At 35.6% G+C, this 72,089-nt stretch overlaps 3 protein-coding genes and 1 long non-coding RNA gene across 10 annotated transcripts; 2 read left to right on the forward strand and 2 right to left on the reverse strand.

Moving 5' to 3' along the window:
- The first annotated feature begins 4,850 nt into the window (after window positions 1-4,850).
- LOC124438273 lies at window positions 4,851-6,444 on the forward strand. 3 transcript variants are annotated; one of them, XM_046988324.1, is made up of 4 exons: window positions 4,851-4,951; window positions 5,085-5,218; window positions 5,309-5,583; window positions 6,406-6,444. In XM_046988324.1, the coding sequence occupies exons 1-4, from the start codon at window positions 4,916-4,918 to the stop codon at window positions 6,426-6,428; spliced, it is 468 nt and encodes a 155-aa protein (XP_046844280.1). In that variant the 5' UTR covers window positions 4,851-4,915; the 3' UTR covers window positions 6,429-6,444. The 3 variants fall into 3 exon arrangements, with proteins under 3 accessions (XP_046844280.1, XP_046844281.1, XP_046844279.1); XM_046988325.1 differs by lacking the exon at window positions 6,406-6,444 and adding an exon at window positions 6,104-6,145; XM_046988323.1 differs by lacking the exon at window positions 6,406-6,444 and adding an exon at window positions 5,789-6,068.
- A 29,084-nt stretch (window positions 6,445-35,528) lies between these two features.
- LOC124438269 lies at window positions 35,529-37,117 on the reverse strand. Of its 3 annotated transcripts, none has more exons than XM_046988312.1 (4): window positions 37,017-37,117; window positions 36,750-36,883; window positions 36,385-36,659; window positions 35,529-35,567 (listed from the first exon to the last, which is right to left on the reverse strand). In XM_046988312.1, the coding sequence occupies exons 1-4, from the start codon at window positions 37,050-37,052 to the stop codon at window positions 35,545-35,547; spliced, it is 468 nt and encodes a 155-aa protein (XP_046844268.1). In that variant the 5' UTR covers window positions 37,053-37,117; the 3' UTR covers window positions 35,529-35,544. The 3 variants fall into 3 exon arrangements, with proteins under 3 accessions (XP_046844268.1, XP_046844269.1, XP_046844267.1); XM_046988313.1 differs by lacking the exon at window positions 35,529-35,567 and adding an exon at window positions 35,828-35,869; XM_046988311.1 differs by lacking the exon at window positions 35,529-35,567 and adding an exon at window positions 35,904-36,185.
- A 2,118-nt stretch (window positions 37,118-39,235) lies between these two features.
- On the forward strand, window positions 39,236-43,111 carry LOC124438275. The gene is made up of 2 exons (XR_006946027.1): window positions 39,236-39,448; window positions 42,935-43,111. It is a non-coding gene; the product is annotated as an uncharacterized LOC124438275 (long non-coding RNA).
- A 7,497-nt stretch (window positions 43,112-50,608) lies between these two features.
- On the reverse strand, window positions 50,609-52,207 carry LOC124438271. Of its 3 annotated transcripts, none has more exons than XM_046988317.1 (4): window positions 52,107-52,207; window positions 51,840-51,973; window positions 51,475-51,749; window positions 50,609-50,647 (listed from the first exon to the last, which is right to left on the reverse strand). In XM_046988317.1, the coding sequence occupies exons 1-4, from the start codon at window positions 52,140-52,142 to the stop codon at window positions 50,625-50,627; spliced, it is 468 nt and encodes a 155-aa protein (XP_046844273.1). In that variant the 5' UTR covers window positions 52,143-52,207; the 3' UTR covers window positions 50,609-50,624. The 3 variants fall into 3 exon arrangements, with proteins under 3 accessions (XP_046844273.1, XP_046844275.1, XP_046844272.1); XM_046988319.1 differs by lacking the exon at window positions 50,609-50,647 and adding an exon at window positions 50,908-50,949; XM_046988316.1 differs by lacking the exon at window positions 50,609-50,647 and adding an exon at window positions 50,985-51,266.
- Window positions 52,208-72,089: the final 19,882 nt, after the last annotated feature.

Genomic DNA, 72,089 nt, shown 5'->3' on the forward strand with positions numbered 1-72,089 from the left:
TGAAAATCATCAAGAACAGAATCAGTGGCACTCTGGATGAACATCAACCCCCAGAGCAAGCAGCATACAGGAAAGGATTCTCCACTGCAGACCACCTGCATGCTACAGGACAAATACTCGAGAAAACCAACGAGTACCAACAACCACTGTTCATGGCATTTGTAGATTACGAAAAGGCATTCGATTCCATCAAGCATGCCCCAGTATTCCAATCACTTGCGAAACACGGAGTACCAGGAAAGATCATAAACAGCATAAAGGAAACATACAGAGAAGGCACAGCACAAATAAGAACAGAAAAGCTGAGCGAAAAGATCAAGATAAAGAAAGGTGTCCGCCAAGGAGATACACTGTCACCTATCATGTTCACTGCTGCCATTGAAGAGATCTTCAAAAGAATACCATTGGAAAAAGAGTAATGAACAACTTAAGATTCGCAGATGACATCATCTTGTTTGCAAACAAAGAGGAAGATCTCCAAGAACTTTTGACGAAACTGAATGAAGAAGGAAAGAAAGATGGTATGAAAATGAATAAGAAAAACCAAGATCATGTGCAATGACATCGCAAGGAGGAAGCAAAGAAGAGGGATCACAGTTGACGGAGAGAAGTTGGAGGAGGTGGAGGAGTACAAATACCTTGGAAAAATGTTAACACCAAGAAATGAAATCAGTGTTGAGGTCAATCAAAGAATCAATGTCGGATGGAGAAGATTCGGGCAATACAGTCACTTTCTAAAGGAGAAGAACATCCCAAACAGTTTGAAGAGGAAAATAATGGACACTGTCATTTTACCATCTATGACATACGGAGCAGAAACATGGGCGCTTACAAAACACCAATCAAGGAAGCTGGCAGTCACACAAAGGAGCATGGAGAGGAGCATACTAAATATCAGGCTAAAAGACAAGATCAGGAATGAAGTAATCAGAGAGAGAGAACCAGGGTGAAAGATGTCATCCAAACAGCAAAAGAAATGAAAGGCAGATGGGCAGGCCATGTGGCAAGAATGGAAAACAACAGATGGGCCAAATTGACAACAGAATGGTACCCAAGAAACTGCACCAGAGGAAGAGGAAAGCCAAAGAGAAGATGGAGAGACGAGATCGAAGAGGAAACTAGAAAGACCTGGATGAGGAGAGCTAAAGACCGAATCGAGTGGAAGAAGTTGTGGAGGCCATCTGCCAGCAGTGGCGTGAACGGCTGATGATGATGATGATGAAGGTAATTGAATTAAATTATGTAGGCAAAACTTGTATCATCAAATAAATGAATAAGTGTCCCAACAGTCAGAATATTTTAACAGTCAATTTCCAATGAGAATACTTAATGCATCCAATTGTCAAAACAAAAAAATCTCAAATAACCACACCTGTCAACACAAAAAATTGGCAAAAATCATATATGCTTTAAACAAAGCAACTACATCAAGTATGAAGGAGAAATTAAATGTTATAATATTTTACATATAAGATGTTAAAAAAAATGAGTACAACAACTTCAATGACTACAATAACTTCAACAGCTTGGATCTCAAAACAGCCACTGTAATAACCTGAAAGTAGTCAATTACTGTATTCAACTGTATTCAATAACTTGGTCCAAACAACTCAGCCCCTATTCAACCCCTAATTTAATTGTAAGCCTAACTTTGACCATAGCTCCCAACCCTAACCTTAGCCTTTACCTAAACCATTATATGGAACATCGTGCTGTCAAACTGTGAAGAGTGCTTGGCAACCAATGCATCTTGAAATTGAATTGGCTGTTGTCCGAACACAATCTGATATAAATAGCTTGCACATAATAATCTTGGAATACATAAAATGTAAACTTAACATCTTCAACCTTCACATATTACAAATGGTAATAATGAAACAACAGTAATATGAGATCGACACAACATGCAAAAAATCACCATCAAATTTCACAATCCATGCAACCAACAACAAACACCATTTGTTAATTAACAACCCTTCGTAAACAAAAAATTGTATAAAAAAGACTTTCATTCGCGCATTTGTGAATGTCAGCACGAAGTCGCAGCGAGCAAACGTCGCATCAAAGAGCGCGATCTTTATCATGAATTCATAATCTTAGCCTAAGCAAGTAAAAAGATACGATAAACATCGCGTGTCAAAAACGCAATAAATTGTTGCTTTGAAGGGTAAGTTTAAATTGAAATAAAAACCTCTCGAATGATTAGTCAGTCATTAAACAAAACTGTAATGAACTTTGATTACAAGAATTTGTATACGGAAATACGTAAACTCGTCAATCTATGTGCACAGCTGTTCAAGTCGCACATTTCAACATGTTGACAATTTTTGGTCGGCAGCGATACGTTTTCTATACAATAACTACAAAGTAGCATTCTCATTTCAAATGTTAAATAAGATTATCACACACACACACGTGTTAAAATGACTCTAACTTCGACCGTTTTAGAGAAAACCGTCGTAAAGTATCATACCTAATAGCTGGTCGGGTTCCAAGCCGGACACATTGTCAAGTCCGCAAACAACGAAATAGTCAATGAGCCGTTCTCCCGCAGACGTTGGAGCGGTCATGGCGCTCTTCTTTATGTAACCCTTACTTTAAATAGAGAATACGCCATTTTTTAAGCTACATATCACTGTATGCAAAGTCTCGCATGCATCAAACATGCAAAGAAAAATCGTTCTCGTTCAAATGTCATGAAGTCATAGACATGGTTTGATTGATCTCTTGCCACTCCAGCTTCGCGGAGGAAGGACTGTACACTGACCGACCATTGAACTGGACTATTATTTCACCGCTGGCGTTGTTAGATCATGTCAAACCAAACCCATTGAGTTCTAGAAGACCTGGAGGGAATGTACGGTGGCCCATAAGGGCCATCACTTAAAAAAAGTCACAACACAAGTAAATGTAATCACAACACAAGTAAAATAATCACAACGCAAGTAAATAAAGTCACAACGCAAGTAAATAAAATCACAACACAAGTAAAATAATCACAACGCAAGTAAATAAAGTCACAACACAATTAAATATAGTCACAACACAAGTAAATATAATCACAACGCAAGTAAAATAATCACAACGCAAGTAAATATAATCACAACACAAGTAAATATAATCACAACGCAAGTAAAATATGAAATACTGGAAATTCTTTTTGTGAAGTGGAAACATTGTTGTGATATTTTGCAAAATGGCGCTTGTTTAAATTTGTTCCACGAAAAACGAGACTTATTATAAATTATATTCAATATATTGCTTGATGGATAGCAAAAAATGTTTTGTTCAAACTGTGGTATAGAAAGTGTGGAAAATGCGAATTACTGTTATAAATGTGGCAACTCCTTCGCACCGATGCGCGAAAAACTTGAAGAATCTGCAAACACATGTTCTACGTCGAATTCTATAACTAGTGGGATCTCAGTATTATGTGCTAGCGGTACCCTTACTGGTACAACCCAGCCGCCTAAAACGTTAAGTTTTTACGATTTCAAGCGCCAGAAGGAAAGCGATAGGCGCAGCAGACTCGAGCCAAAGACCAAGAAACTCAAAGCAAATTCTGGTAAAGGAAAAGATAAGGAGCATGAAGTAAGCATAAATATTGGTTACATGAAGGTCGATAATGACGGAAATTTGAAAAGATGTCGGGGTAAAACTCTCCCTGTAAAAGTTTTGCCAAGTGCGAAAAAGAGAGAAATCTTAGAAAAGCAGTTAGAAAACATGCTAACCACGACAATAACATCCATGGCGAGTTGGAGCACGTCCTTTGAATGTAAACGGGAAGGAAATCACAAATTTGCCGGGAACTGAAAAGAGTTTGTGTTAAGCGAATACAGGGAAGATATAGGGAAGAATTATAATCGCTTAACACTTTTCATTGCACTAAAATCTGCATATATGTACACAGAGATTTCAAAATTAAAAGAAGTTGTGATGATAGTGAACCAGAGACAATCGCAGATCTTTCTGATGAGATGTTTTAGAAACTGATGATACAATTGAATTGAACTCTCACCTTGTCCATCTTCAAGTCCATGTGAGCCATCAACTAGCTTGCATATTGCTACAAATCTCCCAATGAATACACCTCCCATATATAACTCCCAAAGTGCAAGTAACTATGTATCACGTAGCAAGGAGCTCAAATGTGAGTGCCCAACATGTCAACAATACTTTTCAATAGATGAAATAGCAGAGCATGCAGATATATGTTGTGACATATGGGTGGGAGCACTTCAATCTCAAAATACGGATAGTGAAAAGAACATTCCCGAAGAAAATCCTTATGTGGTGATAAACCAAGATAACACTACAAATGTGAAAGATAAGTTATTGGATATTAAAGCTGTAACATTGTCACCAAAGGCAGTAAGATTAAATGTTTGTAGAAAAATATATGGTGTGACTTCATTGAGTATAGATCAAGTGGTAAAGTGTCACCAACTGACAGTGTAAAGATAGTGTTTGTTGGAGAGTGTGCAATTGATGACGGGGCCAGAGAGAGTTTTTTACTAATATTGTAAGACATATGTTTCTAGGGTTAATATGAGCACCCTGTTGATTTAAAATAAATATATTGTTCTGCTACACTTCAATTCCCTTTGCAGCTTATTTCCCATAATTTGTCTATCATGCATCAATCAATGTTGACAAGTTTGGTTTAAATATAGGATGGGGACAATTGAAAAATATGATTAGATGTTAATTCTTTCATCAGAAATGTTGGAGCATATGGAAAGAAGACTGTTCTGTAATGGAAAACCTATTAATTCAACTGTCGCCATCATGAATGGAGACTTTCGCTTTGCTGGCGAGGTCATGGTGATGTCATTACTTCAAGGGACCAGCTTCATCTTTTATAAGTCCAGATGTTTACAAGTACATCACCAAACAGGCACTCACAACAGAAGGAATGCCCGACTCCAAGTACAAAAAAGCTGTTAAAAAGGTATGCCGCAACAAGATGGAGATTACCATATGCTTGATTATTACTCCTTGCTGTGGCATGATTTTGAAATAAGTCTATTTTATTATATTCTCTGATGTCAGTAATGATTACTTTACACTTCTCCTTTTCAAAGATAAAGCAAGCTTGTGACGATGAAATGTTGAGGGAGATACTTGTCAGCGATGATATGATTGAAATGCTATCAGAGGCTGGATACACTGGTGTACCACATAAAGAGACAGTGCATACTGTTTCCAAAATTGCTCAGTAAGTACATTTTGAAAGTTAATGGAGATTAAAAAAACTATTCTTGTGCTGCTGGTTTATAAAGTCTAAGATTTATTTCTATTTTTAAAGGTCAATTTGCGTAATGGGCCACTTTTCATCAGTTCTTCCTCAAATTATGCAATTGCTTGAAGGCCTCAGCAGTTGTGGTCTTATAAATTATATGATAGAAAATCCAGAGTTGTGGAAGCCATTGTTCGATCCTTATAACGATTCGTTTAAACTTTCTGCTGATACTTTCCTCAATGAAATTATTCCAACATTCAGCAGTTCGCAGATTCACAAGGAAAAGGAGGTTGACGTGTACAAGATATTTTGCGACTATGTGCAAACCCTAGATACTGAAGGTTAGTTTGAATATATATGTTGTAAATTGGGTGCCAAATTGTATTATTGTATTTACGATGGAATTTTTTGAAAGTATCAAATAACGCGTAAAATTTATTGAAGTGATGTTTTCTAATCTGAAGTTGTGGTATAAAACAAAAATGGATACCTTGATTAGTTTGTTTATTCATTTTCAGTCTTAAATGTTTAAAATGTTTTTAACAGGAGACGTATCCATATCAGCGTTTCTGAAGTGGTTATCGGGATGTAAGACTATTCCAGTTCTGGGTTTTCCAAAAATTTTCCGTAACGTTTGTACATGATTGCAAAGAAAATTGTAAATGTCGCCCCACAACATCAACATGCGATCTTCTGCTGAGAATTCCAGTTCATATAAGTAACATTAGTGAGATGGAGCAGATGACACAAATATAATACGAACTAAAAATGAATTTAAGTTTTATAGCGTTAATAACTCTCATCTGTCCATCGTAACTTTGCTATAATTCTATAGATCAATTATGTTTTTATATATAACAGATTATTGATGATCCGACTTCACCTGAAGGTGTTCAGCAAGAACGACGTATGAAGTTACTGTCGTAAATTAATAATATAGCCCTTGATAAAGGGGTGGATGGTCAAAATTATAAATGTCATGGTTGTTCCAGACCAATTGGAATAAGTATGATCAATGAATTCTTGACTTGTTATTTCGTAATAACTCAAATATATTTATTTTCAAATTTCTTAGCTTAATAAATGGGATTATGTACTTTGTTATAATAGTTTCTTTGTAGAAACTATTATAACAAAGTACATAATCCCTTTTTTCCGTGAAGCCCATGGATGCGTTCGTTCATGATGAAAGAGTCATATTGTATAAGGAGGCTCTCGTTCATCACGAGAGAGTTATGAGAAAGTTACGTTGTAAAAGGTAATAAGTAAAAAACGTATAAACATGCTTAGTGTTTGTTTAAGTTATAGTTCAAAAAGGCAGAAGTTGTTTGAACCTTTGAAGTATCCTTGACGTTCTAGTTTTTTATGAGAAGAATTCTTGTAAAGAAAAGATAAATTTTGAAAACCAAAGAATCCTGTTTTCGGTCCATGCCTCCAGATACCCGAGATAGTTGAGCACTAGAGCGTGGCATGTTAACTAAGGGAACCACATAATCCTTGTTTGTTTTCCATGAAACATATGGATGGTTTGCTCGTGATACATGAGAAACAGTAAATGGGAGAGTTAAATCAGAAAGATATAAACCGATAAAATTGGTATAAAACTTGTTTAAGGTTGTCTTTAATTATAAGTGTCAGAAAAAGACAGGGTCGTAAAAAGTTAATTGAAACATTGCTTGGTTTGTTTTATGAGAAGAAAACAAAAAGATAAAATTCGAAAGCAAAAAACCCCGTTTTCGGTCCATGCTTCCGGATACCTTCTTAAGCGCAAGGCACTTGAACGCGGCATGTTAACGTTTCGGTAGGAGATTTCGCCCCTCCACGCTATCCTACTTGGGAGATGCCAATAGCAAGCTTCCGCCCATCAGACCCTGAGATCACCTGCGATAGGCTTTGCTCAGTGTACGCAGGGAGAGTGCGGTCGCCACCACCGAAGTGAGGGCTCCTAAGCCACTGCATACTATATCGCACCCAGCTTCCACTGCTACTTGACATCTACTATATGAAGTTTTAGCTTTATATATATATACCAAAATTTAAAGGCCTACGAAAGTTGTGGGATGATTGTTATCGTTACTGCGCATGCCCAGATAGTTTCTTCGATAATTTGCGACTAAGTGAGTTAATTGACACAAATGTAGTGCAAGTACATATAGTTGGTCGTTGTCATGACTATGAACAATTACTCGAGTGGACTGCGCATGCTCGAGCGCATGCGCAGACGATTTCTCTATTAAATTGTTACTAAGCATGCTATTTACTTCAAAATTGGTACTAGTAGATGCAGTTGGTCGTTGCCATGACCACGAACTTGGGTAGCTGGTCAAGTTGATTGCGCATGCTCAATAAGACTGCGCATGCACAGATGATTTGTCTTAAAACGTGTGACTGAGCGAGCTAATTACTCCAAAATCGGTACTAGTACATCCAGTTGGTCGTTACCATGAGCTTGGAGAGTTTGTGGAGTTGACAACGCATGCTCAGATTCTCAATTAATTTGTGACAGAGCGAGCTCTGAAATTGGTGCTTGTACATGCGCTGAGCAAGTTTTTCATTATATATTTTTGGCATGCTTTTTGTCTACTTAAGCTTGTTTTTACAAATGCATGTGAAACTCATCAACACTTTGTTACGGCACTCGTAATATCCGTGACAACGTTAAAAATGTTTTTTATTTTTCTCTACAACTTTATACCTGCATATTGCATGTCATATCCAAGCTTTCCTTTGTTATGATTTGACGGGAAATGGTTTTTATTCACTCTTACATCTCTTACAATTAACTTCTTACGACCCTGTCTTTTTCTGACACTTATAATTAAAGACAACCTTAAACAAGTTTTATACCAATTTTATCGGTTTATGTCTTTCTGATTTAACTCTCCCATTTACTGTTTCTCATGTATCACGAGCAAACCATCCATATGTTTCATGGAAAACAAACAAGGATTATGTGGTTCCCTTAGTTAACATGCGACGCTCTAGTGCTCAACTATCTCGGGGTATCTGGAGGCATGGACCGAAAACGGATTCTTTGGTTTTCAAAATTTATCTTTTCTTTACAAGAATTCTTCTCATAAAAACTAGAACGTCCAAAGATACTTCAAAGGTTCAAACAACTTCTGCCTTTTGAACTATAAGTTAAACAAACACTAAGCATGTTTATACGTTTTTACTTATTACCTTTTACAACGTAACTTTTAACTCTCTCGTGATGAACGAGAGCCTCCTTAAACAATATGACTCTTTCATCATGAACGAACGCATCCATGGGCTTCACGGAAAAAAGGGATTATGTACTTTGTTATAATAGTTTCTACAAAGATAACATTTATTAAGCTAAGAAATTTGAAAATAAATATATTTGAGTTATTACGAAATAACAAGTCAAGAATTCATTGATCATACTCATTCCAATTGGTCTGGAACAACCATGACATTTATAATTTTGTCCATCCAACCCTTTATCAAGGGCTATATTGTTAATTAACGACAGTAACTTCATACGTCGTTCTTGCTGAACACCTTCAGGTGAAGTAGGATCAATAATCTGTTATATATAAAACATAATTTATCCATAGAATTATAGCAAAGTTACGATGGACAGATGAGAGTTATTAACGCTATAAAACTTAAATTCAATATATCGTATAAAGTACCTCAAATCCCGACGATTTCTCGTATCGAAAGGATTCTAAAGTAAAGGTGATAATTAAATTGAGAAATTTCGAAGAATTGAAACTAGAGAATTTTTCAACAAAAAAATGTTGAAAATACCTGTACTACCACAAGATTCTTCAATGTCTATGCTCTAAAATAATAGTCATAAAAACGACAATTTCAAAAAGCATAAAAAAACTAAGTATTTGTAACATTGGTGAAAGATACAGGATGAACATGAAACCTTCTCAGAAGACGATGGAACGAGACCATAACCATTTGATGTGAACTTCTTCCTAACAACGTTTGCGTAATCCGTTAGCATACCATGAAAACTAACTTCTGGTTTAGGCGACTTTACTAGCAACCTCCTCAACGTCTTCAGGACAATTAACGTCTACTGAACTAGTGTCACAAGGCTCAATGACGATGACCAACCACTAGCCATACCTAACATGTTACCACCAGAGATCTTTCTTGGGTAGATCAAGGCTTTAGGAACTTCAGACAAGGGTTCGTTGAGCTGAGAACTAAAAAGAACAAATATGGATAGATGATGAAGTGGAGAACAAGAATAGAGGTTAAAGAAGACACACTACGTATGCTCATTGGTGTTTCACAAGAGTATACATTACAGGATAACTATGGATCCAACTAGTCTAAATAACTACGTACATTTAAGCAATCCAACTTTCCCATGGTAAACACATGTGTCAAAAAAAGTGATCAAATTACAAAATTCGTGCAATCAAATAGTCGGACATGGTATTGTATTTGTAGAAGAGAGCCAATAAAATAAAAGATTCTCTTGAGGCATTTGTAAATATTAGTTTAGAAATACAGATCGACTAATTATAAAGGCAGAAGATGTAAGAGTGAATAAAAACCATTTCCCGTCAAATCAAAGGAAAGCTTGGATATGACATGCAATATGCAGATATAAAGTTGTAGAGAAAATAAAAACATTTTAACGTTGTCACGGATATTACGAGTGCCGTAACAAAGTGTTGACGAGTTTCACATGCATTTGTAAAACAAGCTTAAGTAGACAAAAGCATGCCAAAATATATGATGGAAAACTTGCTCAGCGCATCTACAAGCACCAATTTCAGAGCTCGCTCTGTCACAAATTAATTGAGAATCTGAGCATGCGTTGTCAACTCCACAAACTCTCCAAGCTCATGGTAACGACCAACTGGATGTACTAGTACCGATTTTGGAGTAATTAGCTCGCTCAGTCACACGTTTTAAGACAAATCATCTGCGCATGCGCAGTCTTATTGGGTATGCGCAATCAACTTGACCAGCTACCCAAGTTCGTGGTCATGGCAACGACCAACTGCATCTACTAGCACCAATTTTGAAGTAAATAGCATGCTTAGTAACAATTTAATAGGGAAATCGTCTGCGCAAGAGCTCGAGCATGCGCAGTCCACTCGAGTAATTGTTCATAGTCATGACAACGACCAACTATATGTACTTGCACTACATTTGTGTCAATTAACTCACTTAGTCGCAAATTATCGAAGAAACTATCTGGGCATGCGCAGTAACGATAACAATCATCCCACAACTTTCGTAGGCCTTTAAATTTTGGTATATATATATAAAGCTAAAACTCCATATAGTAGATGTCAAGTAGCAGTGGAAGCTGGGTGCGATATAGTATGCAGTGGCTTAGGGCCCTCACTTCGGTGGTGGCCGCACTCTCCTGCGTACCCTGAGCAAAGCCTATCGCAGGTGATCTCAGGGTCTGATGGGCGGAAGCTTGCTATTGGCATCTCCCAAGTAGGATAGCGGAGGGGCCGAAATCTCCTACCGAAACGTTAACATGCGGCGTTCTAGTGCCTTGCGCTTAAGAAGGTATCGGGAAGCATGGACCGAAAACGGGGTTTTTCTTTCGAATTTTATCTTTTGTTTTCTTCTATAAAACAAACCAAGCAATGTTTCAATTAACTTCTTACGACCCTGTCTTTTCTGACACTTATAATTAAAGACAACCTTAAACAAGTTTTATACCAATTTTATCGGTTTATATCTTTCTGATTTAACTCTCCCATTTACTGTTTCTCATGTATCACGAGCAAACCATCCATATGTTTCATGGAAAACAAACAAGGATTATGTGGTTCCCTTAGTTAACATGCGACGCTCTAGTGCTCAACTATCTCGGGGTATCTGGAGGCATGGACCGAAAACGGGATTCTTTGGTTTTCAAAATTTATCTTTTCTTTACAAGAATTCTTCTATAAAAACTAGAACGTCCAAGGATACTTCAAAGGTTCAAACAACTTCTGCCTTTTGAACTATAACTTAACAAACACTAAGCATGTTTATACGTTTTTACTTTATTACCTTTACAACGTAACTTTCTATATCTCTCTCGTGATGAACGAGAGCCTCCTTATACAATATGACTCTTTCATCATGAACGAACGCATCCATGGGCTTCACGGAAAAGGGATTATGTACTTTGTTATAATAGTTTCTACAAAGATAACATTTATTAGCTAAACGTATTATATAATAGTTATACATACTAATATTCTTTTATTAATTAATTTATGTTTAATCATAGGAACAACCATGACATTTATAAAATCATGACCATCCAATTTATCAAGGGCTATATTCAATTAACGACAGTAACTTAACGTCGTTCTTATGAAAACCTTTTTTTCTTGAATGAACTGATTTTTTGACATATATCCAAACATAATGGTATCCATTCATTAAGCAAAATGATTTATGTACAGATGAAGAGTTATTAACGCTATAAAACTTAAATTTTATTATCTAAAATAATTTCTTGATTTTCAACATAAGTATTCTTAGCAGATTAATTAATATAATTATCACATATCTTTTATCACAAAAGCAACAATTTACATAACCAAAAACTCTTCTAACTCTTTATGAATCAATTTATTACAATACATATACTAATACTATATATTTTATTTTTTAAGTAATTTATATAATAAATAACCAAATATACCACCAATCAAAACCATTGTACCAGATTGATAATTTTTCATAGTATTAGATTCTTTGTAAAAGTCATGTAATTGTGGTTCTCTGTGAAATGTTAATCCGTTGTAATGTATTGTTTTTACTTTTCTAAGCGCATCTAAAGCTTTGTTTGTAAGTTCTATATCATCATCAGCATATTGAAGTTCTTGTCTTAGCTGTTGTATTTTATCATGCTGCTTGACTTCATTTTCATAGAATGCCTCTTTAGCCTTAGATAAGTCCTCTAGAGCCTTGTTATGACGTTTCATTTCCTCAGCGTAACCGTTTTTATCAAGTTTATGAAATAGCCAGCCTGCTAGACTAAATCCTAGGCCATTAACAACAGCTCCAAAAGCTGTTCCAACCCCACTAGTAATAACACTTGTCATATATATTTATACAGATTTAAATGGATTTTCAGGAACCCATTTTTTATCCTGAGCATATTTAACTAACATTGTTGATGTTGTAATAGCAATAGCTAGTTTTGTAAAATCTTTAATATTATCAGTATCTGTTAATTTTTGACCTAGTAGTTTTTTAGACGCCATAGAAAGACCTACAACAGTTGCTGTCACAAGCACTGCATCAAAAGCTTCATTCATAAATTGTTTCTTAGTCATAGTATTACTCATATATAATAGGAAATATTTTATTCAAATGAGTCTAAATTATATTGTTTATTTTTTTGTATCAAAACATGTTTTTCATTAGTTGTTTCTTCTCTTGCTTTATCGTTTGTTAATTTTTCCTGCCTTTTATCATTTTTCCTTGTATAATAGAGACTAACAATAGCAGTTATCACTCCAATAGTTCCAAATAAGAATCCATAATTAATATTCCAGCTATTATCTTCAATTTTCTTTTTATTTTCTAATTCAATCCTATCTCTCATTTTTTTTTCTTTAGCAACTTTCGATATAGAAGCTAAGCGTTTACCAGCTAGAACTCGGGCAGGATCTTTCTCTTTCTCTTTCTTAACTGTAGTTATCTTTACGTTTTCTTCAGACATGTTATATAATACTGTATATTTTGTTCACAGATAACTTATAGATAACTCACAGATAATCTTATAGATAATCTTATAGATAACTCACAGATCTTTATATTTTTTGTTATATTTACTCACCAGACTATCTATAGTAGTACAATTGTCTATTATAATATCATCGATAACTTTTATGTCTGATATAAATATCAATTCATCATAAGCTAATCCCCTTAAATATGATCTTATATCCATAAGTATTTTTTTATATGACGTATATGCAAATTTACACATTTCTAAGTTATTATTAATCTTACTCTTAACCATATAACCTTGAATTAAAGCACCTAGGCCACTCAAGCTGGCTATAACTATCGGGTTGACGGTTATACTACCTGCAATACCAGCAGTCGAGACTAGAAAAATACTTCCCATGTTTAATGATAGTCGCACTTTCTTTAATTTAATATACTTCCATTTATAACAGGTATACATCTTGTGATAGTATAAATACAACTTTTTAAGCTTTTCAAATTCCTCTTGACTTAACTCACTTGAAATATGATTAAAATCTAAAACTTTCTTCATATTATATTATAAAACATATTTAACTAATATGAATGATGATAGTGTTGATATACCGAATATACCGAGTAAAACAATCATATCTGTTTGATGGGGATTATTTAATATCATTTTTGTATGTTTATGTACTAATGGTTTTTTATGAACTTCATCTAGAGTATCTAAGTGTTGTGATGGTGCATTATCTTGATGTATTTTTTTAGGTTCTTCCTTTTTAACTCCATAATAATTTATTTTAGAATTAATACCGAATTTCATAGTTTTATTAGCTAATGTTAAAATATTATTATACCCATCAATCTTTTTATCTAATATTATCATACGGCTGGGTATTAAAATCATACCAGGGCTGATTGCCATATTTAAAATAACATTAGTGTCTTTTATACTCTTTCTCATGTTAGATATAAATACAGTCGTATCATTCTGTACTATAGTATCCTCTAATAATTTCCTAAAAACGTTTTGAGTTTGCAGGCTCTTAGCTCCATGATTAACTATTGACCATCTTGTATTTGCTTGAGCTCCAAGAATTGTATAAACAAAGCTTTCAATAGACTCTTGCAAAAGAATTTTTCCGACTAATGTAATACCTTCCGAATGATATGCAATGAAGCTACGATAATCAGTAGTCGAATATTGAAAATTAACATAATAACCATCATTGTTTTTATCAAATTTTAAAATACCTTTATAAGGTATATGCTTTTTCAATTCCGTAAAGTCATATTTATCTAATAACGATGGGTGCTTCATAAATTTTTTAATCTGATAATATAAATGGTATTTAACAAGGCTTTGTATAATTCTGCTTTTATCAAAATTTAAATGATTAAGCCCAATACCAGATAGAAACGAAGCCACATAACATCCACAAATCATAGCATAGTATGCTTCTTGTTTATAATTTAAATGACTTTTAATATTGTATCTTATACCAGTAGGTTGTTCTTTTTTACTTTTAATTTCACTTGACCATGTGGCTGTTATAGGTGGTAAACTACTCATAAAATAATCATTCTCTGTGACATACAATCTAAAGTTACAGATATCAATATTTACCTGCCTTTGAAATGTAGGTTTTACAATAAATTTTGAGTTCCACCTATGAATCGTTTTATCGAAAAAGTCCTGGTAATGACCTTCATCACCATTAACAGCTGCTATGAGATTTGTAAACAAAGGCGTTTTAGTTGTTTCTAAATATATTTTTGGCCATGTTGGTATATGTTTTGAATTATCATCACTTAATTTTATAGCATTTTCTTCGATTTGCTTGTCTGACATATAATATAAGCTATATTATATATGAAATTCACTATTTTTATAGACGGAGATAGCAGAAAAATTGACTTACAAGAAAGCATAGTTACAACTAACTATTCATATTTATATATCAAAAAAGCTTATGTTTTTTGGGAATATATAAATGTGAAATTAAATAATACTTTAGCTTTTACAATAGGCGCAACAAAATATAATATAGATGCTGGTTACTGGACTTTTAAAATGCTTAAAACGTTTCTTGAGTCTGTTAACGTAAAGCTTGAGATGGTAGAAAAAAACGGAACTTGTAAAATAACTAATAATAATGACGAGGTATTAGTATTGTCTGATACTCTTATTAAAATGTTAGGTTTTAATGATACCATAAAAACTATGAAAAAGGTATTGTACAAAACGGTGTTTCTAAAGTGGATATAAACAGAGGATTGAACTATATTCAAATTTCTTCTAATATTGTAAATTCAAGTTATAATTATAACCCTAAAGGAAAAAAAAGTAATATAGCTTTAACTTTACCAGTAATAACAATTCAGTCATTATTTGGCACTGTATACGAATACAATGATATTGAATCTAAAATTATAATTATACAAGGATCTTTTAACGAGCTAATATTTAATGTATTAGACCAAGATGGTGACCCTGTGAATGTAGGTAGTATTTTATTGGAATGTTATCTTGAGTAAGTTAAATGGATGAAGATATTAAAATTGAGCAAAGTTTAAGAGATATTTATTATGATCCTAAAACAGGTTATCAATCAGCAGAACGGTTGTATCAGAAAGCATTAAAAGAAGGTATAAATGTTAGTAGAAAACAGGTTAAAGAATGGTTAATATCTCAAGATACATACACTAGATATAAACCTATTATTAGGAGGTATAAATTCAGACAAACAAGAGTAAACTATCTTGGTGAACAAATACAAATGGATTTAGTTGATATGGGTTCTTATAAGTATAAAAACAATGGTTATTATTGGATATTAACAGCTATTGAAATATTAAGTAGATATGCATTTGCTACCCCTGTTTATAGGAAAGACACAAATAATATGACAAAAGCTGTTGCAAAACTATTAAGTCAATTTAAAGATAGATTTAATGACTACCCATTACTAGCTCAATTTGATGATGGTAAAGAATATTATAATGTAGGTGTCAAATCATTATTAGAGAAACATGGAATTAAGTACTTTTCTACTAAAAATGATAAAAAAGCTGCGATTGTCAAACGATTTAACAGAACGCTTAAAACATCTATGTGGAAATATTTTTACAGTAAAGGAACATATAAATGGATTGATATATTAGATGATTTAGTATATAATTATAACAATACAAAACACAGTACAATCTTGATGAAACCTAAAGATGTTAATAAAAATAATGAAGATGAAGTATGGAATACATTATACGGTCATGAAGTTGCTTATTTACCATTACCTAAGATTAAAATTGGTGATATGGTTAGAATATCAAAGTATAAATCTATATTTACGAAAGGTTATGAAGCAAATTTTACAGAAGAGTTGTTTAAAGTGACTAAAGTTATTAGAGGAGACCCGAATTTATATGAGATAGAAGATTTAGAAGGAGAGCCCATAATTGGTAAATTTTATGAAGAGGAACTATCTGTTGTTAATAAGAAAGATGATGTTTATAGAGTTGAAAAGATATTAAAACGTAAGAAGGTTAAAGGTAAAAAGATGGTTTTAGTTAAATGGTTAGGTTATGATAATAAACATAACAGTTGGATTCCTGAAAGTGAAATACAAAATATAGAGTAATCTATATAATGGCAGAAGGAGGTTTTGATTATATTGAATTAGAAGATAATAAGCAAGAAGATAATAACAATAATAATGAAGATGATAACAATAATAATGAAGATGATAACGATTATAATGAATATTATGAAACATCATTTACTGATGATAATTTTGGTGTAACAATAAGAAAAAATACAAATAAAACTAATAATCTTCCTGATGTTCCTACTTCCACCCCTGTTTATACAAATATTAATAGACCTGAAAATGAAGTTTCTTTTGCTGTTGAAAAGTTTATTACAAAAAATTATAGAAAAGTGTTTAGATTTAATCAACTAAAAGGTATGGCAAATTATGAAGGTATAAATTTTAGATTAAATTTAGGTAAAACTGATATAAATAATATTACTTACAAACCATTAAATACAAGAAATGAGCGAGGTGTTGAAAGAATTGTTTTAACACGTAATAGTAATGGAATACTACAATACAATAAAACAAAAAAATCAGAAGAAGCTGTTAAACAATTTAAAAACGAAATTAAAAGAATCATTAATTTGCAAGATGAATTTATAAAAACTGAAGAGAGTATGCCTATGGTTGATTTAAATAATCAATATACAGATAATTTCAATCAAATAACTGGTGAAGAACTTAGAGAACATATAGGTGTAATGACCCCCTCTGGAACAATTGATAAAAGAACACGCCCGCAATTCATAAAAGCACAAATAAATCACTTTGCTGAAGAGTTAAACAAAACTATAGCTAGAATAGATGAAATAGAAAATGAAAATGGTATTGACAATAATATTAGTGAATTAACTAATTTGCATGAAAGAGCCGCTGAATTAGAAATTATAATTAGAGAAGAAGAAGAGCAATTAGAAAAAGAGTATGTACGAGATAAACAAGAAGAAGATATTACTAGATTACAACGATTTAAAGAATGGGTTAAAGAAAACATACCAGGTTTATCAGCTTTAGCTATATCTGTGGCTGGTATAATTACAACCATTATCATTGGTACCAGAAAAGCAATCCTACAAGGTGCTCAAACTACTAGTAAATTTTCTAAGGCTTTAGCAAATCTAGGTAAGAAATTATGGCCAGTGTTAGGACCATTATTGAATATTATCGCTCAGGCTATATCATGGGGTGCTAAAGGTCTAGCATGGGTAGCTTCTAATCTATGGATTTTAGCTATTGCTGCTGCTTTGTTAATATATGATCAGTATAAACAAAGAAGAAAATAAAATATGTTTTAATATATATGAACAGATTACAAGAAGAGCTTTTACCTAATTTTAAAAGAATTAATATGGCAAAAATTAAAGGTACCCGTACTTTTTATAGTATAACCTTCAATCCTAGTTCTCTTAAACCGGTTGAGCAAGCGTATGTTAATGTGCCCAAATTAAAATCAAATAGTTGTTTAGTTCCTGGTTCGCTTAATCTATCATTTGATCTTAAAATCAGTAATACAAAAAGTCACTTTCTAAATAATCTAAGTAAGATTTTACAGCATAGACTACAAATTAAAGTGGCAGGAGAGACTCTTTACGATTGTTGTGAACATAATATTATAAGTGTGTACAAAGACCTGTGGTTGCCCAAAAGTGATCGACAAAGCCTTATTGAATATGGAATAGCTAACGAAAATTTAAGAAAACTTATTTCTAAGGATGATAGTGGAGCAACAAGTGGAAGTTTAGAAAAAGTATCAGATAAATTAATGTATGATATTTATAGTACAAGACAAAAAATTAATATTGATACTATTCTTAAAGATCATGGTCTATATTGCCCATTCAATATGAATAATAACTTTCAATACATAATAACATTACCCCCGAGTGATCAAGTTCTTATCGCTCAAAGCAGTCAAACTATCGGTGATTATGAATTAGAAAATATTCAGCTAGAATATGAAACTATTGAAAATCAAGAAATTGCAGATGAGATAACAAATCTATATTCTATAGGTAGAAGCCTATTTTACAAGCATATAACCCTCTTAAAAAAGGAAAAATGGGATAAGTCAAGTACATTACAAAATATAAACGTCAATGTGCCTCGTAAAAGTATGAAAGGCATTGTACTACTATTCACAGAAAATTCAGTTAGTGATAGTGAAAAATTTTTATATCCATTAATCGATTCAGTTAAAATCACTATTGAAGGGTCACCAAATTGTATTTTTGCCCAAGGTATGGATAAAAAAGTATTTTATGAAGAAGCAAGACGGTTTTTTGATAAAACTAACCCAATAGATTGCTTCATGACAATTGAAAAATTTTATAAGGATAAATTTGCATTAGTTATCGATTTACGCACCTTTCAAGAAAAAAATATTGCTGGTAACGGAAAACGAATCATGAATACTCAAAACGGCATTCTGCTAGAAATAAAGAAACAATCATATACAAAAGATTTAAACTGTTACATCTATGTTGTTAGTGATGCTCTTGTTCAATTTGTAAATAATGATCTCCAAAGTATCCAATACTAGAATAACCAGTAATATATAAATGAACACACCTTTTAATATGATTATTGTAGGTATGACTACTTGCGGTAAAACCTTCTTTCTTTTAAGAATGTTAGAAGAAAACTTTAATAGACATTTTGATTACATTATTTTATTATGTCCAACTCTCTCATATAATAAAACCTACCAAGAATGGAAATATATAAATGATTCTGATTTAATTAAAGTAGAATGTGACCAAGATCAGGTAGATATTTTTTTAAAATATGTGAGTGATATATATAAAGGGACCAATAGTCTTATTATTATTGACGACTGTGGGAGTTGCTTAGATGTTAAAAATAGAACATCGGAATTAGTACGATTAGGGTTCAGTGCTCGTCATTATGGGATTTCTACTATTGTGATTACACAGCAATTGACTAGTATTTCTAAACCTTACCGTGAAAATATAAGTTATTTAGTTACATTTTATAATACAAACCGCAATGATATGAAAACCATATTTGATGATTATCTTTATGGTGTTGAAAAAGATGATATAGAAGAAATAACCAAAAAATTGAAAAATAATAAGTATGCACATTTAGAAATCCCACTTGTATACCCATACCAATGGAAAATAGTTATTCCGCAATAAAACATGTGTTAATATATAGATATGCCAAAACGTAAAGAGCCTGAAACAATTGATGATATAATTAATGAAATTGATTCTGCAAATAATACTATCAAAGATGCGGTATGTGATGATAATATACAAGATAAACCGCAAGAAAATTTTAATAAAAGAGATCAACTACTTAAACTAGCTGAAGATGGTGATTTAGACAAGTCAGTTGCTTACATTAAAAAATGTAGTCAAAAAATTATTGATAAATTGTACACTGAATACGAGAAAAAACGATTACAAAAAACCAATGAGTTTTTAACTGATTTAGTTATATCAAAATTTTCAGATATATTAAAAGGGTTTGATGCTATTGAAGACTCCAAAGAATTAACAAAACAGCTTAAATCAGACGACCTTTTAAAACGAGATGTGTATAGTTTAGTAGAAAAAATATCACCCCTATTACCATTTTTAGGAGTCCTATCTGGTTGTATAATAATAGGTAATCATGTTTACAAACATAAAAATAATAAACCTGATATAAAATCTGAGGAATAATATAAATGAGCTTATTTTATGGACATGATAAAACAGATATTAATGTAAATATACAAGGATCATTAGATAAAACACATCTATCAGATAATTATTATACCAAAGCACAAACTGATAATAAATTTAAAGACCACTATAACAAATCTCAAGTTAATAATAAATTTAATGACCACTATTATACCAAATCACAAACTGATAGTAAGTATGCTTTAAATTCTAATTTAAATAAATATTACACAAAGACTGAAACAGATGGTAAGTATGTTTTAAGTTCTAATTTAAATAAATATTACACAAAGACTGAAACAGATGGTAAGTATGCTTTAAGTTCTAATTTAAATAAATATTACACAAAGACTGAAACAGATGGTAAGTATGCTTTAAGTTCTAATTTAAATAAATATTACACAAAGACTGAAACAGATGGTAAGTATGCTTTAAGTTCTAATTTAAATAAATATTACACAAAGACTGAAACAGATGGTAAGTATGCTTTAAGTTCTAATTTAAATAAATATTACACAAAGACTGAAACAGATGGTAAGTATGCTTTAAGTTCTAATTTAAATAAATATTACACAAAGACTGAAACAGATGGTAAGTATGCTTTAAATTTAAGATTAGCTAACTACTACACAAAAAATGAAATAGATGATATAGTAAATAGTAAAGTAGTATATCAAAGTAACCAATTAAATTATACCACAACTGTTGATAGCCAACGAAATATTATCAGAATTGTTTTTAATAATATTAAATTTATTGAATTTACACTTTTATTAATAAATCCATCTGATAACTCTAAAACAGTTAAATTAGATATTATGGTAGATAAGATTAACAAAAAATTTATCATTGAAATAACAAATGATAATGAAAAAAAGATAGCTAATGCATTACTAGATTTATATTACGTATATTGTGCTGATGATGATTTAAACTATATTTATATTATTATTGAACCAAAAAAATCTCCAGCTTCAATTGATTATAACATATGGAAAAGAAAATGGCTGGCAGCATTTAATGGATTCACTAAAATGCAAGTTTATTCACACCATCAATCTACATTATCTATGAGATATAATGGTTATTAACAAAATTTCGGAGCTATTATACAAGATAATATTCTATCAACTAAAAAATTTGTAAATGATGAAATCGAAAAATTAAAAAAATTTATTAAAGATAACTATCAAGCTAAGCCTAAAGATGAAGGTGATCATTAGATATTATTGACTACATATCACATAACTGTTTGTAATAAGTAATTAATACAAAAGCGATATACAAAAAGATTCAAAATCCTGAAACAATTAGTAAAAACACTTTTAACAAAAATTATATAAAACATATAGATTCCATATTTTGTAAAGAGCATCTATGACATTGTTTGCTGAAGGTAGTTTATAAAACATTAAATTATTAACACTTGATTATTAAAACGCGCTGATGAAATGTGCTATCTACATTAAACAACCATTGTTAAAAACATGCACTAAGACACGCGCCTGACAGACTCCTGGCAGGGCCTTGTTAACACTTGATTTCTAAAGACGGTTTTTTGAAGAGCATTTTTTAAGCCTCTGTTATTCTCGAATATTCTTCGAATATTCTTTGAATCCAATGGGGGCGACCCCAATTTTTCACTTCGTGAAAAATTTTCCCATCGTCGCCTATAATTTGATGGGGCTCCATCCCCTGCTCGAGCACTTTGTGCTCTGCGCTGCCGAGCCCCATCAAAACCAATGCTTTATTAACACTTGATTATTAAAGACGGTTTTTTGAAGAGCATTTTTTAAGCCTCTGTTATTCTCGAATATTCTTCGAATCCAATGGGGGCGACCCCAATTTTTCACTTCGTGAAAAATTTTCCCATCGTCGCCTATAATTTGATGGGGCTCCATCCCCTGCTCGAGCACTTTGTGCTCTGCGCTGCCGAGCCCCATCAAAACCAATGCTTTATTAACACTTGATTATTAACACTTGATTATTAAAGACGGTTTTTTGAAGAGCATTTTTTAAGCCTCTGTTATTCTCGAATATTCTTCGAATCTACGGGGGAACCCCGAATTTTTCACTTCGTGAAAAATTTTCCCCACCTGGGTTCCAGAATTCTCGAGGGCTCCATTCCCCTGCTCAATTTTAGCTACGCTAAAATTTGCGCTGCCGAGCCCTCTCCGAACCGATGCTTGTTAACATTTGTTTGTAAAGACCGTTTGTAAAATTTAAACGCACCTATATATTTCAAAAACATATAGATTCCATATTTTTAAACGATAAATTGTAACCTCGAGATTTTTACCCCCTTTGAAACAATGACTATTTTTTACACAGCTTTTTTACATGACCTTTTACTGAGGGACGCCTTTTGAACCATGGTCTTATTTTACGCTGTTATAAAGATAGTTGTTACCCAAGGTTATATGTAGTATAGTACATGGGGCGTATGGGATAAAAAAAAGTAAACTTTTTTTGATCCCCTACCCCCATGTACTATACTACTCTCCTTGCTACGTGATACATAGTTACTTGCACTTTGGGAGTTATATATGGGAGGTGTATTCATTGGGAGATTTGTAGCAATATGCAAGCTAGTTGATGGCTCACATGGACTTGAAGATGGACAAGGTGAGAGTTCAATTCCAATTGTATCATCAGTTTCTAAAAACATCTCATCAGAAAGATCTGCGATTGTCTCTGGTTCACTATCATCACAACTTCTTTTTAATTTTGAAATCTCTGTGTACATATATGCAGATTTTAGTGCAATGAAAAGTGTTAAGCGATTATAATTATTCCCTATATCTTCCCTGTATTCGCTTAACACAAACTCTTTTTCAGTTCCCGGCAAATTTGTGATTTCCTTCCCGTTTACATTCAAAAGGACGTGCTCCAACTCGCCATGGATATGTTATTGTCGTGGTTAGCATGTTTTCTAACTGCTTTTTCTAAGATTTCTCTCTTTTTCGCACTTGGCAAAACTTTTACAGGGAGAGTTTTACCCCGACATCTTTTCAAATTTCCGTCATTATCGACCTTCATGTAACCAATATTTATGCTTACTTCATGCTCCTTATCTTTTCCTTTACCAGAATTTGCTTTGAGTTTCTTGGTCTTTGGCTCGAGTCTGCTGCGCCTATCGCTTTCCTTCTGGCGCTTGAAATCGTAAAAACTTAACGTTTTAGGCGGCTGGGTTGTACCAGTAAGGGTACCGCTAGCACATAATACTGAGATCCCACTAGTTATAGAATTCGACGTAGAACATGTGTTTGCAGATTCTTCAAGTTTTTCGCGCATCGGTGCGAAGGAGTTGCCACATTTATAACAGTAATTCGCATTTTCCACACTTTCTATACCACAGTTTGAACAAAACATTTTTTTTGCTATCCATCAAGCAATATATTGAATATAATTTATAATAAGTCTGGTTTTTCGTGGAACAAATTTAAACAAGCGCCATTTTGCAAAATATCACAACAATGTTTCCACTTCACAAAAAGAATTTCCAGTATTTCATATTTTACTTGCGTTGTGATTATATTTACTTGTGTTGTGATTATATTTACTTGCGTTGTGATTATTTTACTTGCGTTGTGATTATATTTACTTGTGTTGTGACTATATTTAATTGTGTTGTGACTTTATTTACTTGCGTTGTGATTATTTTACTTGTGTTGTGATTTTATTTACTTGCGTTGTGACTTTATTTACTTGCGTTGTGATTATTTTACTTGTGTTGTGATTACATTTACTTGTGTTGTGACTTTTTTTAAGTGATGGCCCTTATGGGCCACCGTACATTCCTCAGGTCTTCTAGAACTCAATGGGTTTGGTTTGACATGATCTAACAACGCCAGCGGTGAAATAATAGTCCAGTTCAATGGTCGGTCAGTGTACAGTCCTTCCTCCGCGAAGCTGGAGTGGCAAGAGATCAATCAAACCATGTCTATGACTTCATGACATTTGAACGAGAACGATTTTTCTTTGCATGTTTGATGCATGCGAGACTTTGCATACAGTGATATGTAGCTTAAAAAATGGCGTATTCTCTATTTAAAGTAAGGGTTACATAAAGAAGAGCGCCATGACCGCTCCAACGTCTGCGGGAGAACGGCTCATTGACTATTTCGTTGTTTGCGGACTTGACAATGTGTCCGGCTTGGAACCCGACCAGCTATTAGGTATGATACTTTACGACGGTTTTCTCTAAAACGGTCGAAGTTAGAGTCATTTTAACACGTGTGTGTGTGTGATAATCTTATTTAACATTTGAAATGAGAATGCTACTTTGTAGTTATTGTATAGAAAACGTATCGCTGCCGACCAAAATTGTCAACATGTTGAAATGTGCGACTTGAACAGCTGTGCACATAGATTGACGAGTTTACGTATTTCCGTATACAAATTCTTGTAATCAAAGTTCATTACAGTTTTGTTTAATGACTGACTAATCATTCGAGAGGTTTTATTTCAATTTAAACTTACCTTCAAAGCAACAATTTATTGCGTTTTTGACACGCGATGTTTATCGTATCTTTTACTTGCTTAGGCTAAGATTATGAATTCATGATAAAGATCGCGCTGATGCGACGTTTGCTCGCTGCGACTTCGTGCTGACATTCACAAATGCGCGAATGAAAGTCTTTTATACAATTTTTGTTTACGAAGGGTTGTTAATTAACAAATGGTGTTTGTTGTTGGTTGCATGGATTGTGAAATTTGATGGTGATTTTTTGCATGTTGTGTCGATCTCATATTACTGTTGTTTCATTATTACCATTTGTAATATGTGAAGGTTGAAGATGTTAAGTTTACATTTTATGTATTCCAAGATTATTATGTGCAAGCTATTTATATCAGATTGTGTTCGGACAACAGCCAATTCAATTTCAAGATGCATTGGTTGCCAAGCACTCTTCACAGTTTGACAGCACGATGTTCCATATAATGGTTTAGGTAAAGGCTAAGGTTAGGGTTGGGAGCTATGGTCAAAGTTAGGCTTACAATTAAATTAGGGGTTGAATAGGGCTGAGTTGTTTGGACCAAGTTATTGAATACAGTTGAATACAGTAATTGACTACTTTCAGGTTATTACAGTGGCTGTTTTGAGATCCAAGCTGTTGAAGTTATTGTAGTCATTGAAGTTGTTGTACTCATTTTTTAACATCTTATATGTAAAATATTATAACATTTAATTTCTCCTTCATACTTGATGTAGTTGCTTTGTTTAAAGCATATATGATTTTTGCCAATTTTTTGTGTTGACAGGTGTGGTTATTTGAGATTTTTTGTTTTGACAATTGGATGCATTAAGTATTCTCATTGGAAATTGACTGTTAAAATATTCTGACTGTTGGGACACTTATTCATTTATTTGATGATACAAGTTTTGCCTACATAATTTAATTCAATTACCTTCATCATCATCATCATCAGCCGTTCACGCCACTGCTGGCAGATGGCCTCCACAACTTCTTCCACTCGATTTGGTCTTTAGCTCTCCTCATCCAGGTCTTTCTAGTTTCCTCTTCGATCTCGTCTCTCCATCTTCTCTTTGGCTTTCCTCTTCCTCTGGTGCAGTTTCTTGGGTACCATTCTGTTGTCAATTTGGCCCATCTGTTGTTTTCCATTCTTGCCACATGGCCTACCCATCTGCCTTTCATTTCTTTTGCTGTTTGGATGACATCTTTCACCCTGGTTCTCTCTCTCTGATTACTTCATTCCTGATCTTGTCTTTTAGCCTGATATTTAGTATGCTCCTCTCCATGCTCCTTTGTGTGACTGCCAGCTTCCTTGATTGGTGTTTTGTAAGCGCCCATGTTTCTGCTCCGTATGTCATAGATGGTAAAATGACAGTGTCCATTATTTTCCTCTTCAAACTGTTTGGGATGTTCTTCTCCTTTAGAAAGTGACTGTATTGCCCGATCTTCTCCATCCGACATTGATTCTTTGATTGACCTCAACACTGATTTCATTTCTTGGTGTTAACATTTTTCCAAGGTATTTGTACTCCTCCACCTCCTCCAACTTCTCTCCGTCAACTCTGATCACTCTTCTTTGCTTCCTCCTTGCGATGTCATTGCACATGATCTTGTTTTTTTCTTATTCATTTTCATACCATCTTTCTTTCCTTCTTCATTCAGTTTCGTCAAAAGTTCTTGGAGATCTTCCTCTTTGTTTGCAAACAAGATGATGTCATCTGCGAATCTTAAGTTGTTCATTACTCTTTTCCAATGGTATTCTTTTGAAGATCTCTTCAATGGCAGCAGTGAACATGATAGGTGACAGTGTATCTCCTTGGCGGACACCTTTCTTTATCTTGATCTTTTCGCTCAGCTTTTCTGTTCTTATTTGTGCTGTGCCTTCTCTGTATGTTTCCTTTATGCTGTTTATGATCTTTCCTGGTACTCCGTGTTTCGCAAGTGATTGGAATACTGGGGCATGCTTGATGGAATCGAATGCCTTTTCGTAATCTACAAATGCCATGAACAGTGGTTGTTGGTACTCGTTGGTTTTCTCGAGTATTTGTCCAGTAGCATGCAGGTGGTCTGCAGTGGAGAATCCTTTCCTGTATGCTGCTTGCTCTGGGGGTTGATGTTCATCCAGAGTGCCACTGATTCTGTTCTTGATGATTTTCATGAACAACTTGTAGATGTGGGATAGCAAACTGATGGGGCGGTAGTTTGCAAGATCTTTCTTGTCTCCCTTCTTGAAGAGTAGAATAATGATGGCGTTCTTCCACTCTTTTGGCACTTTTTCCGTCTCAATGGCTTTGTTGTAAAGATGCTGAAGTTTTTCCATTAGGATGTCACCTCCGGCCTTTATCATCTCTATCACCACAAGATCTTCACCGGGTGATTTTCCGTTTTTCATCTGATGGATTGCCTTCTCCACTTCACATTTCATGATTACTGGAGTCTCTTCTGCTGGTCTCAACTGAATGTTTTGGGAGTGATCTTCGTACAGTGCCTGATAGAATTCTGCACATCTCTCGAGGATTCTTTTTCTGTCTGTTATTACCTTTCCATCCTTCTCCTTCAGTGCTTGAATCAGAGCCTTCTTTCCATCTCCTGTTGTGCTCTTTTTCAACCCTTTGCCACTTTCAACTTCTTCTCTGATTCTCTTGGTGTTTGCTTCTCTCAGATTTTGTCTTGTTTTCTTCCTGATTGTCTTGCACAGTTCAACATAACCTTTGCCGACTCCCGACTTAACACACATAATTTAATGTAAAGTACATATTATTATTACATCTAAAACAATTATTTATTTGTTAAATCATTTTATGCTAAATGAACTTTCCTTCTTTCCTCAACATTCTCCTGCAAGTCAAACAATGACATTAACATTGGTTGCTTTCATAGCTAGAAATGGGAAAAAATATGACCTGTTGGGCCCGGAAGAGTGAACTTTTTCTTCCCAATTCTTTTTTTGACTGATGTTTTATGTTTTTTTTAATAGTACTAGAAAGCAATAACTTAACAATTTTTATTTGAAGTAAAGGGCAACTCAACTGAGCAAGCCATATGCAGTGTCAACAATTTTTGCTCAAACAGCTAAAAGATTTTCCATTTTGTGTTTCTTCATGTTGCAATATTGCAAAATGTCAAGAGTGTTTATATCCTTACATTTCATAAATTCAAGTATTTCTTTGGTTTTATTTGTAGGTGATTCACATCACGTTCCACCCCTTGAAAGGTCTTATCGGGCAAAGACATTAGCTCATTATCCTGATCATGTCCCCTGGAATCCATTTGATGAACATGCAGTTTGCATGGTATGATTTATGCTTGGTTGGAAACAACCAATTTTTCATAAAAGAAACCTTGTTACTTTGCTGAAGGGGGGGGGACTGAGCTTGAGAAGCTGAGGGTCTGAGCAAGGGAAGCATTTAGCCATTATATTGTTTATTTAAAACGAGACTCTGTTTTGTAAATTGTTGTGACTCTAGCAACATCTGTGTGTGTCATAAGGGAGAAAGTTTTCTTCAAACCTATGCGTCACGTGTGCATGCATTGTGAAATTTCACCACTTAAACTTAAGACTTTGTTATAAGTTTGAGCATTGATGTCAGAAAGCAGTAACATAACGAATCTGTAAGATTAGGAAGCCGTGATATTACGTACAAAGTTGTAACTTTAGAGCGTTGTATCTTGCATTGAGAAGCCGTAAAACTTGTAATCTGTTTCGTGAGAAATCTTCAACGCGAGAAAGTTGTAACGTTTGAATCGAAATCGTAATGTTGGGAAGGCGTAACTTAAGGAAGGCATCACATTAGAAAGTCGTAACTTTCGAAACCTCTGACATTAGAAAATCGCTGTCTAACATTCAGAATTTCGGTTTCAAAAGAAAAACAAGGATGAAACATTTTAATATATTTTATGGCCCATGAATTGAGTTAAGCATTTTTGCAGGGGGCTTAAATTGTCATAAACGTACCAAGTTTCATAATTTTTGTTATACTTCCAAGTGACAGCGCCTTTATTTATTTATTTTGTTGAAAAATTCTCTAGTTTCAATTCTTCGAAATTTCTCATCTTAATTATCACCTTTACTTTAGAATCCTTTCGATACGAAAATCGTCGGGATTTGAGGTACTTTATACGATATATTGAATTTAAGTTTTATAGCGTTAATAACTCTCATCTGTCCATCGTAACTTTGCTATAATTCTATGGATAAATTATGTTTTATATATAACAGATTATTGATGATCCTACTTCACCTGAAGGTGTTCAGCAAGAACGACGTATGAAGTTACTGTCGTTAATTAATAATATAGCCCTTGATAAAGGGTGGATGGTCAAAATTATAAATGTCATGGTTGTTCCAGACCAATTGGAATGAGTATGATCAATGAATTCTTGACTTGTTATTTCCTAATAACTCAAATATATTTATTTTCAAATTTCTTAGCTTAATAAATGTTATCTTTGTAGAAACTATTATAACAAAGTACATAATCCTTTTTCCGTGAAGCCCATGGATGCGTTCGTTCATGATGAAAGAGTCATATTGTATAAGGAGGCTCTCGTTCATCACGAGAGAGATGAGAAAGTTACGTTGTAAAGGTAATAAGTAAAAACGTATAAACATGCTTAGTGTTTGTTTAAGTTATAGTTCAAAAGGCAGAAGTTGTTTGAACCTTTGAAGTATCCTTGACGTTCTAGTTTTTTATGAGAAGAATTCTTGTAAAGAAAAGATAAATTTTGAAAACCAAAGAATCCCGTTTTCGGTCCATGCCTCCAGATACCCGAGATAGTTGAGCACTAGAGCGTCGCATGTTAACTAAGGGAACCACATAATCCTTGTTTGTTTTCCATGAAACATATGGATGGTTTGCTCGTGATACATGAGAAACAGTAAATGGGAGAGTTAAATCAGAAAGATATAAACCGATAAAATTGGTATAAAACTTGTTTAAGGTTGTCTTTAATTATAAGTGTCAGAAAAAGACAGGGTCGTAAGAAGTTAATTGAAACATTGCTTGGTTTGTTTTATGAGAAGAAAACAAAAAGATAAAATTCGAAAGCAAAACCCCGTTTTCGGTCCATGCTTCCCGATACCTTCTTAAGCGCAAGGCACTAGAACGCCGCATGTTAACGTTTCGGTAGGAGATTTCGGCCCCTCCACGCTATCCTACTTGGGAGATGCCAATAGCAAGCTTCCGCCCATCAGACCCTGAGATCACCTGCGATAGGCTTTGCTCAGGATACGCAGGAGAGTGCGGCCGCCACCACCGAAGTGAGGGCCCTAAGCCACTGCATACTATATCGCACCCAGCTTCCACTGCTACTTGACATCTACTATATGGAGTTTTAGCTTTATATATATATACCAAAATTTAAAGGCCTACGAAAGTTGTGGGATGATTGTTATCGTTACTGCGCATGCCCAGATAGTTTCTTCGATAATTTGCGACTAAGTGAGTTAATTGACACAAATGTGGTGCAAGTACATATAGTTGGTCGTTGTCATGACTATGAACAATTACTCGAGTGGACTGCGCATGCTCGAGCGCTTGCGCAGACGATTTCTCTATTAAATTGTTACTAAGCATGCTATTTACTTCAAAATTGGTACTAGTAGATGCAGTTGGTCGTTGCCATGACCACGAACTTGGGTAGCTGGTCAAGTTGATTGCGCATGCTCAAAACGACTGCGCATGCGCAGATGATTTGTCTTAAAACGTGTGACTGAGCGAGCTAATTACACCAAAATCGGTACTAGTACATCCAGTTGGTCGTTACCATGAGCTTGGAGAGTTTGTGGAGTTGACAACGCATGCTCAGATTCTCAATTAATTTGTGACAGAGCGAGCTCTGAAATTGGTGCTTGTAGATGCGCTGAGCAAGTTTTCCATCATATATTTTTGGCATGCTTTTTGTCTACTTAAGCTTGTTTTTACGAATGCATGTGAAACTCGTCAACACTTTGTTACGGCACTCGTAATATCCGTGACAACGTTAAAAATGTTTTTTATTTTTCTCTACAACTTTATACCTGCATATTGCATGTCATATCCAAGCTTTCCTTTGATTTGACGGGAAATGGTTTTTATTCACTCTTACATCTTCTGCCTTTATAATTAGTCGATCTGTATTTCTAAACTAATATTTACAAATGCCTCAAGAGAATCTTTTTATTTTATTGGCTCTCTTCTACAAATACAATACCATATCCGACTATTTGATTGCACGAATTTTATAATTTGATCACTTTTTTTGACACATGTGTTTACCATGGGAAAGTTGGATTTCTTAAATGTACGTAGTTGTTTAGACTAGTTGGATCCATAGTTATCCTGTAATGTATACTCTTGTGAAACACCAATAAGCATATGTAGTGTGTCTTCTTTAACCTCTATTCTTGTTCTCCAGTTCATCATCTATCCATATTTGTTCTTTTTTAGTTCTCAGCTCAACGCAACCCTTGTCTGAAGTTCCTAAAGCCTTGATCTACCCAAGAAAGATCTCTGGTGGTAACATGTTAGGTATGGCTAGTGGTTGGTCATCGTCATTGAGCCTTGTGACACTAGTTCAGTAGACGTTAATTGTCCTGAAGACGTTGAGGAGGTTGCTAGTAAAGCGTCGCCTAAACCAGAAGTTAGTTTTCATGGTATGCTAACGGATTACGCAAACGTTGTTAGGAAGAAGTTCACATCAAATGGTTATGGTCTCGTTCCATCGTCTTCTGAGAAGGTTTCATGTTCATCCTGTATCTTTCACCAATGTTACAAATACTTAGTTTTTATGCTTTTGAAATTGTCGTTTTATGACTATTATTTTAGAGCATAGACATTGAAGAATCTTGTGGTAGTACAGGTATTTTCAACATTTTTTTGTTGAAAAATTCTCTAGTTTCAATTCTTCGAAATTTCTCATCTTAATTATCACCTTTACTTTAGAATCCTTTCGATACGAGAAATCGTCGGGATTTGAGGTACTTTATACGATATATTGAATTTAAGTTTTATAGCGTTAATAACTCTCATCTGTCCATCGTAACTTTGCTATAATTCTATGGATAAATTATGTTTTTATATATAACAGATTATTGATGATCCTACTTCACCTGAAGGTGTTCAGCAAGAACGACGTATGAAGTTACTGTCGTTAATTAACAATATAGCCCTTGATAAAGGGTTGGATGGACAAAATTATAAATGTCATGGTTGTTCCAGACCAATTGGAATGAGTATGATCAATGAATTCTTGACTTGTTATTTCCTAATAACTCAAATATATTTATTTTCAAATTTCTTAGCTTAATAAATGTTATCTTTGTAGAAACTATTATAACAAAGTACATAATCCCTTTTTTCCGTGAAGCCCATGGATGCGTTCGTTCATGATGAAAGAGTCATATTGTATAAGGAGGCTCTCGTTCATCACGAGAGTTATGAGAAAGTTACGTTGTAAAGGTAATAAGTAAAAACGTATAAACATGCTTAGTGTTTGTTTAAGTTATAGTTCAAAAGGCAGAAGTTGTTTGAACCTTTGAAGTATCCTTGGACGTTCTAGTTTTTTATGAGAAGAATTCTTGTAAAGAAAAGATAAATTTTGAAAACCAAAGAATCCGTTTTCGGTCCATGCCTCCAGATACCCCGAGATAGTTGAGCACTAGAGCGTCGCATGTTAACTAAGGGAACCACATAATCCTTGTTTGTTTTCCATGAAACATATGGATGGTTTGCTCGTGATACATGAGAAACAGTAAATGGGAGAGTTAAATAAGAAAGATATAAACCGATAAAATTGGTATAAAACTTGTTTAAGGTTGTCTTAAACTACATCCAACTTTCCATGGTAAACACATGTGTCAAAAAGTGATCAAATTACAAAATTCGTGCAATCAAATAGTCGGACATGGTATTGTATTTGTAGAAGAGAGCCAATAAAATAAAAGATTCTCTTGAGGCATTTGTAAATATTAGTTTAGAAATACAGATCGACTAATTATAAAGGCAGAAGATGTAAGAGTGAATAAAAACCATTTCATGTCAAATCAAAGGAAAGCTTGGATATGACATGCAATATGCAGGTATAAAGTTGTAGAGAAAATAAAAACATTTTTAACGTTGTCACGGATATTACGAGTGCCGTAACAAAGTGTTGATGAGTTTCACATGCATTTGTAAAACAAGCAAGTAGACAAAAGCATGCCAAAATATATAATGAAAAACTTGCTCAGCGCATGTACAAGCACCAATTTCAGAGCTCGCTCTGTCACAAATTAATTGAGAATCTGAGCATGCGTTGTCAACTCACACTCTCCAAGCTCATGGTAACGACCAACTGGATGTACTACTACCGATTTTGAAGTAATTAGCTCAGTCACTCGTTTTAAGACAAATCATCTGCGCATGCGCAGTCTTATTGAGCATGCGCAATTAACTTGACCAGCTAGTTCGTGGTCATGGCAACGACCAACTGCATCTACTAGCACCAATTTTGAAGTAAATAGCAGGCTTAGTAACATTCAATAGAAATCGTCTGCATGTGCTCGAGCATGCGCAGTCCACTCAGTAATTGTTCATAGTCATGACAACGACCATCTATATGTACTTGCACTACATTTGTGTCAATTAACTCACTTAGTCGCAAATTATCGAAGAAACTATCTGGGCATGCGCAATAACGAAAAGTAACCATGAAAAGTAACTTCTGGTTTAGGCGACGCTTTATTAGCAACCTCCTCAACGTCTTCAGGACAATTAACGTCTACTGAACTAGTGTCACAAGGCTCAATGACGATGACCAACCACTAGCCATACCTAACATGTTACCACCAGAGATCTTTCTTGGGTAGGTCAAGGCTTTAGGAACTTCAGACAAGGGTTGCGTTGAGCTGAGAACTAAAAAAGAACAAATATGGATAGATGATGAAGTGGAGAACAAGAATAGAGGTTAAAGAAGACACACTACGTATGCTCATTGGTGTTTCACAAGAGTATACATTACAGGATAACTATGGATCCAACTAGTCTAAACAACTACGTACATTTAAGCAATCCAACATTTGTAAAAACAAGCTTAAGTAGACAAAAAGCATGCCAAAAATATATAATGAAAAACTTGCTCAGCGCATTTTCAAGCACCAATTTCAGAGCTCGCTCTGTCACAAATTAATTGAGAATCTGAGCATGCGTTGTCAACTCCACAAACTTTCCAAGCTCATGGTAATTAATTAATTAATTAATTAATTAATAATGGACTCCGTCGATTTCGACATATGAGGGTTCCACAAAGTGGAACATCCTGGTTACTTAAATTATAGTGAAGGCAGCTAACCAGACTACAATCACTCGTACCTTTCACGCAACTACAACGCTGATATCAGCGTGACACATTTGTGACAAGGCTACAACATTGCAGATGCAGATACAGTCCATCCGAGGACATAGTTTCCTCTACCAACATGGCTTTGGTCAACCCGGCTAGGTTTACAGACACATTGCCAGATGTGCCACGAGCCAGGATTGAACCCGCGCCGTCTGGCTTGCAACTCACGCAATTAACCATTCAGCCACCCGCCCCGTCCCAACGGTAACGACCAATGGTAACGACCCCGTCCCAATGGTAACGACCAACTGGATGTACTAGTACCGATTTTGGAGTAATTAGCTCGCTCAGTCACACGTTTTAAGACAAATCATCTGCGCATGCGCAAACTTATTGAGCATGCGCAATCAACTTGACCAGCTACCCAAGTTCGTGGTCATGGCAACGACCAACTGCATCTACTAGCACCAATTTTGAAGTAAATAGCATGCTTAGTAACAATTTAATAGAGAAATCGTCTGCGCATGCGCTCGAGCATGCGCAGTCCACTCGAGTAATTGTTCATAGTCATGACAACGACCAACTATATGTACTTGCACTACATTTGTGTCAATTAACTCACTTAGTCGCAAATTATCGAAGAAACTATCTGGGCATGCGCAGTAACGATAACAATCATCCCACAACTTTCGTAGGCCTTTAAATTTTGGTATATATATATAAAGCTAAAACTTCATATAGTAGATGTCAAGTAGCAGTGGAAGCTGGGTGCGATATAGTATGCAGTGGCTTAGGGGCCCTCACTTCGGTGGTGGCGACCGCACTCTCCCTGCGTACCCTGAGCAAAGCCTATCGCAGGTGATCTCAGGGTCTGATGGGCGGAAGCTTGCTATTGGCATCTCCCAAGTAGGATAGCGTGGAGGGGCCGAAATCTCCTACCGAAACGTTAACATGCGGCGTTCTAGTGCCTTGCGCTTAAGAAGGTATCGGGAAGCATGGACCGAAAACGGGGTTTTTTGCTTTCGAATTTTATCTTTTTGTTTTCTTCTCATAAAACAAACCAAGCAATGTTTCAATTAACTTCTTACGACCCTGTCTTTTTCTCACACTTATAATTAAAGACAACCTTAAACAAGTTTTATACCAATTTTATCGGTTTATATCTTTCTGATTTAACTCTCCCATTTACTGTTTCTCATGTATCACGAGCAAACCATCCATATGTTTCATGGAAAACAAACAAGGATTATGTGGTTCCCTTAGTTAACATGCGACGCTCTAGTGCTCAACTATCTCGGGGTATCTGGAGGCATGGACCGAAAACAGGATTCTTTGGTTTTCAAAATTTATCTTTTCTTTACAAGAATTCTTCTCATAAAAAACTAGAACGTCCAAGGATACTTCAAAGGTTCAAACAACTTCTGCCTTTTTGAACTATAACTTAAACAAACACTAAGCATGTTTATACGTTTTTTACTTATTACCTTTTACAACGTAACTTTCTCATAACTCTCTCGTGATGAGCGAGAGCCTCCTCATACAATATGACTCTTTCATCATGAACGAACGCATCCATGGGCTTCACGGAAAAAAGGGATTATGTACTTTGTTATAATAGTTTCTACAAAGAAACTATTATAACAAAGTACATAATCCCATTTATTAAGCTAAGAAATTTGAAAATAAATATATTTGAGTTATTACGAAATAACAAGTTAAGAATTCATTGATCATACTTATTCCAATTGGTCTGGAACAACCATGACATTTATAATTTTGACCATCCACCCCTTTATCAAGGGCTATATTATTAATTTACGACAGTAACTTCATACGTCGTTCTTGCTGAACACCTTCAGGTGAAGTCGGATCATCAATAATCTGTTATATATAAAACATAATTGATCTATAGAATTATAGCAAAGTTACGATGGACAGATGAGAGTTATTAACGCTATAAAACTTAAATTCATTTTTAGTTCGTATTATATTTGTGTCATCTGCTCCATCTCACTAATGTTACTTATATGAACTGGAATTCTCAGCAGAAGATCGCATGTTGATGTTGTGGGGCGACATTTACAATTTTCTTTGCAATCATGTACAAACGTTACGGAAAATTTTTTTGGAAAACCCAGAACTGGAATAGTCTTACATCCCGATAACCACTTCAGAAACGCTGATATGGATACGTCTCCTGTTAAAAACATTTAAGACTGAAAAATGAATAAACAAACTAATCAAGGTATCCATTTTTTGTTTTTATACCACAACTTCAGATTAGAAAACATCACTTCAATAAATTTTACGCGTTATTTGATACTTTCAAAAAATTCCATCGTAAATACAATAATACAATTTGGCACCCAATTTACAACATATATATTCAAACTAACCTTCAGTATCTAGGGTTTGCACATAGTCGCAAAATATCTTGTACACGTCAACCTCCTTTTCCTTGTGAATCTGCGAACTGCTGAATGTTGGAATAATTTCATTGAGGAAAGTATCAGCAGAAAGTTTAAACGAATCGTTATAAGGATCGAACAATGGCTTCCACAACTCTGGATTTTCTATCATATAATTTATAAGACCACAACTGCTGAGGCCTTCAAGCAATTGCATAATTTGAGGAAGAACTGATGAAAAGTGGCCCATTACGCAAATTGACCTTTAAAAATAGAAATAAATCTTAGACTTTATAAACCAGCAGCACAAGAATAGTTTTTTTAATCTCCATTAACTTTCAAAATGTACTTACTGAGCAATTTTGGAAACAGTATGCACTGTCTCTTTATGTGGTACACCAGTGTATCCAGCCTCTGATAGCATTTCAATCATATCATCGCTGACAAGTATCTCCCTCAACATTTCATCGTCACAAGCTTGCTTTATCTTTGAAAAGGAGAAGTGTAAAGTAATCATTACTGACATCAGAGAATATAATAAAATAGACTTATTTCAAAATCATGCCACAGCAAGGAGTAATAATCAAGCATATGGTAATCTCCATCTTGTTGCGGCATACCTTTTTAACAGCTTTTTTGTACTTGGAGTCGGGCATTCCTTCTGTTGTGAGTGCCTGTTTGGTGATGTACTTGTAAACATCTGGACTTATAAAAGATGAAGCTGGTCCTTGAAGTAATGACATCACCATGACCTCGCCAAAGCGAAAGTCTCCATTCATGATGGCGACAGTTGAATTAATAGGTTTTCCATTACAGAACAGTCTTCTTTCCATATGCTCCAACATTTCTGATGAAAGAATTAACATCTAATCATATTTTTCAATTGTCCCCATCCTATATTTAAACCAAACTTGTCAACATTGATTGATGCATGATAGACAAATTATGGGAAATAAGCTGCAAAGGGAATTGAAGTGTAGCAGAACAATATATTTATTTTAAATCAACAGGGTGCTCATATTAACCCTAGAAACATATGTCTTACAATATTAGTACCTGAAAAACTCTCTCTTTGGCCCCGTCATCAATTGCACACTCTCCAACAAACACTATCTTTACACTGTCAGTTGGTGACACTTTACCACTTGATCTATACTCAATGAAGTCACACCATATATTTTTTCTAACATTTAATCTTACTGCCTTTGGTGACAATGTTACAGCTTTAATATCCAATAACTTATCTTTCACATTTGTAGTGTTATCTTGGTTTATCACCACATAAGGATTTTCTTCGGGAATGTTCTTTTCACTATCCGTATTTTGAGATTGAAGTGCTCCCACCCATATGTCACAACATATATCTGCATGCTCTGCTATTTCATCTATTGAAAAGTATTGTTGACATGTTGGGCACTCACATTTGAGCTCCTTGCTACGTGATACATAGTTACTTGCACTTTGGGAGTTATATATGGGAGGTGTATTCATTGGGAGATTTGTAGCAATATGCAAGCTAGTTGATGGCTCACATGGACTTGAAGATGGACAAGGTGAGAGTTCAATTCAATTGTATCATCAGTTTCTAAAAACATCTCATCAGAAAGATCTGCGATTGTCTCTGGTTCACTATCATCACAACTTCTTTTTAATTTTGAAATCTCTGTGTACATATATGCAGATTTTAGTGCAATGAAAAGTGTTAAGCGATTATAATTCTTCGCTATATCTTCCCTGTATTCGCTTAAACATCAGGGGAAGATTACATTACAACTCGCCATGGATGTTATTGTCGTGGTTAGCATGTTTTCTAACTGCTTTTCTAAGATTTCTCTCTTTTCGCACTTGGCAAAACTTTTACAGGAGAGTTTTACCCCGACATCTTTTCAAATTTCCGTCATTATCGACCTTCATGTAACCAATATTTATGCTTACTTCATGCTCCTTATCTTTTCCTTTACCAGAATTTGCTTTGAGTTTCTTGGTCTTTGGCTCGAGTCTGCTGCGCCTATCGCTTTCCTTCTGGCGCTTGAAATCGTAAAAACTTAACGTTTTAGGCGGCTGGGTTGTACCAGTAAGGGTACCGCTAGCACATAATACTGAGATCCCACTAGTTATAGAATTCGACGTAGAACATGTGTTTGCAGATTCTTCAAGTTTTTCGCGCATCGGTGCGAAGGAGTTGCCACATTTATAACAGTAATTCGCATTTTCCACACTTTCTATACCACAGTTTGAACAAAACATTTTTTGCTATCCATCAAGCAATATATTGAATATAATTTATAATAAGTCTGGTTTTCGTGGAACAAATTTAAACAAGCGCCATTTTGCAAAATATCACAACAATGTTTCCACTTCACAAAAAGAATTTCCAGTATTTCATATTTTACTTGCGTTGTGATTATATTTACTTGTGTTGTGATTATATTTACTTGCGTTGTGATTATTTTACTTGCGTTGTGATTATATTTACTTGTGTTGTGACTATATTTAATTGTGTTGTGACTTTATTTACTTGCGTTGTGATTATTTTACTTGTGTTGTGATTTTATTTACTTGCGTTGTGACTTTATTTACTTGCGTTGTGATTATTTTACTTGTGTTGTGATTACATTTACTTGTGTTGTGACTTTTTTTAAGTGATGGCCCTTATGGGCCACCGTACATTCCCTCCAGGTCTTCTAGAACTCAATGGGTTTGGTTTGACATGATCTAACAACGCCAGCGGTGAAATAATAGTCCAGTTCAATGGTCGGTCAGTGTACAGTCCTTCCTCCGCGAAGCTGGAGTGGCAAGAGATCAATCAAACCATGTCTATGACTTCATGACATTTGAACGAGAACGATTTTTCTTTGCATGTTTGATGCATGCGAGACTTTGCATACAGTGATATGTAGCTTAAAAAATGGCGTATTCTCTATTTAAAGTAAGGGTTACATAAAGAAGAGCGCCATGACCGCTCCAACGTCTGCGGGAGAACGGCTCATTGACTATTTCGTTGTTTGCGGACTTGACAATGTGTCCGGCTTGGAACCCGACCAGCTATTAGGTATGATACTTTACGACGGTTTTCTCTAAAACGGTCGAAGTTAGAGTCATTTTAACACGTGTGTGTGTGTGATAATCTTATTTAACATTTGAAATGAGAATGCTACTTTGTAGTTATTGTATAGAAAACGTATCGCTGCCGACCAAAATTGTCAACATGTTGAAATGTGCGACTTGAACAGCTGTGCACATAGATTGACGAGTTTACGTATTTCCGTATACAAATTCTTGTAATCAAAGTTCATTACAGTTTTGTTTAATGACTGACTAATCATTCGAGAGGTTTTATTTCAATTTAAACTTACCCTTCAAAGCAACAATTTATTGCGTTTTGACACGCGATGTTTATCGTATCTTTTACTTGCTTAGGCTAAGATTATGAATTCATGATAAAGATCGCGCTCTTTGATGCGACGTTTGCTCGCTGCGACTTCGTGCTGACATTCACAAATGCGCGAATGAAAGTCTTTTATACAATTTTTGTTTACGAAGGGTTGTTAATTAACAAATGGTGTTTGTTGTTGGTTGCATGGATTGTGAAATTTGATGGTGATTTTTTGCATGTTGTGTCGATCTCATATTACTGTTGTTTCATTATTACCATTTGTAATATGTGAAGGTTGAAGATGTTAAGTTTACATTTTATGTATTCCAAGATTATTATGTGCAAGCTATTTATATCAGATTGTGTTCGGACAACAGCCAATTCAATTTCAAGATGCATTGGTTGCCAAGCACTCTTCACAGTTTGACAGCACGATGTTCCATATAATGGTTTAGGTAAAGGCTAAGGTTAGGGTTGGGAGCTATGGTCAAAGTTAGGCTTACAATTAAATTAGGGGTTGAATAGGGGCTGAGTTGTTTGGACCAAGTTATTGAATACAGTTGAATACAGTAATTGACTACTTTCAGGTTATTACAGTGGCTGTTTTGAGATCCAAGCTGTTGAAGTTATTGTAGTCATTGAAGTTGTTGTACTCATTTTTTTTAACATCTTATATGTAAAATATTATAACATTTAATTTCTCCTTCATACTTGATGTAGTTGCTTTGTTTAAAGCATATATGATTTTTGCCAATTTTTTGTGTTGACAGGTGTGGTTATTTGAGATTTTTTTGTTTTGACAATTGGATGCATTAAGTATTCTCATTGGAAATTGACTGTTAAAATATTCTGACTGTTGGGACACTTATTCATTTATTTGATGATACAAGTTTTGCCTACATAATTTAATTCAATTACCTTCATCATCATCATCATCAGCCGTTCACGCCACTGCTGGCAGATGGCCTCCACAACTTCTTCCACTCGATTCGGTCTTTAGCTCTCCTCATCCAGGTCTTTCTAGTTTCCTCTTCGATCTCGTCTCTCCATCTTCTCTTTGGCTTTCCTCTTCCTCTGGTGCAGTTTCTTGGGTACCATTCTGTTGTCAATTTGGCCCATCTGTTGTTTTCCATTCTTGCCACATGGCCTGCCCATCTGCCTTTCATTTCTTTTGCTGTTTGGATGACATCTTTCACCCTGGTTCTCTCTCTCTGATTACTTCATTCCTGATCTTGTCTTTTAGCCTGATATTTAGTATGCTCCTCTCCATGCTCCTTTGTGTGACTGCCAGCTTCCTTGATTGGTGTTTTGTAAGCGCCCATGTTTCTGCTCCGTATGTCATAGATGGTAAAATGACAGTGTCCATTATTTTCCTCTTCAAACTGTTTGGGATGTTCTTCTCCTTTAGAAAGTGACTGTATTGCCCGAATCTTCTCCATCCGACATTGATTCTTTGATTGACCTCAACACTGATTTCATTTCTTGGTGTTAACATTTTTCCAAGGTATTTGTACTCCTCCACCTCCTCCAACTTCTCTCCGTCAACTCTGATCACTCTTCTTTGCTTCCTCCTTGCGATGTCATTGCACATGATCTTGTTTTTTTTCTTATTCATTTTCATACCATCTTTCTTTCCTTCTTCATTCAGTTTCGTCAAAAGTTCTTGGAGATCTTCCTCTTTGTTTGCAAACAAGATGATGTCATCTGCGAATCTTAAGTTGTTCATTACTCTTTTTCCAATGGTATTCTTTTGAAGATCTCTTCAATGGCAGCAGTGAACATGATAGGTGACAGTGTATCTCCTTGGCGGACACCTTTCTTTATCTTGATCTTTTCGCTCAGCTTTTCTGTTCTTATTTGTGCTGTGCCTTCTCTGTATGTTTCCTTTATGCTGTTTATGATCTTTCCTGGTACTCCGTGTTTCGCAAGTGATTGGAATACTGGGGCATGCTTGATGGAATCGAATGCCTTTTCGTAATCTACAAATGCCATGAACAGTGGTTGTTGGTACTCGTTGGTTTTCTCGAGTATTTGTCCTGTAGCATGCAGGTGGTCTGCAGTGGAGAATCCTTTCCTGTATGCTGCTTGCTCTGGGGGTTGATGTTCATCCAGAGTGCCACTGATTCTGTTCTTGATGATTTTCATGAACAACTTGTAGATGTGGGATAGCAAACTGATGGGGCGGTAGTTTGCAAGATCTTTCTTGTCTCCCTTCTTGAAGAGTAGAATAATGATGGCGTTCTTCCACTCTTTTGGCACTTTTCCGTCTCAATGGCTTTGTTGTAAAGATGCTGAAGTTTTTCCATTAGGATGTCACCTCCGGCCTTTATCATCTCTATCACCACAAGATCTTCACCGGGTGATTTTCCGTTTTCATCTGATGGATTGCCTTCTCCACTTCACATTTCATGATTACTGGAGTCTCTTCTGCTGGTCTCAACTGAATGTTTTGGGAGTGATCTTCGTACAGTGCCTGATAGAATTCTGCACATCTCTCGAGGATTCTTTTTCTGTCTGTTATTACCTTTCCATCCTTCTCCTTCAGTGCTTGAATCAGAGCCTTCTTTCCATCTCCTGTTGTGCTCTTTTTCAACCCTTTGCCACTTTCAACTGCTTCTCTGATTCTCTTGGTGTTTGCTTCTCTCAGATTTTGTCTTGTTTTCTTCCTGATTGTCTTGCACAGTTCAACATAACCTTTGCCGACTCCGACTTAACACACATAATTTAATGTAAAGTACATATTATTATTACATCTAAAACAATTATTTATTTGTTAAATCATTTTTATGCTAAATGAACTTTCCTTCTTTCCTCAACATTCTCCTGCAAGTCAAACAATGACATTAACATTGGTTGCTTTCATAGCTAGAAATGGGAAAAAATATGACCTGTTGGGCCCGGAAGAGTGAACTTTTTCTTCCCAATTCTTTTTGACTGATGTTTTATGTTTTTTAATAGTACTAGAAAGCAATAACTTAACAATTTTATTTGAAGTAAAGGGCAACTCAACTGAGCAAGCCATATGCAGTGTCAACAATTTTGCTCAAACAGCTAAAAGATTTTCCATTTTGTGTTTCTTCATGTTGCAATATTGCAAAATGTCAAGAGTGTTTATATCCTTACATTTCATAAATTCAAGTATTTCTTTGGTTTTATTTGTAGGTGATTCACATCACGTTCCACCCCTTGAAAGGTCTTATCGGGCAAAGACATTAGCTCATTATCCTGATCATGTCCCCTGGAATCCATTTGATGAACATGCAGTTTGCATGGTATGATTTATGCTTGGTTGGAAACAACCAATTTTTCATAAAAGAAACCTTGTTACTTTGCTGAAGGGGGACTGAGCTTGAGAAGCTGAGGGTCTGAGCAAGGGAAGCATTTAGCCATTATATTGTTTATTTAAAACGAGACTCTGTTTTGTAAATTGTTGTGACTCTAGCAACATCTGTGTGTGTCATAAGGGAGAAAGTTTTCTTCAAACCTATGCGTCACGTGTGCATGCATTGTGAAATTTCACCACTTAAACTTAAGACTTTGTTATAAGTTTGAGCATTGATGTCAGAAAGCAGTAACATAACGAATCTGTAAGATTAGGAAGCCGTGATATTACGTACAAAGTTGTAACTTTAGAGCGTTGTATCTTGCATTGAGAAGCCGTAAAACTTGTAATCTGTTTCGTGAGAAATCTTCAACGCGAGAAAGTTGTAACGTTTGAATCGAAATCGTAATGTTGGGAAGGCGTAACTTAAGGAAGGCATCACATTAGAAAGTCGTAACTTTCGAAACCTCTGACATTAGAAAATCGTTGTCTAACATTCAGAATTTCGGTTTCAAAAGAAAACAAGGATGAAACATTTTAATATATTTTATGGCCCATGAATTGATTTAAGCATTTTGCAGGGGCTTAAATTGTCATAAACGTACCAAGTTTCATAATTTTGTTATACTTCCAAGTGACAGCGCCTTTATTTATTTATTTTGTTGAAAAATTCTCTAGTTTCAATTCTTCGAAATTTCTCATCTTAATTATCACCTTTACTTTAGAATCCTTTCGATACGAGAAATCGTCGGGATTTGAGGTACTTTATACGATATATTGAATTTAAGTTTTATAGCGTTAATAACTCTCATCTGTCCATCGTAACTTTGCTATAATTCTATGGATAAATTATGTTTTATATATAACAGATTATTGATGATCCTACTTCACCTGAAGGTGTTCAGCAAGAACGACGTATGAAGTTACTGTCGTTAATTAATAATATAGCCCTTGATAAAGGGTGGATGGTCAAAATTATAAATGTCATGGTTGTTCCAGACCAATTGGAATGAGTATGATCAATGAATTCTTGACTTGTTATTTCCTAATAACTCAAATATATTTATTTTCAAATTTCTTAGCTTAATAAATGTTATCTTTGTAGAAACTATTATAACAAAGTACATAATCCCTTTTTCCCGTGAAGCCCATGGATGCGTTCGTTCATGATGAAAGAGTCATATTGTATAAGGATGCTCTCGTTCATCACGAGAGAGATAGAAAGTTACGTTGTAAAAGGTAATAAGTAAAAACGTATAAACATGCTTAGTGTTTGTTTAAGTTATAGTTCAAAAGGCAGAAGTTGTTTGAACCTTTGAAGTATCCTTGGACGTTCTAGTTTTTTATGAGAAGAATTCTTGTAAAGAAAAGATAAATTTTGAAAACCAAAGAATCCGTTTTCGGTCCATGCCTCCAGATACCCCGAGATAGTTGAGCACTAGAGCGTCGCATGTTAACTAAGGGAACCACATAATCCTTGTTTGTTTTCCATGAAACATATGGATGGTTTGCTCGTGATACATGAGAAACAGTAAATGGGAGAGTTAAATCAGAAAGATATAAACCGATAAAATTGGTATAAAACTTGTTTAAGGTTGTCTTTAATTATAAGTGTCAGAAAAAGACAGGGTCGTAAGAAGTTAATTGAAACATTGCTTGCTTTGTTTTATGAGAAAAAAACAAAAAGATAAAATTCGAAAGCAAAAAACCCCGTTTTCGGTCCATGCTTCCCGATACCTTCTTAAGCGCAAGGCACTAGAACGCCGCATGTTAACGTTTCGGTAGGAGATTTCGGCCCCTCCACGCTGTCCTACTTGGGAGATGCCAATAGCAAGCTTCCGCCCATCAGACCCTGAGATCACCTGCGATAGGCTTTGCTCAGGATACGCAGGGAGAGTGCGGCCGCCACCACCGAAGTGAGGGCCCCTAAGCCACTGCATACTATATCGCACCCAGCTTCCACTGCTACTTGACATCTACTATATGGAGTTTTAGCTTTATATATATATACCAAAATTTAAAGGCCTACGAAAGCTGTGGGATGATTGTTATCGTTACTGCGCATGCCCAGATAGTTTCTTCGATAATTTGCGACTAAGTGAGTTAATTGACACAAATGTGGTGCAAGTACATATAGGTGGTCGTTGTCATGACTATGAACAATTACTCGAGTGGACTGCGCTTGCTCGAGCGCTTGCGCAGACGATTTCTCTATTAAATTGTTACTAAGCATGCTATTTACTTCAAAATTGGTACTAGTAGATGCAGTTGGTCGTTGCCATGACCACGAACTTGGGTAGCTGGTCAAGTTGATTGCGCATGCTCAAAACGACTGCGCATGCGCAGATGATTTGTCTTAAAACGTGTGACTGAGCGAGCTAATTACACCAAAATCGGTACTAGTACATCCAGTTGGTCGTTACCATGAGCTTGGAGAGTTTGTGGAGTTGACAACGCATGCTCAGATTCTCAATTAATTTGTGACAGAGCGAGCTCTGAAATTGGTGCTTGTAGATGCGCTGAGCAAGTTTTCCATCATATATTTTGGCATGCTTTTGTCTACTTAAGCTTGTTTTACAAATGCATGTGAAACTCGTCAACACTTTGTTACGGCACTCGTAATATCCGTGACAACGTTAAAATGTTTTTATTTTCTCTACAACTTTATACCTGCATATTGCATGTCATATCCAAGCTTTCCTTTGATTTGACGGGAAATGGTTTTTATTCACTCTTACATCTTCTGCCTTTATAATTAGTCGATCTGTATTTCTAAACTAATATTTACAAATGCCTCAAGAGAATCTTTTTATTTTATTGGCTCTCTTCTACAAATACAATACCATGTCCGACTATTTGATTGCACGAATTTTGTAATTTGATCACTTTTTTTGACACATGTGTTTACCATGGGAAAGTTGGATTTCTTAAATGTACGTAGTTGTTTAGACTAGTTGGATCCATAGTTATCCTGTAATGTATACTCTTGTGAAACACCAATGAGCATATGTAGTGTGTCTTCTTTAACCTCTATTCTTGTTCTCCACTTCATCATCTATCCATATTTGTTCTTTTTTAGTTCTCAGCTCAACGAAACCCTTGTCTGAAGTTCCTAAAGCCTTGATCTACCCAAGAAAGATCTCTGGTGGTAACATGTTAGGTATGGCTAGTGGTTGGTCATCGTCATTGAGCCTTGTGACACTAGTTCAGTAGACGTTAATTGTCCTGAAGACGTTGAGGAGGTTGCTAGTAAAGCGTCGCCTAAACCAGAAGTTAGTTTTCATGGTATGCTAACGGATTACGCAAACGTTGTTAGGAAGAAGTTCACATCAAATGGTTATGGTCTCGTTCCATCGTCTTCTGAGAAGGTTTCATGTTCATCCTGTATCTTTCACCAATGTTACAAATACTTAGTTTTTTTATGCTTTTTGAAATTGTCGTTTTTATGACTATTATTTTAGAGCATAGACATTGAAGAATCTTGTGGTAGTACAGGTATTTTCAACATTTTTTTGTTGAAAAATTCTCTAGTTTCAATTCTTCGAAATTTCTCATCTTAATTATCACCTTTACTTTAGAATCCTTTCGATACGAGAAATCGTCGGGATTTGAGGTACTTTATACGATATATTGAATTTAAGTTTTATAGCGTTAATAACTCTCATCTGTCCATCGTAACTTTGCTATAATTCTATGGATAAATTATGTTTTATATATAACAGATTATTGATGATCCTACTTCACCTGAAGGTGTTCAGCAAGAACGACGTATGAAGTTACTGTCGTTAATTAACAATATAGCCCTTGATAAAGGGTTGGATGGACAAAATTATAAATGTCATGGTTGTTCCAGACCAATTGGAATGAGTATGATCAATGAATTCTTGACTTGTTATTTCCTAATAACTCAAATATATTTATTTTCAAATTTCTTAGCTTAATAAATGTTATCTTTGTAGAAACTATTATAACAAAGTACATAATCCCTTTTTTCCGTGAAGCCCATGGATGCGTTCGTTCATGATGAAAGAGTCATATTGTAAGGAGGCTCTCGTTCATCACGAGAGTTATGAGAAAGTTACGTTGTAAAGGTAATAAGTAAAAACGTATAAACATGCTTAGTGTTTGTTTAAGTTATAGTTCAAAAGGCAGAAGTTGTTTGAACCTTTGAAGTATCCTTGGACGTTCTAGTTTTTTATGAGAAGAATTCTTGTAAAGAAAAAGATAAATTTTGAAAACCAAAGAATCCGTTTTCGGTCCATGCCTCCAGATACCCGAGATAGTTGAGCACTAGAGCGTCGCATGTTAACTAAGGGAACCACATAATCCTTGTTTGTTTTCCATGAAACATATGGATGGTTTGCTCGTGATACATGAGAAACAGTAAATGGGAGAGTTAAATAAGAAAGATATAAACCGATAAAATTGGTATAAAACTTGTTTAAGGTTGTCTTAAACTACATCCAACTTTCCCATGGTAAACACATGTGTCAAAAAAAGTGATCAAATTACAAAATTCGTGCAATCAAATAGTCGGACATGGTATTGTATTTGTAGAAGAGAGCCAATAAAATAAAAAGATTCTCTTGAGGCATTTGTAAATATTAGTTTAGAAATACAGATCGACTAATTATAAAGGCAGAAGATGTAAGAGTGAATAAAAACCATTTCATGTCAAATCAAAGGAAAGCTTGGATATGACATGCAATATGCATGTATAAAGTTGTAGAAAAAAAAAAACATTTTTAACGTTGTCACGGATATTACGAGTGCCGTAACAAAGTGTTGATGAGTTTCACATGCATTTGTAAGCTTAAGTAGACAAAAAGCATGCCAAAAATATATAATGAAAAACTTGCTCAGCGCATGTACAAGCACCAATTTCAGAGCTCGCTCTGTCACAAATTAATTGAGAATCTGAGCATGCGTTGTCAACTCCACAAACTCTCCAAGCTCATGGTAACGACCAACTGGATGTACTAGTACCGATTTTGAAGTAATTAGCTCGCTCAGTCACTCGTTTTAAGACAAATCATCTGCGCATGCGCAGTCTTATTGAGCATGCGCAATTAACTTGACCAGCTACTTAAGTTCGTGGTCATGGCAACGACCAACTGCATCTACTAGCACCAATTTTGAAGTAAATAGCAGGCTTAGTAACAATTCAATAGAGAAATCGTCTGCGCATGTGCTCGAGCATGCGCAGTCCACTCGAGTAATTGTTCATAGTCATGACAACGACCATCTATATGTACTTGCACTACATTTGTGTCAATTAACTCACTTAGTCGCAAATTATCGAAGAAACTATCTGGGCATGCGCAATAACGAAAAGTAACCATGAAAAGTAACTTCTGGTTTAGGCGACGCTTTATTAGCAACCTCCTCAACGTCTTCAGGACAATTAACGTCTACTGAACTAGTGTCACAAGGCTCAATGACGATGACCAACCACTAGCCATACCTAACATGTTACCACCAGAGATCTTTCTTGGGTAGGTCAAGGCTTTAGGAACTTCAGACAAGGGTTGCGTTGAGCTGAGAACTAAAAAAGAACAGGTATGGATAGATGATGAAGTGGAGAACAAGAATAGAGGTTAAAGAAGACACACTACGTATGCTCATTGGTGTTTCACAAGAGTATACATTACAGGATAACTATGGATCCAACTAGTCTAAACAACTACGTACATTTAAGCAATCCAACATTTGTAAAACAAGCAAGTAGACAAAAGCATGCCAAAATATATAATGAAAAACTTGCTCAGCGCATGTACAAGCACCAATTTCAGAGCTCGCTCTGTCACAAATTAATTGAGAATCTGAGCATGCGTTGTCAACTCCACAAACTTTCCAAGCTTATGGTAATTAATTAATTAATTAATTAATTAATAATGGACTCCGTCGATTTCGACATATGAGGGTTCCACAAAGTGGAACATCCTGGTTACTTAAATTATAGTGAAGGCAGCTGACCAGACTACAATCACTCGTACCTTTCACGCAACTACAACGCTGATATCAGCGTGACACATTTGTGACAAGGCTGCAACATTGCAGATGCAGATACAGTCGAGGACATAGTTTCCTCTACCAAATTTCCCTCACATGGCTTTGGTCAACCCGGGCTAGGTTTACAGACACATTGCCAGATGTGCCACGAGCCAGGATTGAACCCGCGCCGTCTGGCTTGCAACTCACGCAATTAACCATTCAGCCACCCGCCCCGTCCCAACGGTAACGACCAATGGTAACGACCCCGTCCCAATGGTAACGACCAACTGGATGTACTAGTACCGATTTTGGAGTAATTAGCTCGCTCAGTCACACGTTTTAAGACAAATCATCTGCGCATGCGCAAACTTATTGAGCATGCGCAATCAACTTGACCAGCTACCCAAGTTCGTGGTCATGGCAACGACCAACTGCATCTACTAGCACCAATTTTGAAGTAAATAGCATGCTTAGTAACAATTTAATAGAGAAATCGTCTGCGCATGCGCTCGAGCATGCGCAGTCCACTCGAGTAATTGTTCATAGTCATGACAACGACCAACTATATGTACTTGCACTACATTTGTGTCAATTAACTCACTTAGTCGCAAATTATCGAAGAAACTATCTGGGCATGCGCAGTAACGATAACAATCATCCCACAACTTTCGTAGGCCTTTAAATTTTGGTATATATATATAAAGCTAAAACTTCATATAGTAGATGTCAAGTAGCAGTGGAAGCTGGGTGCGATATAGTATGCAGTGGCTTAGGGCCCTCACTTCGGTGGTGGCGACCGCACTCTCCTGCGTACCCTGAGCAAAGCCTATCGCAGGTGATCTCAGGGTCTGATGGGCGGAAGCTTGCTATTGGCATCTCCCAAGTAGGATAGCGTGGAGGGGCCGAAATCTCCTACCGAAACGTTAACATGCGGCGTTCTAGTGCCTTGCGCTTAAGAAGGTATCGGGAAGCATGGACCGAAAACGGGGTTTTTTGCTTTCGAATTTTATCTTTTTGTTTTCTTCTCATAAAACAAACCAAGCAATGTTTCAATTAACTTCTTACGACCCTGTCTTTTTCTGACACTTATAATTAAAGACAACCTTAAACAAGTTTTATACCAATTTTATCGGTTTATATCTTTCTGATTTAACTCTCCCATTTACTGTTTCTCATGTATCACGAGCAAACCATCCATATGTTTCATGGAAAACAAACAAGGATTATGTGGTTCCCTTAGTTAACATGCGACGCTCTAGTGCTCAACTATCTCGGGGTATCTGGAGGCATGGACCGAAAACGGGATTCTTTGGTTTTCAAAATTTATCTTTTTCTTTACAAGAATTCTTCTCATAAAAAAAACTAGAACGTCCAAGGATACTTCAAAGGTTCAAACAACTTCTGCCTTTTTGAACTATAACTTAAACAAACACTAAGCATGTTTATACGTTTTTTACTTATTACCTTTTACAACGTAACTTTCTCATAACTCTCTCGTGATGAACGAGAGCCTCCTTATACAATATGACTCTTTCATCATGAACGAACGCATCCATGGGCTTCACGGAAAAAAGGGATTATGTACTTTGTTATAATAGTTTCTACAAAGAAACTATTATAACAAAGTACATAATCCCATTTATTAAGCTAAGAAATTTGAAAATAAATATATTTGAGTTATTACGAAATAACAAGTCAAGAATTCATTGATCATACTTATTCCAATTGGTCTGGAACAACCATGACATTTATAATTTTGACCATCCACCCCTTTATCAAGGGCTATATTATTAATTTACGACAGTAACTTCATACGTCGTTCTTGCTGAACACCTTCAGGTGAAGTCGGATCATCAATAATCTGTTATATATAAAAACATAATTGATCTATAGAATTATAGCAAAGTTACGATGGACAGATGAGAGTTATTAACGCTATAAAACTTAAATTCATTTTTAGTTCGTATTATATTTGTGTCATCTGCTCCATCTCACTAATGTTACTTATATGAACTGGAATTCTCAGCAGAAGATCGCATGTTGATGTTGTGGGGCGACATTTACAATTTTCTTTGCAATCATGTACAAACGTTACGGAAAATTTTTTTGGAAAACCCAGAACTGGAATAGTCTTACATCTCGATAACCACTTCAGAAACGCTGATATGGATACGTCTCCTGTTAAAAACATTTTAAACATTTAAGACTGAAAAATGAATAAACAAACTAATCAAGGTATCCATTTTTTGTTTTTATACCACAACTTCAGATTAGAAAACATCACTTCAATAAATTTTACGCGTTATTTGATACTTTCAAAAAATTCCATCGTAAATACAATAATACAATTTGGCACCCAATTTACAACATATATATTCAAACTAACCTTCAGTATCTAGGGTTTGCACATAGTCGCAAAATATCTTGTACACGTCAACCTCCTTTTCCTTGTGAATCTGCGAACTGCTGAATGTTGGAATAATTTCATTGAGGAAAGTATCAGCAGAAAGTTTAAACGAATCGTTATAAGGATCGAACAATGGCTTCCACAACTCTGGATTTTCTATCATATAATTTATAAGACCACAACTGCTGAGGCCTTCAAGCAATTGCATAATTTGAGGAAGAACTGATGAAAAGTGGCCCATTACGCAAATTGACCTTTAAAAATAGAAATAAATCTTAGACTTTATAAACCAGCAGCACAAGAATAGTTTTTTTAATCTCCATTAACTTTCAAAATGTACTTACTGAGCAATTTTGGAAACAGTATGCACTGTCTCTTTATGTGGTACACCAGTGTATCCAGCCTCTGATAGCATTTCAATCATATCATCGCTGACAAGTATCTCCCTCAACATTTCATCGTCACAAGCTTGCTTTATCTTTGAAAAGGAGAAGTGTAAAGTAATCATTACTGACATCAGAGAATATAATAAAATAGACTTATTTCAAAATCATGCCACAGCAAGGAGTAATAATCAAGCATATGGTAATCTCCATCTTGTTGCGGCATACCTTTTTAACAGCTTTTTTGTACTTGGAGTCGGGCATTCCTTCTGTTGTGAGTGCCTGTTTGGTGATGTACTTGTAAACATCTGGACTTATAAAAGATGAAGCTGGTCCTTGAAGTAATGACATCACCATGACCTCGCCAGCAAAACGAAAGTCTCCATTCATGATGGCGACAGTTGAATTAATAGGTTTTCCATTACAGAACAGTCTTCTTTCCATATGCTCCAACATTTCTGATGAAAGAATTAACATCTAATCATATTTTTTCAATTGTCCCCATCCTATATTTAAACCAAACTTGTCAACATTGATTGATGCATGATAGACAAATTATGGGAAATAAGCTGCAAAGGAATTGAAGTGTAGCAGAACAATATATTTATTTTAAATCAACAGGGTGCTCATATTAACCCTAGAAACATATGTCTTACAATATTAGTACCTGAAAAAAACTCTCTCTTTGGCCCCCCGTCATCAATTGCACACTCTCCAACAAACACTATCTTTACACTGTCAGTTGGTGACACTTTACCACTTGATCTATACTCAATGAAGTCACACCATATATTTTTCTCTGAACATTTAATCTTACTGCCTTTGGTGACAATGTTACAGCTTTAATATCCAATAACTTATCTTTCACATTTGTAGTGTTATCTTGGTTTATCACCACATAAGGATTTTCTTCGGGAATGTTCTTTTCACTATCCGTATTTTGAGATTGAAGTGCTCCCACCCATATGTCACAACATATATCTGCATGCTCTGCTATTTCATCTATTGAAAAGTATTGTTGACATGTTGGGCACTCACATTTGAGCTCCTTGCTACGTGATACATAGTTACTTGCACTTTGGGAGTTATATATGGGAGGTGTATTCATTGGGAGATTTGTAGCAATATGCAAGCTAGTTGATGGCTCACATGGACTTGAAGATGGACAAGGTGAGAGTTCAATTCCAATTGTATCATCAGTTTCTAAAAACATCTCATCAGAAAGATCTGCGATTGTCTCTGGTTCACTATCATCACAACTTCTTTTTAATTTTGAAATCTCTGTGTACATATATGCAGATTTTAGTGCAATGAAAAGTGTTAAGCGATTATAATTCTTCCCTATATCTTCCCTGTATTCGCTTAACACAAACTCTTTTCAGTTCCCGGCAAATTTGTGATTTCCTTCCCGTTTACATTCAAAGGACGTGCTCCAACTCGCCATGGATGTTATTGTCGTGGTTAGCATGTTTTCTAACTGCTTTTCTAAGATTTCTCTCTTTTCGCACTTGGCAAAACTTTTACAGGAGAGTTTTACCCCGACATCTTTTCAAATTTCCGTCATTATCGACCTTCATGTAACCAATATTTATGCTTACTTCATGCTCCTTATCTTTTCCTTTACCAGAATTTGCTTTGAGTTTCTTGGTCTTTGGCTCGAGTCTGCTGCGCCTATCGCTTTCCTTCTGGCGCTTGAAATCGTAAAAACTTAACGTTTTAGGCGGCTGGGTTGTACCAGTAAGGGTACCGCTAGCACATAATACTGAGATCCCACTAGTTATAGAATTCGACGTAGAACATGTGTTTGCAGATTCTTCAAGTTTTTCGCGCATCGGTGCGAAGGAGTTGCCACATTTATAACAGTAATTCGCATTTTCCACACTTTCTATACCACAGTTTGAACAAAACATTTTTTTTGCTATCCATCAAGCAATATATTGAATATAATTTATAATAAGTCTCGTTTTTCGTGGAACAAATTTAAACAAGCGCCATTTTGCAAAATATCACAACAATGTTTCCACTTCACAAAAAGAATTTCCAGTATTTCATATTTTACTTGCGTTGTGATTATATTTACTTGTGTTGTGATTATATTTACTTGCGTTGTGATTATTTTACTTGCGTTGTGATTATATTTACTTGTGTTGTGACTATATTTAATTGTGTTGTGACTTTATTTACTTGCGTTGTGATTATTTTACTTGTGTTGTGATTTTATTTACTTGCGTTGTGACTTTATTTACTTGCGTTGTGATTATTTTACTTGTGTTGTGATTACATTTACTTGTGTTGTGACTTTTTTTAAGTGATGGCCCTTATGGGCCACCGTACGTTTCCCCTCCAGGTCTTCTAGAACTCAATGGGTTTGGTTTGACATGATCTAACAACGCCAGCGGTGAAATAATAGTCCAGTTCAATGGTCGGTCAGTGTACAGTCCTTCCTCCGCGAAGCTGGAGTGGCAAGAGATCAATCAAACCATGTCTATGACTTCATGACATTTGAACGAGAACGATTTTTCTTTGCATGTTTGATGCATGCGAGACTTTGCATACAGTGATATGTAGCTTAAAAAATGGCGTATTCTCTATTTAAAGTAAGGGTTACATAAAGAAGAGCGCCATGACCGCTCCAACGTCTGCGGGAGAACGGCTCATTGACTATTTCGTTGTTTGCGGACTTGACAATGTGTCCGGCTTGGAACCCGACCAGCTATTAGGTATGATACTTTACGACGGTTTTTCTCTAAAACGGTCGAAGTTAGAGTCATTTTAACACGTGTGTGTGTGTGATAATCTTATTTAACATTTGAAATGAGAATGCTACTTTGTAGTTATTGTATAGAAAACGTATCGCTGCCGACCAAAAATTGTCAACATGTTGAAATGTGCGACTTGAACAGCTGTGCACATAGATTGACGAGTTTACGTATTTCCGTATACAAATTCTTGTAATCAAAGTTCATTACAGTTTTGTTTAATGACTGACTAATCATTCGAGAGGTTTTTATTTCAATTTAAACTTACCCCTTCAAAGCAACAATTTATTGCGTTTTTGACACGCGATGTTTATCGTATCTTTTTACTTGCTTAGGCTAAGATTATGAATTCATGATAAAGATCGCGCTCTTTGATGCGACGTTTGCTCGCTGCGACTTCGTGCTGACATTCACAAATGCGCGAATGAAAGTCTTTTTTATACAATTTTTTGTTTACGAAGGGTTGTTAATTAACAAATGGTGTTTGTTGTTGGTTGCATGGATTGTGAAATTTGATGGTGATTTTTTGCATGTTGTGTCGATCTCATATTACTGTTGTTTCATTATTACCATTTGTAATATGTGAAGGTTGAAGATGTTAAGTTTACATTTTATGTATTCCAAGATTATTATGTGCAAGCTATTTATATCAGATTGTGTTCGGACAACAGCCAATTCAATTTCAAGATGCATTGGTTGCCAAGCACTCTTCACAGTTTGACAGCACGATGTTCCATATAATGGTTTAGGTAAAGGCTAAGGTTAGGGTTGGGAGCTATGGTCAAAGTTAGGCTTACAATTAAATTAGGGGTTGAATAGGGGCTGAGTTGTTTGGACCAAGTTATTGAATACAGTTGAATACAGTAATTGACTACTTTCAGGTTATTACAGTGGCTGTTTTGAGATCCAAGCTGTTGAAGTTATTGTAGTCATTGAAGTTGTTGTACTCATTTTTTAACATCTTATATGTAAAATATTATAACATTTAATTTCTCCTTCATACTTGATGTAGTTGCTTTGTTTAAAGCATATATGATTTTTGCCAATTTTTTGTGTTGACAGGTGTGGTTATTTGAGATTTTTTGTTTTGACAATTGGATGCATTAAGTATTCTCATTGGAAATTGACTGTTAAAATATTCTGACTGTTGGGACACTTATTCATTTATTTGATGATACAAGTTTTGCCTACATAATTTAATTCAATTACCTTCATCATCATCATCATCAGCCGTTCACGCCACTGCTGGCAGATGGCCTCAACTTCTTCCACTCGATTCGGTCTTTAGCTCTCCTCATCCAGGTCTTTCTAGTTTCCTCTTCGATCTCGTCTCTCCATCTTCTCTTTGGCTTTCCTCTTCCTCTGGTGCAGTTTCTTGGTACCATTCTGTTGTCAATTTGGCCCATCTGTTGTTTTCCATTCTTGCCACATGGCCTGCCCATCTGCCTTTCATTTCTTTTGCTGTTTGATGACATCTTTCACCCTGGTTCTCTCTCTCTGATTACTTCATTCCTGATCTTGTCTTTTAGCCTGATATTTAGTATGCTCCTCTCCATGCTCCTTTGTGTGACTGCCAGCTTCCTTGATTGGTGTTTGACATGTTTCTGCTCATGTCATAGATGGTAAAATGACAGTGTCCATTATTTTCCTCTTCAAACTGTTTGGGATGTTCTTCTCCTTTAGAAAGTGACTGTATTGTTCGAATCTTCTCCATCCGACATTGATTCTTTGATTGACCTCAACACTGATGGGGGGTAGTTTGCAAGATCTTTCTTGTCTCCCTTCTTGAAGAGTAGAATAATGATGGCGTTCCTCCCTCTTTTGGCACTTTTTCCGTCTCAATGGCTTTGTTGTAAAGATGCTGAAGTTTTTCCATTAGGATGTCACCTCCGGCCTTTATCATCTCTATCACCACAAGATCTTCACCTGGTGATTTTCCGTTTTCATCTGATGGATTGCCTTCTCCACTTCACATTTCATGATTACTGGAGTCTCTTCTGCTGGTCTCAACTGAATGTTTTGGGAGTGATCTTCGTACAGTGCCTGATAGAATTCTGCACATCTCGAGGATTCTTTTTCTGTCTGTTATTACCTTTCCATCCTTCTCCTTCAGTGCTTGAATCAGAGCCTTCTTTCCATCTCCTGTTGTGCTCTTTTTCAACCCTTTGCCACTTTCAACTGCTTCTCTGATTCTCTTGGTGTTTGCTTCTCTCAGATTTTGTCTTGTTTTCTTCCTGATTGTCTTGCACAGTTCAACATAACCTTTGCCGACTCGACTTAACACATAATTTAATGTAAAGTACATATTATTATTACATCTAAAACAATTATTTATTTGTTAAATCATTTTATGCTAAATGAACTTTCCTTCTTTCCTCAACATTCTCCTGCAAGTCAAACAATGACATTAACATTGGTTGCTTTCATAGCTAGAAATGGGAAAAAATATGACCTGTTGGGCCGGAAGAGTGAACTTTTCTTCCCAATTCTTTTTTGACTGATGTTTTATGTTTTTTAATAGTACTAGAAAGCAATAACTTAACAATTTTATTTGAAGTAAAGGGCAACTCAACTGAGCAAGCCATATGCAGTGTCAACAATTTTTGCTCAAACAGCTAAAAGATTTTCCATTTTGTGTTTCTTCATGTTGCAATATTGCAAAATGTCAAGAGTGTTTATATCCTTGCATTTCATAAATTCAAGTATTTCTTTGGTTTCTTTTGTAGGTGATTCACATCACGTTCCACCCCTTGAAAGGTCTTATCGGGCAAAGACATTAGCTCATTATCCTGATCATGTCCCCTGGAATCCATTTGATGAACATGCAGTTTGCATGGTATGATTTATGCTTGGTTGGAAACAACCATTTTTCATAAAAGAAACCTTGTTACTTTGCTGAAGGGGGACTGAGCTTGAGAAGCTGAGGGTCTGAGCAAGGGAAGCATTTAGCCATTATATTGTTTATTTAAAACGAGACTCTGTTTTGTAAATTGTTGTGACTCTAGCAACATCTGTGTGTGTCATAAGGGAGAAAGTTTTCTTCAAACCTATGCGTCACGTGTGCATGCATTGTGAAATTTCACCACTTAAACTTAAGACTTTGTTATAAGTTTGAGCATTGATGTCAGAAAGCAGTAACATAACGAATCTGTAAGATTAGGAAGCCGTGATATTACGTACAAAGTTGTAACGTTAGAGCGTTGTATCTTGCATTGAGAAGCCGTAAAACTTGTAATCTGTTTCGTGAGAAATCTTCAACGCGAGAAAGTTGTAACGTTTGAATCGAAATCGTAATGTTGGGAAGGCGTAACTTAAGGAAGGCATCACATTAGAAAGTCGTAACTTTCGAAACCTCTGACATTAGAAAATCGTTGCTTTTAGAAGGCGTAACTCCTGAAAGTAGTTGAAAGAAATTTATCGACGTCTAACATTCAGAATTTCGGTTTCAAAAGAAAACAAGCATGAAACATTTTAATATATTTTATGGCCCATGAATTGATTTAAGCATTTTGCAGGGGCTTAAATTGTCATAAACGTACCAAGTTTCATAATTTTGTTATACTTCCAAGTGACAGCGCCTTTATTTATTTATTTTGTTGAAAAATTCTCTAGTTTCAATTCTTCGAAATTTCTCATCTTAATTATCACCTTTACTTTAGAATCCTTTCGATACGAGAAATCGTCGGGATTTGAGGTACTTTATACGATATATTGAATTTAAGTTTTATAGCGTTAATAACTCTTATCTGTGCATCGTAACTTTGCTATAATTCTATGGATAAATTATGTTTTTATATATAACAGATTATTGATGATCCTACTTCACCTGAAGGTGTTCAGCAAGAACGACGTATGAAGTTACTGTCGTTAATTAATAATATAGCCCTTGATAAAGGGTTGGATGGTCAAAATTATAAATGTCATGGTTGTTCCAGACCAATTGGAATGAGTATGATCAATGAATTCTTGACTTGTTATTTCCTAATAACTCAAATATATTTATTTTCAAATTTCTTAGCTTAATAAATGTTATCTTTGTAGAAACTATTATAACAAAGTACATAATCCCTTTTTTTCGTGAAGCCCATGGATGCGTTCGTTCATGATGAAAGAGTCATATTGTATAAGGAGGCTCTCGTTCATCACGAGAGAGATATGAGAAAGTTACGTTGTAAAAGGTAATAAGTAAAAAACGTATAAACATGCTTAGTGTTTGTTTAAGTTATAGTTCAAAAAGGCAGAAGTTGTTTGAACCTTTGAAGTATCCTTGGACGTTCTAGTTTTTTATGAGAAGAATTCTTGTAAAGAAAAGATAAATTTTGAAAACCAAAGAATCCTGTTTTCGGTCCATGCCTCCAGATACCCGAGATAGTTGAGCACTAGAGCGTCGCATGTTAACTAAGGGAACCACATAATCCTTGTTTGTTTTCCATGAAACATATGGATGGTTTGCTCGTGATACATGAGAAACAGTAAATGGGAGAGTTAAATCAGAAAGATATAAACCGATAAAATTGGTATAAAACTTGTTTAAGGTTGTCTTTAATTATAAGTGTCAGAAAAGACAGGGTCGTAAGAAGTTAATTGAAACATTGCTTGGTTTGTTTTATGAGAAGAAAACAAAAGATAAAATTCGAAAGCAAAACCCCGTTTTCGGTCCATGCTTCCCGATACCTTCTTAAGCGCAAGGCACTAGAACGCCGCATGTTAACGTTTCGGTAGGAGATTTCGGCCCCTCCACGCTATCCTACTTGGGAGATGCCAATAGCAAGCTTCCGCCCATCAGACCCTGAGATCACCTGCGATAGGCTTTGCTCAGGGTACGCAGGAGAGTGCGGTCGCCACCACCGAAGTGAGGGCCCTAAGCCACTGCATACTATATCGCACCCAGCTTCCACTGCTACTTGACATCTACTATATGAAGTTTTAGCATTATATATATATACCAAAATTTAAAGGCCTACGAAAGTTGTGGGATGATTGTTATCGTTACTGCGCATGCCCAGATAGTTTCTTCGATAATTTGCGACTAAGTGAGTTAATTGACACAAATGCAGTGCAAGTACATATAGTTGGTCGTTGTCATGACTATGAACAATTACTCGAGTGGACTGCGCATACTCGAGCGCATGCGCAGACGATTTCTCTATTAAATTGTTACTAAGCATGCTATTTACTTCAAAATTGGTGCTAGTAGATGCAGTTGGTCGTTGCCATGACCACGAACTTGGGTAGCTGGTCAAATTGATTGCGCATGCTCAATAAGTTTGCGCATGCGCAATTGATTTGTCTTAAAACGTGTGACTGAGCGAGCTAATTACTCCAAAATCGGTACTAGTACATCCAGTTGGTCGTTACCATTGGGACGGGGTCGTTACCATTGGTCGTTACCGTTGGGACGGGCGGGTGGCTGAATGGTTAATTGCGTGAGTTGCAAAGACGGCGCGGGTTCAATCCGGCTCGTGGCACATCTGGCAATGTGTCTGTAAACCTAGCCCGGGTTGACCAAAGCCATGTGAAATTTGGTAGAGGAAACTATGTCCTCGGATGGACTGTATCTGCATCTGCAATGTTGCAGCCTTGTCAAATGTGTCACGCTGATATCAGCGTTGTAGTTGCGTGAAAGGTACAGTGATTGTAGTCTGGTCAGCTGCCTTCACTATAACTTAAGTAACCAGGATGTTCCACTTTGTGGAACCCTCATATGTCGAAATCGACGGAGTCCATTATTAATTAATTAATTAATTAATTAATTACCATGAGCTTGAGAGTTTGTGGAGTTGACAACGCATGCTCAGATTCTCAATTAATTTGTGACAGAGCGAGCTCTGAAATTGGTGCTTGTAGATGCGCTGAGCAAGTTTTCCATCATATATTTTGGCATGCTTTTGTCTACTTAAGCTTGTTTTACAAATGCATGTGAAACTCGTCAACACTTTGTTACGGCACTCGTAATATCCGTGACAACGTTAAAATGTTTTTATTTTTCTACAACTTTATACCTGCATATTGCATGTCATATCCAAGCTTTCCTTTGATTTGACATGAAATGGTTTTTATTCACTCTTACATCTTCTGCCTTTATAATTAGTCGATCTGTATTTCTAAACTAATATTTACAAATGCCTCAAGAGAATCTTTTATTTTATTGGCTCTCTTCTACAAATACAATACCATGTCCGACTATTTGATTGCACGAATTTTGTAATTTGATCACTTTTTTTGACACATGTGTTTACCATGGGAAAGATGGATTGCTTAAATGTACGTAGTTGTTTAGACTAGTTGGATCCATAGTTATCCTGTAATGTATACTCTTGTGAAACACCAATGAGCATACGTAGTGTGTCTTCTTTAACCTCTATTCTTGTTCTCCACTTCATCATCTATCCATATTTGTTCTTTTTTAGTTCTCAGCTCAACGCAACCCTTGTCTGAAGTTCCTAAAGCCTTGATCTACCCAAGAAAGATCTCTGGTGGTAACATGTTAGGTATGGCTAGTGGTTGGTCATCGTCATTGAGCCTTGTGACACTAGTTCAGTAGACGTTAATTGTCCTGAAGACGTTGAGGAGGTTGCTAGTAAAGCGTCGCCTAAACCAGAAGTTAGTTTTCATGGTATGCTAACGGATTACGCAAACGTTGTTAGGAAGAAGTTCACATCAAATGGTTATGGTCTCGTTCCATCGTCTTCTGAGAAGGTTTCATGTTCATCCTGTATCTTTCACCAATGTTACAAATACTTAGTTTTTTATGCTTTTGAAATTGTCGTTTTATGACTATTATTTTAGAGCATAGACATTGAAGAATCTTGTGGTAGTACAGGTATTTTCAACATTTTTTTGTTGAAAAATTCTCTAGTTTCAATTCTTCGAAATTTCTCATCTTAATTATCACCTTTACTTTTGAATCCTTTCGATACGAGAAATCGTCGGGATTTGAGGTACTTTATACGATATATTGAATTTAAGTTTTATAGCGTTAATAACTCTCATCTGTCCATCGTAACTTTGCTATAATTCTATGGATAAATTATGTTTTTATATATAACAGATTATTGATGATCCTACTTCACCTGAAGCTGTTCAGCAAGAACGACATATGAAGTTACTGTCGTTAATTAACAATATAGCCCTTGATAAAGGGTTGGATGGACAAAATTATAAATGTCATGGTTGTTCCAGACCAATTGGAATGAGTATGATCAATGAATTCTTGACTTGTTATTTCGTAATAACTCAAATATATTTATTTTCAAATTTCTTAGCTTAATAAATGTTATCTTTGTAGAAACTATTATAACAAAACACATAATCCCTTTTTTCCGTGAAGCCCATGGATGCGTTCGTTCATGATGAAAGAGTCATATTGTATAAGGAGGCTCTCGTTCATCACGAGAGAGTTATGAGAAAATTACGTTGTAAAAGGTAATAAGTAAAAAACGTATAAACATGCTTAGTGTTTGTTTAAGTTATAGTTCAAAAAGGCAGAAGTTGTTTGAACCTTTGAAGTATCCTTGGACGTTCTAGTTTTTTTTATGAGAAGAATTCTTGTAAAGAAAAAGATAAATTTTGAAAACCAAAGAATCCCGTTTTCGGTCCATGCCTCCAGATACCCCGAGATAGTTGAGCACTAGAGCGTCGCATGTTAACTAAGGGAACCACATAATCCTTGTTTGTTTTCCATGAAACATATGGATGGTTTGCTCGTGATACATGAGAAACAGTAAATGGGAGAGTTAAATCAGAAAGATATAAACCGATAAAATTGGTATAAAACTTGTTTAAGGTTGTCTTAAACTACATCAAACTTTCCCATGGTAAACACATGTGTCAAAAAAAGTGATCAAATTATAAAATTCGTGCAATCAAATAGTCGGACATGGTATTGTATTTGTAGAAGAGAGCAAATAAAATAAAAAGATTCTCTTGAGGCATTTGTAAATATTAGTTTAGAAATACAGATCGACTAATTATAAAGGCAGAAGATGTAAGAGTGAATAAAAACCATTTCCCGTCAAATCAAAGGAAAGCTTGGATATGACATGCAATATGCAGGTATAAAGTTGTAGAGAAAAATAAAAAACATTTTTAACGTTGTCACGGATATTACGAGTGCCGTAACAAAGTGTTGATGAGTTTCACATGCATTTGTAAAACAAGCTTAAGTAGACAAAAGCATGCCAAAATATATAATGAAAAACTTGCTCAGCGCATGTACAAGCACCAATTTCAGAGCTCGCTCTGTCACAAATTAATTGAGAATCTGAGCATGCGTTGTCAACTCCACAAACTCTCAAGCTCATGGTAACGACCAACTGGATGTACTAGTACCGATTTTGAAGTAATTAGCTCGCTCAGTCACTCGTTTTAAGACAAATCATCTGCGCATGCGCAGTCTTATTGAGCATGCGCAATTAACTTGACCAGCTACTTAAGTTCGTGGTCATGGCAACGACCAACTGCATCTACTAGCACCAATTTTGAAGTAAATAGCATGCTTAGTAACAATTCAATAGAGAAATCGTCTGCGCATGTGCTCGAGCATGCGCAGTCCACTCGAGTAATTGTTCATAGTCATGACAACGACCATCTATATGTACTTGCACTACATTTGTGTCAATTAACTCACTTAGTCGCAAATTATCGAAGAAACTATCTGGGCATGCGCAGTAACGATAACAATCATCCCACAACTTTCGTAGGCCTTTAAATTTTGGTATATATATATAAAGCTAAAACTTCATATAGTAGATTTCAAGTAGCAGTGGATGGGTGCGATATAGTATGCAGTGGCTTAGGGGCCCTCACTTCGGTGGTGGCGACCGCACTCTCCCTGCGTACCCTGAGCAAAGCCTATCGCAGGTGATCTCAGGGTCTGATGGGCGGAAGCTTGCTATTGGCATCTCCCAAGTAGGATAGCGTGGAGGGGCCGAAATCTCCTACCGAAACGTTAACATGCGGCGTTCTAGTGCCTTGCGCTTAAGAAGGTATGGGAAGCATGGACCGAAAACGGGGTTTTGCTTTCGAATTTTATCTTTTGTTTTCTTCTCATAAAACAAACCAAGCAATGTTTCAATTAACTTCTTACGACCCTGTCTTTTCTGACACTTATAATTAAAGACAACCTTAAACAAGTTTTATACCAATTTTATCGGTTTATATCTTTCTGATTTAACTCTCCCATTTACTGTTTCTCATGTATCACGAGCAAACCATCCATATGTTTCATGGAAAACAAACAAGGATTATGTGGTTCCCTTAGTTAACATGCGACGCTCTAGTGCTCAACTATCTCGGGGTATCTGGAGGCATGGACCGAAAACGGGATTCTTTGGTTTTCAAAATTTATCTTTTCTTTACAAGAATTCTTCTCATAAAAAACTAGAACGTCCAAGGATACTTCAAAGGTTCAAACAACTTCTGCCTTTTGAACTATAACTTAAACAAACACTAAGCATGTTTATACGTTTTTTACTTATTACCTTTTACAACGTAACTTTCTCATAACTCTCTCGTGATGAACGAGAGCCTCCTTATACAATATGACTCTTTCATCATGAACGAACGCATCCATGGGCTTCACGGAAAAAAGGGATTATGTACTTTGTTATAATAGTTTCTACAAAGATAACATTTATTAAGCTAAGAAATTTGAAAATAAATATATTTGAGTTATTAGGAAATAACAAGTCAAGAATTCATTGATCATACTCATTCCAATTGGTCTGGAACAACCATGACATTTATAATTTTGACCATCCACCCTTTATCAAGGGCTATATTATTAATTAACGACAGTAACTTCATACGTCGTTCTTGCTGAACACCTTCAGGTGAAGTAGGATCATCAATAATCTGTTATATATAAAACATAATTTATCCATAGAATTATAGCAAAGTTACGATGGACAGATGAGAGTTATTAACGCTATAAAACTTAAATTCAATATATCGTATAAAGTACCTCAAATCCCGACGATTTCTCGTATCGAAAGGATTCTAAAGTAAAGGTGATAATTAAGATGAGAAATTTCGAAGAATTGAAACTAGAGAATTTTTCAACAAAAATGTTGAAAATACCTGTACTACCACAAGATTCTTCAATGTCTATGCTCTAAAATAATAGTCATAAAAACGACAATTTCAAAAGCATAAAAACTAAGTATTTGTAACATTGGTGAAAGATACAGGATGAACATGAAACCTTCTCAGAAGACGATGGAACGAGACCATAACCATTTGATGTGAACTTCTTCCTAACAACGTTTGCGTAATCCGTTAGCATACCATGAAAACTAACTTCTGGTTTAGGCGACGCTTTACTAGCAACCTCCTCAACGTCTTCAGGACAATTAACGTCTACTGAACTAGTGTCACAAGGCTCAATGACGATGACCAACCACTAGCCATACCTAACATGTTACCACCAGAGATCTTTCTTGGGTAGATCAAGGCTTTAGGAACTTCAGACAAGGGTTGCGTTGAGCTGAGAACTAAAAAAAGAACAAATATGGATAGATGATGAAGTGGAGAACAAGAATAGAGGTTAAAGAAGACACACTACGTATGCTCATTGGTGTTTCACAAGAGTATACATTACAGGATAACTATGGATCCAACTAGTCTAAACAACTACGTACATTTAAGCAATCCAACTTTCCCATGGTAAACACATGTGTCAAAAAAAGTGATCAAATTACAAAATTCGTGCAATCAAATAGTCGGACATGGTATTGTATTTGTAGAAGAGAGCCAATAAAATAAAAAGATTCTCTTGAGGCATTTGTAAATATTAGTTTAGAAATACAGATCGACTAATTATAAAGGCAGAAGATGTAAGAGTGAATAAAAACCATTTCCCGTCAAATCAAAGGAAAGCTTGGATATGACATGCAATATGCAGATATAAAGTTGTAGAGAAAAATAAAAAACATTTTTAACGTTGTCACGGATATTACGAGTGCCGTAACAAAGTGTTGACGAGTTTCACATGCATTTGTAAAAACAAGCTTAAGTAGACAAAAAGCATGCCAAAAATATATGATGGAAAACTTGCTCAGCGCATCTACAAGCACCAATTTCAGAGCTCGCTCTGTCACAAATTAATTGAGAATCTGAGCATGCGTTGTCAACTCCACAAACTCTCCAAGCTCATGGTAACGACCAACTGGATGTACTAGTACCGATTTTGGAGTAATTAGCTCGCTCAGTCACACGTTTTAAGACAAATCATCTGCGCATGCGCAGTCTTATTGAGTATGCGCAATCAACTTGACCAGCTACCCAAGTTCGTGGTCATGGCAACGACCAACTGCATCTACTAGTACCAATTTTGAAGTAAATAGCATGCTTAGTAACAATTTAATAGAGAAATCGTCTGCGCATGCGCTCGAGCATGCGCAGTCCACTCGAGTAATTGTTCATAGTCATGACAACGACCAACTATATGTACTTGCACTACATTTGTGTCAATTAACTCACTTAGTCGCAAATTATCGAAGAAACTATCTGGGCATGCGCAGTAACGATAACAATCATCCCACAACTTTCGTAGGCCTTTAAATTTTGGTATATATATATAAAGCTAAAACTTCATATAGTAGATGTCAAGTAGCAGTGGAAGCTGGGTGCGATATAGTATGCAGTGGCTTAGGGGCCCTCACTTCGGTGGTGGCGACCGCACTCCCTGCGTACCCTGAGCAAAGCCTATCGCAGGTGATCTCAGGGTCTGATGGGCGGAAGCTTGCTATTGGCATCTCCCAAGTAGGATAGCGTGGAGGGGCCGAAATCTCCTACCGAAACGTTAACATGCGGCGTTCTAGTGCCTTGCGCTTAAGAAGGTATCGGGAAGCATGGACCGAAAACGGGTTTTTGCTTTCGAATTTTATCTTTTTGTTTTCTTCTCATAAAACAAACCAAGCAATGTTTCAATTAACTTCTTACGACCCTGTCTTTTTCTGACACTTATAATTAAAGACAACCTTAAACAAGTTTTATACCAATTTTATCGGTTTATATCTTTCTGATTTAACTCTCCCATTTACTGTTTCTCATGTATCACGAGCAAACCATCCATATGTTTCATGGAAAACAAACAAGGATTATGTGGTTCCCTTAGTTAACATGCGACGCTCTAGTGCTCAACTATCTCGGGGTATCTGGAGGCATGGACCGAAAACGGGATTCTTTGGTTTTCAAAATTTATCTTTTCTTTACAAGAATTCTTCTCATAAAAAACTAGAACGTCCAAGGATACTTCAAAGGTTCAAACAACTTCTGCCTTTTGAACTATAACTTAAACAAACACTAAGCATGTTTATACGTTTTTACTTATTACCTTTTACAACGTAACTTTCTCATAACTCTCGTGATGAACGAGAGCCTCCTTATACAATATGACTCTTTCATCATGAACGAACGCATCCATGGGCTTCACGGAAAAAAGGGATTATGTACTTTGTTATAATAGTTTCTACAAAGATAACATTTATTAAGCTAAGAAATTTGAAAATAAATATATTTGAGTTATTAGGAAATAACAAGTCAAGAATTCATTGATCATACTCATTCCAATTGGTCTGGAACAACCATGACATTTATAATTTTGACCATCGACCCTTTATCAAGGGCTATATTATTAATTAACGACAGTAACTTCATACGTCGTTCTTGCTGAACACCTTCAGGTGAAGTAGGATCATCAATAATCTGTTATATATAAAAACATAATTTATCCATAGAATTATAGCAAAGTTACGATGGACAGATAAGAGTTATTAACGCTATAAAACTTAAATTCAATATATCGTATAAAGTACCTCAAATCCCGACGATTTCTCGTATCGAAAGGATTCTAAAGTAAAGGTGATAATTAAGATGAGAAATTTCGAAGAATTGAAACTAGAGAATTTTTCAACAAAATAAATAAATAAAGGCGCTGTCACTGGAAGTATAACAAAATTATGAAACTTGGTACGTTTATGACAATTTAAGCCCCTGCAAAATGCTTAAATCAATTCATGGGCCATAAAATATATTAAAATGTTTCATGCTTGTTTTTCTTTTGAAACCGAAATTTGAATGTTAGACGTCGATAAATTTCTTTCAACTACTTTCAGGAGTTACGCCTTCTAAAAGCAACGATTTTCTAATGTCAGAGGTTTCGAAAGTTACGACTTTCTAATGTGATGCCTTCCTTAAGTTACGCCTTCCCAACATTACGATTTCGATTCAAACGTTACAACTTTCTCGCGTTGAAGATTTCTCACGAAACAGATTACAAGTTTTACGGCTTCTCAATGCAAGATACAACGCTCTAAAGTTACAACTTTGTACGTAATATCACGGCTTCCTAATCTTACAGATTCGTTATGTTACTGCTTTCTGACATCAATGCTCAAACTTATAACAAAGTCTTAAGTTTAAGTGGTGAAATTTCACAATGCATGCACACGTGACGCATAGGTTTGAAGAAAACTTTCTCCCTTATGACACACACAGATGTTGCTAGAGTCACAACAATTTACAAAACAGAGTCTCGTTTTAAATAAACAATATAATGGCTAAATGCTTCCCTTGCTCAGACCCTCAGCTTCTCAAGCTCAGTCCCCCTTCAGCAAAGTAACAAGGTTTCTTTTATGAAAAATTGGTTGTTTCCAACCAAGCATAAATCATACCATGCAAACTGCATGTTCATCAAATGGATTCCAGGGGACATGATCAGGATAATGAGCTAATGTCTTTGCCCGATAAGACCTTTCAAGGTGGAACGTGATGTGAATCACCTACAAAAGAAACCAAAGAAATACTTGAATTTATGAAATGCAAGGATATAAACACTCTTGACATTTTGCAATATTGCAACATGAAGAAACACAAAATGGAAAATCTTTTAGCTGTTTGAGCAAAATTGTTGACACTGCATATGGCTTGCTCAGTTGAGTTGCCCTTTACTTCAAATAAAATTGTTAAGTTATTGCTTTCTAGTACTATTAAAAAAAACATAAAACATCAGTCAAAAAAAGAATTGGGAAGAAAAAGTTCACTCTTCCGGGCCCAACAGGTCATATTTTTTCCCATTTCTAGCTATGAAAGCAACCAATGTTAATGTCATTGTTTGACTTGCAGGAGAATGTTGAGGAAAGAAGGAAAGTTCATTTAGCATAAAAATGATTTAACAAATAAATAATTGTTTTAGATGTAATAATAATATGTACTTTACATTAAATTATGTGTGTTAAGTCGGAGTCGGCAAAGGTTATGTTGAACTGTGCAAGACAATCAGGAAGAAAACAAGACAAAATCTGAGAAAAGCAAACACCAAGAGAATCAGAGAAGCAGTTGAAAGTGGCAAAGGGTTGAAAAAGAGCACAACAGGAGATGGAAAGAAGGCTCTGATTCAAGCACTGAAGGAGAAGGATGGAAAGGTAATAACAGACAGAAAAAGAATCCTCGAGAGATGTGCAGAATTCTATCAGGCACTGTACGAAGATCACTCCCAAAACATTCAGTTGAGACCAGCAGAAGAGACTCCAGTAATCATGAAATGTGAAGTGGAGAAGGCAATCCATCAGATGAAAACGGAAAATCACCCGGTGAAGATCTTGTGGTGATAGAGATGATAAAGGCCGGAGGTGACATCCTAATGGAAAAACTTCAGCATCTTTACAACAAAGCCATTGAGACGGAAAAAGTGCCAAAAGAGTGGAAGAACGCCATCATTATTCTACTCTTCAAGAAGGAGACAAGAAAGATCTTGCAAACTACCGCCCCATCAGTTTGCTATCCCACATCTACAAGTTGTTCATGAAAATCATCAAGAACAGAATCAGTGGCACTCTGGATGAACATCAACCCCCAGAGCAAGCAGCATACAGGAAAGGATTCTCCACTGCAGACCACCTGCATGCTACAGGACAAATACTCGAGAAAACCAACGAGTACCAACAACCACTGTTCATGGCATTTGTAGATTACGAAAAGGCATTCGATTCCATCAAGCATGCCCCAGTATTCCAATCACTTGCGAAACACGGAGTACCAGGAAAGATCATAAACAGCATAAAGGAAACATACAGAGAAGGCACAGCACAAATAAGAACAGAAAAGCTGAGCGAAAAGATCAAGATAAAGAAAGGTGTCCGCCAAGGAGATACACTGTCACCTATCATGTTCACTGCTGCCATTGAAGAGATCTTCAAAAGAATACCATTGGAAAAAGAGTAATGAACAACTTAAGATTCGCAGATGACATCATCTTGTTTGCAAACAAAGAGGAAGATCTCCAAGAACTTTTGACGAAACTGAATGAAGAAGGAAAGAAAGATGGTATGAAAATGAATAAGAAAAAAACCAAGATCATGTGCAATGACATCGCAAGGAGGAAGCAAAGAAGAGGGATCACAGTTGACGGAGAGAAGTTGGAGGAGGTGGAGGAGTACAAATACCTTGGAAAAATGTTAACACCAAGAAATGAAATCAGTGTTGAGGTCAATCAAAGAATCAATGTCGGATGGAGAAGATTCGCAATACAGTCACTTTCTAAAGGAGAAGAACATCCCAAACAGTTTGAAGAGGAAAATAATGGACACTGTCATTTTACCATCTATGACATACGGAGCAGAAACATGGGCGCTTACAAAACACCAATCAAGGAAGCTGGCAGTCACACAAAGGAGCATGGAGAGGAGCATACTAAATATCAGGCTAAAAGACAAGATCAGGAATGAAGTAATCAGAGAGAGAGAACCAGGGTGAAAGATGTCATCCAAACAGCAAAAGAAATGAAAGGCAGATGGGCAGGCCATGTGGCAAGAATGGAAAACAACAGATGGGCCAAATTGACAACAGAATGGTACCCAAGAAACTGCACCAGAGGAAGAGGAAAGCCAAAGAGAAGATGGAGAGACGAGATCAAGAGGAAACTAGAAAGACCTGGATGAGGAGAGCTAAAGACCGAATCGAGTGGAAGAAGTTGTGGAGGCCATCTGCCAGCAGTGGCGTGAACGGCTGATGATGATGATGATGAAGGTAATTGAATTAAATTATGTAGGCAAAACTTGTATCATCAAATAAATGAATAAGTGTCCCAACAGTCAGAATATTTTAACAGTCAATTTCCAATGAGAATACTTAATGCATCCAATTGTCAAAACAAAAAAATCTCAAATAACCACACCTGTCAACACAAAAAATTGGCAAAAATCATATATGCTTTAAACAAAGCAACTACATCAAGTATGAAGGAGAAATTAAATGTTATAATATTTTACATATAAGATGTTAAAAAAAATGAGTACAACAACTTCAATGACTACAATAACTTCAACAGCTTGGATCTCAAAACAGCCACTGTAATAACCTGAAAGTAGTCAATTACTGTATTCAACTGTATTCAATAACTTGGTCCAAACAACTCAGCCCCTATTCAACCCCTAATTTAATTGTAAGCCTAACTTTGACCATAGCTCCCAACCCTAACCTTAGCCTTTACCTAAACCATTATATGGAACATCGTGCTGTCAAACTGTGAAGAGTGCTTGGCAACCAATGCATCTTGAAATTGAATTGGCTGTTGTCCGAACACAATCTGATATAAATAGCTTGCACATAATAATCTTGGAATACATAAAATGTAAACTTAACATCTTCAACCTTCACATATTACAAATGGTAATAATGAAACAACAGTAATATGAGATCGACACAACATGCAAAAAATCACCATCAAATTTCACAATCCATGCAACCAACAACAAACACCATTTGTTAATTAACAACCCTTCGTAAACAAAAAATTGTATAAAAAAGACTTTCATTCGCGCATTTGTGAATGTCAGCACGAAGTCGCAGCGAGCAAACGTCGCATCAAAGAGCGCGATCTTTATCATGAATTCATAATCTTAGCCTAAGCAAGTAAAAAGATACGATAAACATCGCGTGTCAAAAACGCAATAAATTGTTGCTTTGAAGGTAAGTTTAAATTGAAATAAAACCTCTCGAATGATTAGTCAGTCATTAAACAAAACTGTAATGAACTTTGATTACAAGAATTTGTATACGGAAATACGTAAACTCGTCAATCTATGTGCACAGCTGTTCAAGTCGCACATTTCAACATGTTGACAATTTTGGTCGGCAGCGATACGTTTTCTATACAATAACTACAAAGTAGCATTCTCATTTCAAATGTTAAATAAGATTATCACACACACACGTGTTAAAATGACTCTAACTTCGACCGTTTTAGAGAAAACCGTCGTAAAGTATCATACCTAATAGCTGGTCGGGTTCCAAGCCGGACACATTGTCAAGTCCGCAAACAACGAAATAGTCAATGAGCCGTTCTCCCGCAGACGTTGGAGCGGTCATGGCGCTCTTCTTTATGTAACCCTTACTTTAAATAGAGAATACGCCATTTTTTAAGCTACATATCACTGTATGCAAAGTCTCG

Source organism: Xenia sp. Carnegie-2017, unplaced genomic scaffold, assembly GCF_021976095.1.
Source record: "Xenia sp. Carnegie-2017 unplaced genomic scaffold, XeniaSp_v1 HiC_scaffold_19, whole genome shotgun sequence".
Classification (NCBI taxonomy): domain Eukaryota; kingdom Metazoa; phylum Cnidaria; class Anthozoa; order Malacalcyonacea; family Xeniidae; genus Xenia; species Xenia sp. Carnegie-2017.

Excerpts from the sequence above, each read along its gene's own strand:
- LOC124438273 (XM_046988323.1), top strand. The coding sequence starts at position 4,916 with ATGCCCGACTCCAAGTACAAAAAAGCTGTTAAAAAG. Across the intron at positions 4,952-5,084 it reads ACAAAAAAGCTGTTAAAAAG|ATAAAGCAAGCTTGTGACGA; the intron begins GTATGCCGCAAC and ends TCCTTTTCAAAG. Across the intron at positions 5,584-5,788 it reads GCAAACCCTAGATACTGAAG|GAGACGTATCCATATCAGCG; the intron begins GTTAGTTTGAAT and ends TGTTTTTAACAG.
- LOC124438269 (XM_046988311.1), bottom strand. The coding sequence starts at position 37,052 with ATGCCCGACTCCAAGTACAAAAAAGCTGTTAAAAAG. Across the intron at positions 36,884-37,016 it reads ACAAAAAAGCTGTTAAAAAG|ATAAAGCAAGCTTGTGACGA; the intron begins GTATGCCGCAAC and ends TCCTTTTCAAAG. Across the intron at positions 36,186-36,384 it reads GCAAACCCTAGATACTGAAG|GAGACGTATCCATATCAGCG; the intron begins GTTAGTTTGAAT and ends TGTTTTTAACAG.
- LOC124438271 (XM_046988316.1), bottom strand. The coding sequence starts at position 52,142 with ATGCCCGACTCCAAGTACAAAAAAGCTGTTAAAAAG. Across the intron at positions 51,974-52,106 it reads ACAAAAAAGCTGTTAAAAAG|ATAAAGCAAGCTTGTGACGA; the intron begins GTATGCCGCAAC and ends TCCTTTTCAAAG. Across the intron at positions 51,267-51,474 it reads GCAAACCCTAGATACTGAAG|GAGACGTATCCATATCAGCG; the intron begins GTTAGTTTGAAT and ends TGTTTTTAACAG.